General features: G+C 32.2%; 5 protein-coding genes across 5 annotated transcripts; 3 read left to right on the top strand and 2 right to left on the bottom strand.

The window, feature by feature from the left end:
• Nucleotides 1-3,319: 3,319 nt before the first annotated feature.
• On the bottom strand, nucleotides 3,320-3,642 carry OCT59_011098 (uncharacterized protein; the record flags this gene model as incomplete). The annotated part of the gene is made up of 2 exons (XM_066136292.1): nucleotides 3,320-3,500; nucleotides 3,575-3,642. 2 exons carry the CDS (start codon nucleotides 3,640-3,642, stop codon nucleotides 3,320-3,322), a joined length of 249 nt encoding a protein of 82 aa, XP_066000928.1.
• A 3,112-nt stretch (nucleotides 3,643-6,754) lies between these two features.
• OCT59_011097 (uncharacterized protein) lies at nucleotides 6,755-8,459 on the top strand. The gene is made up of 3 exons (XM_066136291.1): nucleotides 6,755-6,792; nucleotides 6,882-8,139; nucleotides 8,236-8,459. Exon 2 carries the CDS (start codon nucleotides 7,075-7,077, stop codon nucleotides 7,258-7,260), a length of 186 nt encoding a protein of 61 aa, XP_066000927.1. The 5' UTR covers nucleotides 6,755-6,792; nucleotides 6,882-7,074; the 3' UTR covers nucleotides 7,261-8,139; nucleotides 8,236-8,459.
• Nucleotides 8,460-9,566: 1,107 nt separating this feature from the next.
• OCT59_011096 (uncharacterized protein) lies at nucleotides 9,567-9,983 on the top strand (the record flags this gene model as incomplete). The annotated part of the gene is made up of 3 exons (XM_066136290.1): nucleotides 9,567-9,623; nucleotides 9,705-9,887; nucleotides 9,957-9,983. 3 exons carry the CDS (start codon nucleotides 9,567-9,569, stop codon nucleotides 9,981-9,983), a joined length of 267 nt encoding a protein of 88 aa, XP_066000926.1.
• Nucleotides 9,984-10,067: 84 nt separating this feature from the next.
• OCT59_011095 (uncharacterized protein) lies at nucleotides 10,068-11,140 on the top strand (the record flags this gene model as incomplete). Its single annotated transcript, XM_066136289.1, has 5 exons — nucleotides 10,068-10,192; nucleotides 10,259-10,383; nucleotides 10,676-10,707; nucleotides 10,818-10,944; nucleotides 11,022-11,140. 5 exons carry the CDS (start codon nucleotides 10,068-10,070, stop codon nucleotides 11,138-11,140), a joined length of 528 nt encoding a protein of 175 aa, XP_066000925.1.
• A 19,444-nt stretch (nucleotides 11,141-30,584) lies between these two features.
• Nucleotides 30,585-31,048, bottom strand: OCT59_011094 (uncharacterized protein; the record flags this gene model as incomplete). The annotated part of the gene is made up of 3 exons (XM_066136287.1): nucleotides 30,585-30,677; nucleotides 30,742-30,802; nucleotides 30,951-31,048. The coding sequence occupies 3 exons, from the start codon at nucleotides 31,046-31,048 to the stop codon at nucleotides 30,585-30,587; spliced, it is 252 nt and encodes an 83-aa protein (XP_066000924.1).
• Nucleotides 31,049-61,603: the final 30,555 nt, after the last annotated feature.

The following is a 61,603-nucleotide window of genomic DNA, read 5'->3' as shown; positions in this document are numbered from 1 at the left end:
ATTAATTTTAACCCAATTGAATTAACATTATTATTTGTAAAATTTACTGGAACTGCAGAAGAATGGAAAGTTTTTAATTATCATATTAGTAAATTTCTTAGACCTGTTTATGATAATCAAATTCTTTTAACAAATTATAAAACTATAAATCCTATTACTGGAGAAGATTGGTTTTTTATCAGTAATTTAACTTACATATTCAAAAAAACTTAGAAATAATTTTTCTAGAAGTCATATTGGTAAAAAGAATTCTAGAAAGATAATGATTAATAGGAAGAAAGTTAATTGATATCATATTAAAGGAATATATGATTATAGTAAATATTGCAATTAATTAATTCTAGCCTATTCTAGTTATTTGAATTAATTAAATCTGTAAAAGAATGATATAGTCTGAAGATAAAAGTGGATTTGAACTTATAGAGCATCTAAGATTTTGTTCAAGTCTATAATAATGATAAGAGCCTGATAAATATGATATTGAAGATGAATTTTTAATGATGAAAATTATGTATATAACTTTAAGATTCATCTTCAAGAGAAATTTACAGTTCTTAAGAATGCTCAAAAGGTAGGAAAAATTGAAATTTATGTATTGTTATTTTGATATTATATCAATGTTTCTGTGATATTGTAAATATTGATACTGAATCAATATCAATTCAATATAGTAAAGACTAACTCGACTTGATATATTATTAAAATACATTAAAGATATTAATACAACATCAATTCAACATCAATTTGACATCAATCATGAATTTCAAATTTCAGTAAAGAATTATAATTATAATAAGCCAAGCTTTTATTATATATAACCAAATATGCTAGATAAATCTCTTCAATTTCATCAGAACTGAGTAATATAATACACTTCTTCCTTTTTTCATATTCTTTTGTATAGATTTACTATACCTTTTGGCAATACAGTTTACCTTTCCTATAGTAAATTTTGATATAATGAATCACATAATGCTTAGCCAATAAAATATGTCAATTTTCCCTCACTATAACGAAGTAACCAATCAAATTCTTCAAATTCTTCGTTAACTTGCTATAACGAATTTGAGGTGTAGAATGGCTTCTTCATTATATCAAGGATAGACTGTATATTTCTTCAAATGATCATTATCACATTCAATGGTATTTTCATAAATAATTACTAAGGAGTCATATACAGTGCAATAAATATGAAATAAGTATCTCCCAACTTTAAATTTTTATATAATCTTTCAATCATTTGAATAAATACATTCTTGGAGAAGTATTTTGGATTATATTTAAGAAGTTGGATAACGAACACAAAAATATTACATTTCTGGCATTTCACCACTATATCTATATTACAGATTGTTTAACGCCTGCATTATTATAGGATTTAAACAAGAATAGTAGTTAGTTTAATTATTTTATTTTATTAATTTATAGTAGTTTTAAAGACTTATAGCAGTTTATAACTGGTAAGACAAATAGTTGTGGAGATGTTGAGTGAAGTATAATGACATTTGGTGATGTGTAATATAGAGATGTGAAGTATACTCAAGTGATGAATAATATCTCAGCCCACTCTGAATCATGTGTTTGGCTCGTCATGTTATTTATCATTTGAGTAAACTGTTACATAGGGGACTGTACTCCACTCATCATTCCTACTGGACTCTACAACTTTTTGTATTACTTATTTGTAACAGGTATATTATAATAACATTTTTATTTAATTACAAATATATCAAAGATTTAGCCAAAGATGCTGTTGATATTATAATTCGGTTAAATTAGATCTGAATCACTAAATGTGACTTTATTGATATAAAAAAAATTTGGTAATAACATAAATTTATTTTACAAAGTGAAATGGCATATACCTGCAAATCACACCTGTCTTCCATCATCCAGTTTATTTGTCAGTCTCAAAGAAAAAATATCTGCAAAGTAATATTACACAAACTTATCATACAATAAACTAAGATCTACATATAATAAAACTAAACCAATGTTATTTTTTATGATATCTTGTATACATAAACAATCACAAATCTCATTTTTCCCATTTGGAAATCTGAATTTACAGATCATCAATTATATTAGTTAGTTTTAATATATAAGGATTAATTTTACATCAATGTTTAAGTACAATGAATTTTCCTATAAAATGATAAAATTTAATATCACTCAGATAAGCTTGGATATCTTTTTGCCTTTCTGAGCATTATTATATAAAAGTTTTACCAGTTTTCGAATGTTATGACAGTTGCTTAGACGAGAACTCCTTTTATTTCTAGATTCCTGGAATTTTTTATTGGCTTCCCCATCCAACCAATAATTACAAAATAAAATATAAATCAGTAAGAAGAAATTCCTCATAAAAATAGCAGACTTACCACCCATGTCACAATTGCCCTGTAAAAAGAGGTAAACTGAAGGGTTTCTTTCCAATCTGTAGGTATTTCACATGTTTCAATCTCAAAAATACAATACTGGACTTTTATAAAATGAGAAAAAAGTTAATTTATGATTTTTATCATATTAAGTACTGATATGTGCACATACCGAGATAGTTTATGAAATAAAAACGTAGATTAAACTCAAAAACCTGAATCATAAACGTACAAAAATATGATGGCAGTGCCCATTTATGCAATACTTCTTGTGTCACTGCAAAGTTGACCATATCCTTCGCTGCTCTAGCATTTTAGTAGAGTTTGGATCCATGTATCTATCATCCGTGTATCTGCACAGATTACGGATTGTGGATATCCATTTTGTTATTTCAGATAGTATTCATAGATAAATAATTTCATATGGATAATCTGTGGATAATCCTTATATCCATAGATAATCCTATAAAACAATCTTTAAAATTATATATAAATCTTATTAATAAACTTAAAGCCAAAGCCTTATTCTATTTTATAAATTATTGACATTGTGATATTATTTAAAATACAAATTAAAAAAGTTGCATATATAAAAAATACCTTTCTTTAGAAACCAGGATTATTGTAATACCTTGGTTTGGTTTAGGAGTTTGGATTTTGGGAACAACTTTAGGTATTAAAATATTAATAAAGTGAGAAAATGCAAAAAATATTAATTAATTAATTAATTAATAAATAAATTTGGTATTTTTTATTATTTGTATTATTCATATTATCTGTATAATCTGAATTATCCATAGATAACATGGATAACATGGATATGTGGATTATCCATTCATTTTTTTAAAATTATTCGTATCTGGACTTGATTTTTTATATGAATTACAGATATTGAATTCATATCCATGGATATACAAATACACGAATTCAATCTCTACGTTTTAGATGAAATCATTTGTTTTCTTATTCGTTTCAATAACATATGGTCTACCTTCAGTAGCGGAGATCTCATAAGAATTTTGTTGATTCAACGTATATGCAATGTCATCTGCACGATCCATATTACCATTTTGATTCATTACAGATTTTCGATAAGCAGAAGCTTTAATAGCCTTGTTACCTCTACAGAGCACGATAAAGTTAAACATAATACAGCTACATAACAATATGATAAAAAAGATGAAATCTATTTTTACAAAAATCGAATGAGTGCTTTCTTTAAAATGGAATGAATGAAGGTATTCATATATTCATCTTCTGCCATTTAACAATCTTTAAGCGGATTCTCTAACATCAGTTTATAGGCATCAAAACTAGAAATAGTGAATGTTAATATCTTTAAAGAAAAAGAAATACTTTCCAAATACTTACAATATTGGTAATGTTTCTAACAAGAATCTTTTCAAAATTGTAATAAATTTATTCTGTCCTGAATTCTTTTCGGATTGCTAACAAAAACTTTTTGAATTCCCTTTAACTTCCATCAAACTTTCAAGTTTCTTTTCCCACTGATCCTCGTTCAATTTCTGTAAATAAGATGATGGTAAGGTAATAAAATCTAATATTCCTATAAAAAGAGTTTGGATAACAATCACCTCTGAAAAGAAATTAGTTAGAAATTCATGCGCTTCTTCTGGAAACATCTTGTCAATCGGTTCAAAAATTTCTTCTATTAGTTTATAATAATCCGTTTCCTTTGTATATAGAAGAACAAATTCTGATGTAAAGCTCCGCAACCTGACCCAACAGATCAGGTAACCCAACGGGTTGACCCGAAATATTCAGGTCAGGTCATCAAATTCATGACCTGACACAGGTCGGGTCAGTGCTGGTTGGTACCCAACCTGACCCGTTGACCCGACATATATTTGGGTCAAATAAATTAAATAACGCTGAAACTTATAATGATTCCGGCATTTTTACATGTACAATCGAAAAAAAACGCCGAAACTAGTATCAGTTTTGGCGTTTTTACATGTAAAATCAAAAAGAAGAACGCCGGAACTAATTATTTCGGCGTTTTTACATGTAAAATCAAAAGAAAAACACCAAAACCATCAGTTTCAGCGTTTTTACATGTAAAATCAAAAGAAAAATGCCAGAATTAATGATTCCGGCGTTTTTACATGTAAAATCAAAAAAAAAACGCCGAAACTATCAGTTTTGGCATTTTTACATGTAAAATCAAAAAGAAAAACGCCAGAACTAATTATTCCGGCATTTTTACATGTAAAATCAAAAAGAAAAATGCAGTAACTAATTATTCCGGCATTTTTACATGTAAAATCGAAAAAAATGCCAAAACTATCAGTTTCGGCGTTTTTACATGTAAAATCAAAAAGAAGAACGCCAGAACTAATTATTCCAGCGTTTTTACATGTAAAATCGAAAAAAAACACCGAAACTATCTGTTTTGGCGTTTTTACATGTAAAATCAAAAAGAAAGATGCCGGAACAAATTATTCCGGTGTTTTTACATGTAAAATCGAAAAAAAACGCCGAAACTATCTGTTTTGGCGTTTTTACATGTATAATCAAAAGGAAAAACGCCAGAACTAATTATTCCGGCGTTTTTACATGTAAAATCGAAAAAAATGCTGAAACTATCTGTTTCAGCGTTTTTACATGTAAAATCAAAAAGAAAAACGCCAGAACAAATTATTCTGGCGCTTTTACATGTAAAATCAAAAAAAAACGCCGAAACTATCTGTTTCGGCATTTTTACATGCAAAATCAAAAAGAAAACCGCCGGAACTAATTATTCCGGCGTTTTTACATGTAAAATCGAAAAAAAAATGCTGAAACTATCAGTTTCGGCGTTTTTACATGTAAAATCAAAAGGAAAAACGCCAAAACAAATAGTTTCGGCATTTTATATATAAAAACAAAAGTAAAAAACGTTACAAAACGTATTTTTACAATATTTAATAATAAAACTTTGGGTAACCCGAGTTACCCGAAGTGACCCAAATACTTTCGGGTCAAATGGGTCGGGTCAGGTCAGAACGGTTTACCCGACCCGACCTGACCTGAAAAAAAATTTTGGTTCGGGTTAACCAGGTAACCCGACCCGACCCGACCCGTGCGGAGCTCTATTCTGATGTCAGACTCAAGTCCATTATCCCATTTTCCAAAAGTATATTTCTGATTTCATGTTGGTATTCAAAAATTGAATAAAATTGTGTTCATCTCCTGTGAATGTGTCTCTGACTCATTTAACAGGTTTCTTATTGCTTCAGCATCATACTTATCAATACTTTCTTCTTGGTTGTTACATAAATCGGACTGTCCAGGAAGTTGTAAGTTAATTAACATTGTTAAACAATAATTTTAACTAAGAATTTTTATACATCCTCATTTGAAAGATTCAGCTTGTTTTTATCTTCATATTCTTCGTAATATTGGGGCTTGAAAGATAAGTAAGAATATGTCGATAACATACTACACCACACAGCAAACAATAAGTACAAACCAATTCTGATTCAGGTGCGAAATACAGAGCTCATTTTCCATTGGAAGATTCTGCTCCACTGGAAGATTCTGCTTTAACTAATCGCTTTTTATTTGACATTTGTAAAACTTCTGAAATTATGTTCCGAAAACACTGTACAACCCATTCAGAAAACCAGCTGTGGAGTCAATAGAGCAGAATAGCAAGGCAAGTCAACCAGGTAGGTCAGCAGGTAGGTTGCACCCCTAGTTAGCAAGTAGATTACCTTTATGTGCGAGCGAGCGGAGCAAGTGGAGCGAATGCAGTGAGTGGAGCAAAAAGAAATGACATTCAAAAAAATATTCTAGTTTCTGAACCAATTAAAAACATAACTTTAAAAAAAGTTTCCTTTGGTTATGAGAAAAACAAGTCCGTTTTAAAAAAATTTGATTGAGAATTCCAAATTGGAAAAATTAATCATTTAATGGGAGAAAACAGCTTTGGAAAAAGCACTATAATTAGTTTGATTCTGGGTCTTTATCAGCCGAGTGAAGGAGAAATATCAATTAATAATAAATATAAATTAAATGAATTAAACTTAGTCAAATGAAAGATAAAATTCATTATAGAACTTTTCACAATTTTCCCGTACGACGGTGCCTTCAAACGTGTCACAAATATAATATAAATCTTTACAAAAAGCAGATACACTATTTTATAATAGTCCTTGAAAATATAAACGAGTGTTTGTCTCCAATCGTCATATACAGTATTCCACGGTAAGATTATTTCGTCGGATTTCAAACGAAAGCCTAGGTAATGCTTCAATTGCCAGTACCTGGCCTTTACGTTTTTAAAATAACTATGGGCTTTTTTATTATCAGGAATCTTAAAGGTTAAGAAATTCGTAGATCTTAGTACAGCAGTCATAACGAATTAGTAAATCAAGTAAATCAGAACAAGTTTATCTATCTGGATTCTGAAGTAATAATAAATTTTTTATCCTCAACTATCATTATACGCGTAGTTTATATAGTGACGCGTTTTTTATTCAATAATAACTCACGTGGCAGATCGTCACTCGTCAGTCGACTCCGGTTATATTTGGAGTTTTTATGGAGATTTTCTGGTATTATTGTTTGAGGGCGCAACTATGCTGAAGTTATTCGTGCAGTCCACTCAATCGGCGGCGAGTGCTTCCCTTGGTATATATTTACTTTGGAGACGCCATAACTTCACGCTGTCCACTCATTTGGCGGTGAAGTTATGAGTTGCTTGGTACTAACAACTGTTGTGCAGTCCACTCAATCGGCGGCAGTAGTTGACCTGCTGACTTTGCTGAAGTTACTCGTGCAGTCCACTCAATCGGCGGCGAGTGCTTCCCTTGGTATATATTTACTTTGGAGACGCCATAACTTCACGCTGTCCACTCATTTGGCGGTGAAGTTATGAGTCAGTTGATATTCAAGTTATCTCTTGATAGTAACCAGCCTCTTATCAGCAAAATTCTCCATCATACAGTAGTTAATTAATTTTAAAATGAACACACTTCCACACATAATTAAAATTTATAAACCCGAAAACTTTATTATGAGATAAGTGATAATATATTATGTGATGTGAAATAATATGATACTATCAAAGAGGGAGGGAGTACGCGAATCCTAGGCCATTTAATGCGAGTCCCAGCATCACATTATTTTGCTCTCGAAATAATTTCTACAAATAATTTATTTCTACATCTATTACTAAAGATTCTCACCCCCATAATCTTTCTTTACAATAGAATTCTGAAATAAATTACTCCACTTATATCTACAGAATTTTCGTCTATCTATATCATCCCGCCCGCACAGACTATACTAAAGATTATTTCCCCCGAGAGAACTTTCCCAATATTAATTAATTTCGAACCTATAGCATAAATTCGGGAGATTAGCAACTGAGGTAAATAAGCAAAGCAATATTTTCGATTCACACTTACCAATATACTTTATTTTCATAATATTCCCATATACCCTATATACAAGGAATTGATTGCTTAATTTTTTCTGCGTTATCACCGGAAAAATTGTTTGATATGCTGTGCCAGACTTTTGCTGTGCCATAGCATGTGACGAGATTCATGTGCAGTGTCTATACGCGTGATGATTGTTGAGGATTTTATTGGCGAAGATCGTATTATTTTGTAGCATCTATAGAGCTGAAAAATGGGTTAACATTGTGATGTTCTTCTAGAAGCTAGTCGAGCAATGAAATCAAAGTACCTTGTTATTACTTCGCGGAATATATGAGTTCGTTTGATAGTTAATATTGATAATGTTAATAGTGGTAAGTTTTGATTTTTCGCTTGATTTTTTGCTTTAATTGCACAAGGCAGATAAAAGGGTCACTAACCGGGGCATCACCTTTTTATATAATTTGCAGGATCGATCATGGAATACACTTTTAGGGGAAATTACGTTAATATGATCGCATCACGAAATCTGATCAACAGTTTCTCCTTAATTTACAATAGAGTATATAAAGATCGTCAAGGAGAGTTTTTATTAATAAATTTCATTGAGTACATGCAGGAAAGTTCGAGAATAAATGCTATACTACGGTTATAAATAAGTTATAACTAATGACTGTAGATACTGCGGTCTATCAAAAATAAATTACAAGAATTGTGATACATGACAAGGACTATCCTATACATTGTACTAATACCATATCCTATCATTATTTCCATAATCCGTTTCATTTGTGCCTTCATGATTCTCAAAAAATCATGGAACGAAAATACTATTAACCTTGTAATTCTGAGTTGTTTCATTGAAATGCGTAGTCACAACTGGAGTACACCCACCTTAATCGCGCAATGTTTTGTACGAAATTTTTTTCACTGACACTTTTTTCATATCGCCTATTTTTGTATTTGCAAGTAAATGAGAAAATCTTAGGTTGCACAGAATATTGTACTGCGCATTTCAGGTGATCGATCTCACATTCTCTACTGCGTATACGGTAAGACGAATAGTTGTGGAGTCCGGTGAGGATGTTATAAGAGTAATACAGAAAGGAGTGGTGTTGAGTTAACCAAATAAGTATAGTATATAATATGAAATAATCTACTCTGCTGTATGATTTGTAAAGCCACTACTGTGTATGTAATAGCAAATAATTGTTGTATAATTTGTAATACTCTTCTGCAGTATACAATCAAGACAAAGGTCTTATTGTCCCACACCTAGAGATTGGAATCAATTAATTGAAAATTGACAAAACATAGTAAAATCGATTCTCGAGAATCAATTCTCAGCAATTTTTTACATGTAAGTTAACCTGATTTCAAAGTAATTTTTCATGCTGGCCAAGTGCTGATTATTTTTGCTGAAATTAGAAACTGATTCAAAGTCAGGTTGGTCGTCTATAAGAAAAATCTTGAAAAGATTCGATTTTTGATTCCAATCCCTACCCACACTGCCACACGAAGGAAATAATATTATCTTCACAAATATTATCTTCACTTGTTTTATGTGAAAAATTATTACTTCTTAATATATCTTCACTTATAAATATTTCATACAAAAAAACATTATTTCTACTTATTTTACGCGAAAAAAATATTATTTTTATTTGTTTTACGCAAAAAATATTGTTTTTACTTGTTTTACGCGAAAAAAATTTTATTTATAAAGCTATCTCACATGAAAGTGTAAAAGAATATTATCTTGCTTGTTATTTCACACAAATAAAGTTGTCTTACTCTATCAATGGATACTAATTTTGTTAATAAAGAAGATATCATTTATGAAGATGAGCTTATTGAGGTATATTTATTATATAAATCATATTTAGAGTAATCCAAATAATTGTAATATTATAAAATATTATTTTAACACATTATACAGCTACCAGATGGTATATCTTCTAAATTGGAAGAAGATACAGAAATTTATATTACAAAACATATAACGGTTAAAACAATAATTCACTCACTAGTTCCAATCGAATATCCTCCAACAAGTGAGAGAGGTATTGCAATTATATATCATATTGAAAGATGGGAAAACAAAGAGGCAGTATTTTCAAACGTAAATATTTGTTTAAAGAATATATTTTAAGTAAAGATAATCTTAATAATACTAATATTATTTTTTAAGGTTCAATATTCTATGGGTAGACCGTAAATCTGGTGGATAAAATGATACAACTTGTTCTTATTTTAGCAATATTTCTGCAAATAAAAGGATTGAACTTGTCAAGGATTAAAAATGTGTGAATTTGCAGACCTAGAACTTAAAGAAATGGAACATAAATCAGTAGATCCTGATTCAGATTTGTGTCTAAAAATAAATCAAGAATTATCAACCAGTAATAAAAAAAATAATACATTTGTGTAAGTATTACTTGTGTACCTTATCATTATATATATAGTAGTGATTAACTAGTTTTTATTTTATAGTGTATATTTAGTAGCATCTAAAACCAAATGCCGATATGTAACAAATGGAGTACAGTGTATTAGAAAACCTGTATTAAAATATTTGCGACGACATGATGAAACAACACCACCATCTTATTTCATTGGTTATTCTGAATGAAATGAAAGATATCACTGGTTTATTAGCATTAAAGATAATGTAGATCTTAATTTACTTTCTCAACTTTTGAATGGGCTATATGGTGTCACAATTTTTAAATTATTATTTTTTTTATTTTGCTTTATTTTAATTTGTTTAAATATATTTAGGGAGAAACAGATGAACCAGTAAACAACTGTTATATAGTATTGTATAATAATTCAAAAAAACTAATTGCCGTAAGTTTTAAAATATAATATTGAACTTTATTTATTATTGTAAATTATTTATTTATATAGTTTATTTATTGCAACACATCTACATTGTGCAGGTAATATTATTAAGCAAGGTTCAATAATCAGAAAAACATGTAGAGTTAAATATACTAAAATAATTTCACATGACTTAGAAAAATGCTCATATATAATTCTTATATCTAAGGGAATTCATTTTCATTTACCTCCTCCACCTAACCGTGTACCAGTTACTATTCAGGATCATTTACAGGAGCTAATTCACCAAGCAAATGATGATACAGTAGATGTAACACCAACGCGTATTATAACAGGTAACTTAATATTAATTTTATTAAAAAAAAATACTATATTAAATCTTAAAAATATCTGATATTATTCTATTTATTAGGAAATCTTATAAAGACATATTTTGGAACAGAATATCTTGCTGATATGCATGCCTCTTTAAATAATGCTGATCATCTTCGATACTATGTGAATAAGATTCAAAAAGAGATCTATCCATAGGGATGTGGAATTCTTGGAGTTATTTATAATTATTCACAAAATATTAACAATTTTTGTGAATATGTAAAATGTTTAGGTAATTAATTTAGAATATTATCATTAAATTTGTTATCAGTTATATTAATAATTAAATTAACCTTATTTTTTATGATATTTTATTGGAATTCTTTGAAGATAATCATTATATGATTATTTGTACAACTTTTGAGCAATTGAATGAATGGGCAAAATGTAAAAATTTTTAAATAGACTTGTCCTTTAAATGTGTGGCAAGAGGGATCAATGAATTTGAAATAAACTATTATAATTATATATAAACACAATTTAAGTAAGTTAAGTTTTACTTTTATTTGATTATTCATTATAATTTTAGTAAAACTATCATTATTAATAATCAGTAAACCTTTTCAGTTCTTACTTTTGCCCGCATTTTTACAAATAGTATAAATACAATTGCTTATCAATGAATGTTTTGTGCTCTGTTTGATCTTGTAAAACAATTAATAGGATCATCTGTTCAATTTCAACATATTCATAAAACTGGTTGGAATTGCATTATTGCAGATTTGGATTACGCTCAAGCTAAAGATCTCAGATTTGTATTAAATGAAATAGATAGAACAAAAAGTTAGAAAGAACACCTAATTTATATTTTCAAATCTTGTCATATACATTATAAGAGGTAAATATAAATTTTTAATTTGTTTGTTTTAACTAATATTACTATCAATATGATATAACTATATAGTCTAAGTTATTATAATTATTATATAGAAAAATCCAGGAAAAGAATTATGATAATAGTGTAAAAAATAATATGTATGCACTTCTGTCAACTGAATCAGAAAATATGATTAATAAATTGTTCAATAATATTCAAATGGCTGATGAAAGCACTTCTGGTCTGTATTTATATTTAATAATAAAGCTGTTTTATTATTTATTTATATATATTTAAATTATAAATTTTATTAATTTATTACTAGATTGGATCACATTTTACCATCAAAATTGGGTTATCACGTCACTAAACAAATATATGTCAAAGATTGATGATGAAGTATGGATAGCATCTCCTGATAATACAAATGTTGCGAAAGCAGCACATGCACTGAGTAATCATTGTAGGAAGAGTCTTAAATTGGTGACTGCTATTATTCAGTACGTAAGGACCCTGAACAATATATATATAGGTCAGATAAAAAATTCAAAATTTACTAAGGTCAATAAGCAAATATTTTTCATGTCTGCTAAGCAAACTTTTATCTAACCCATAAATTTTTTACACTGCTAAGCAATTTATTTTATAACATATATATATTTATATATAATTTTTTTATAAAATATGTATATAAAAAAAACTAAAAAAACAAAAATTTTTGAAATAATGTATGGATAAAGCTATTATTATTTTTTTGTAATATTACAACTTATAAATGTTTCTTATTAATATTTCGTATATCTGTTCTGTGACTTCAGAGCGTAATTTAGGCACTTTAGTCAAAGGAAACATCCAAAACCTTCTTAAGTAAAGTTGTTCAGCAGGTTCGAATCTACTTATATACAAATGTTTATCATGATTGAATAGATATTTATGGATTTATTCATGTTTTTTGTAACGCTACCAATACGCGAAATTTTTATTTTTAAAATTTACTGTAAAATTTGTCAAAAAAAAATTTTAAAAAAATTTTCCAAGTAAAAATGAAATAACTTTTATTGATTATTACAAAAAATTATAGTGTAAAATTATAAAAAAAACAGAAAACCACTTATTTTTCCTTTCCCACCCACCCGTTGCTCTCATTTTCAATATATATTTTTTTACTATTACATAAATACATATATGATTTATAATTTTAATGTTACACGGATGCGTATTTGTTTTATCAAAAACATGTTATACAATCATGTCTAAAAATGATTCCTGTATTACATATACAATTAACTTATTCTTTGTATTAAAAATAGTAAATTTTTTTTACACAAACATATTTATAACTTTGTTTACATATTTTATTAAATTTTTTTAATGTGAAAAATGTAAATATATATTATATTATATATATATATTAAAAAAATCTATCCTGCTACGCAAATATATATCTGACTATTAATAATTTAATACTCTGCTACGTATAATTATATCTGACTATTTAAAAATTATATTATCAAATAAGTAATAATAAATCTCATATAGGAAAAATTTTTATATGTTGGTTAAAACCTACCTTTATATATATTGTTCGAGATCCTAGTACGTAATATATATTTATATATTTATTATTATAAATTTTATTTTTTTAAATAATTATTTTTGAATTAATTGTATAAACATTATTTATCTATTATAGAGGATGTAAATTAGATAAAGGAAAGATTTACAGCTATTAACATTCATCAAAAATATAGTATACATAATTGGGAACATAATAAAGGACTTATTGCACAAAATGTTCAGTTAAATAAACGTAAAGGTAGCATTATATATTAAAATAACATCAAAAATTGAAAGTTAAATTTAAACTAATTAATTTTAATTTATTTATATATTATAATTAGCTCATATGCAAGCTAAAAAATCAAATATGATAAAATCTGTTCCTGTAAAACGTAAACAAAATAAGCAATCCAATAATAATAAGAAAAAAAGCAAAAAAACTATTGTGATTGATTCTGATTAAAGCTCTGAATGGATCGGGTCAGGTCAGGTAATTGACTTGACCTGATCCAAAGCAAGTCATGAATTTGGTGATCTGACCCAAATATCATGTATCAGTTCAGGTATCCAACCCGATCTGTTGACCCGATATATTTTAGGTCAAAAAAATGGTTAAGTATTTTTTATATATCAAATAATAAGAAAAAACGCCAAATGTTTTTTTTTACAATTATTTTATGAAAAAGTACGTTTCAGTACTTTTTATTATGCTAAAACGTATTTTTTTTGTTTCTTTTAATGAAAAATGTCAGATCCAACATTTTTAAATTAAAGAAACTCTTTTTTGTTTTTTTAAATGAAAAAACGTCAGGTTCAACATTTTTAAATTAAAGAAATGATTTTTTTTTGTTTCTTTTAATAAAAAATATCAGGTTTGACATTTTTTAATAAAAAAAACATTTTTTTGTTTCTTTTAATGAAAAAACATTGAACCTGACATTTTTTAATTAAAGAAACGTTTTTTTTTGTTTCTTTTAATGAAAAAATGTCAGGTTCAATGTTTTTTAATCAAAGAAATGATTTTTTTTATTTCTTTTAATAAAAAATGTCAGGTTCAACATTTTTTAATAAAAAAACATTTTTTTTGTTTCTTTTAATGAAAAAACGTCGAATCTAATGTTTTTTAATTATAAAGAAACGATTTTTTTTGTTTCTTTTAATAAAAAATGTCAGGTTTGACATTTTTTAATAAAAAAACATTTTTTTTTGTTTCTTTAATTGAACCTGACGTTTTTAATAAAAAAAGATATTTTTGTAATTATTTTTAGTGCTCCGAATGAGTCAAATCGAATCGAATTTTAGTTTAATTTAAACTCGACTCGAAAAATTCGAATCGAGTCGAGTCAAGTTGAAATTATAATTTTTTCCGATTTGACTCAATTCAACTCAAAAAAAATTATAATTTCAAATCGACTCGACTCGTAAAAAATCCAACCCAATTCGATCGAATTGATCGAATTTTTCGAGTTAAATCGAGTTAACTCACAGGTCAAAATCGAGGCTATCGGTTGCATATCGGGTACCAGATATATGTAGGATATGTATATGATATGTATACGATATGCAACAATTACACACATATCGGGTACCTGATATCTGTAATGTTTATGCAGAAGTTCGGTGATATATATTATAGATATCGTGCACATATTACACATATATCGGGTAGTATAATATCGGGCACATATCTTATACATGTCGTATAAATATCATATAGATATTGGTCAGTATAATATCGGACACATGTTATATAGATATCGGGTAAATATAGGATACATATCGTACATTTATCTGACAATACGATAGATAATTTTTTCATATAATATTATAATTTAATCTGGGCAAAATTATAATTTCAGATTAATTTTTAATTTTAATTCGGGCTAAAGTAAAATTTTATTACACAAATTTTATTCTTATTTTCAATTAAATTAAAAGTTTTATTGTTTTTTAATTAATAATAAAAAAGATTACAAAAAAATATATTATTCTATATAGCTATATAAATAATTAGATATCTGTTATCTACAAATGGCGCTTATTTTTATCTGTTTAATATTTAAAAGAAAGAAATAGTATTTTAGTAATAAAGATATTAGTATGAATAATGTATTCGTAAAAGAAAAAGAATAGTATTAAAAAAATGTTAGTAAAAAATGGTTAGTAATAGAAAATGTTATTAGTATGTTTAGTAGTAAAATATATTAGTAAAAACAAACGTTAGTAGGTTAGAAAAAAAGAAAATATAAATAAAAATTAGTAAAAAAATATACCTTTGTATTTATTTCACCTCTTTTTTTGAAGTTTGCTGTTTAAAGAGAAAATAGATTTTGTTAATTATTTTTCTTTAATAAATAAAAAAAATAAATATTTAAATTACCTTGATGTGCGTTACTCTCATATTCTTCTGAAGATATATGATTAGATCTTCTTTTTCTTGAGTTTACTATATATAAACCAAATTAATTTTTGATTAAATTTTTTTAAAAAAAATGCTTAGATTACCTTGATATGTGTTGCTTCCAAATTCTTTTGATTTAGAGTTTTTTTTCTTGAATTCGCAGATATAGGATTACCACCTTGACGCACAGTATCAAAAAATGTCCGCCCTTGATGTGGAAGGTACTTAGGAACCACCTCATCTCCCGATTAATGAGACCCTAAGTCAGAGGAGGCTAGCCTATCGGGTACAAGTACCCTACAACTTCATCCCTAGGTAGTCAAAAATCTCAGGTGGTTCCAGACCACAGCGTACTACATGATTAGTCTTTGGACATGTTGGGATTTGATAAGTGAGAGAAAAAATACTCCAGCGCCAGCGTTTTGTAAAGAATAATAAAATAATATTTTTAAGTTAGTTCTTTCTTTATTAAATTTTTGAAAAAGTTTTGTTTCTTAAAATCGTAAAAAAATGCTGGTTGCTACAACTGACGGACAACGACAAATTGTCAGGCTACCCCGGACAAAGTAATTGGAAGGCAGAAAATGTCATAAAATATCCAGCCCTATTTCATAACATTTTCCTCCAGGCTAAAGCAAATATTACAAAAGAAATTGCAAATATATTTAACAAGCAATAGATACATGGCCGTTGAAAAATATATTCACACTTCATATTGTAATACCACAGTCTAACAAAGAAAGACAAGAAATTGCAAATATATTTAACAAGCAATAGATACATGGCCGTTGAAAAATATATTCACACTTATACCACAAAGAAAGACTCAAACCACTATTGTAAAGAAAAATATGAAAAATACGCGTATATCCTATTTTCATACCTTGCTTAACAGTTCCACTATTTATTTAAAAGAGAATTTTCTCTTTTTTGTATGTGGGTAGGGGTACATTTTTTCCTTTTTTTTATTCTTTTCTTTTGTATATAGTAGATGAGTATGTCTTACTATATTAAATATATAAACTAAAGTGCCAAAGTATTGTTAATATTGTAAAAGATAAGTAAAGTATACTTGGATAAAAGAGAAAAGAAGAGACGAACCGTAAAGCGTTAATAAAAGATAAGTAAGAAGAGAAAAGTGTATTTTTGAAAATAAACAAAAAAAATCGCGCATTAATTTTAGATATCACATGTAATCAAAGCGATTTTAATTGGTTATTAATATACATGCATAAATGTCATGTGATTTTAGTGACGAAACTGTAAACCTGCGTAATATTACGGTTAAAATATTTTGAAAATTTACGAGACTGTAAACCTGCGTAATATTATTACTATTTGATCGTTAAAGCTGCGTATGCAGTAGAACGTATACAAGGGCATGTGATACTATTGAATAATCAAAAATAATATTAACACCTTTTCTTTTAAGTTTGGGAAAGCAGATTTTTTTATTATTTACAATTTTTATGTTAAAAATTAAAGTAAATTCTAATTTTTATTATAACTTAATAAAAAATACACATTTGATACTTGTTCGCTACTATTTTACTATAAAATAGTATCCAGGCTGTACGGCATGAACGTCGGTATCAGTTACAGGCCCAAAAAACGTAAGTCTCCAGCCGATATTTGGTACGGACTGGGCCTAGCTATTCACTTAATAAATAAAAAAATAAAAATAATTATCTTCTTCTACGATACGTAGGTAAGTTTCTCCTTCTCCTACGATTGTCACGCGTAACTAAAATTGATCAAATTTATCAAATTTAAAATGTGAACGTAAAATAGAATGTAATATTAATTATAAAATTTTATTATAATATAATTACCTGGCCTCTTCCAAAATCTTGTTCTAAATTCATAATAATATTTTTGGCCAGTACTCATTCACAGCTACTGCCAAATGTGGCAAAAAACTGGCTTTCTGTACAAGTTACAGCAACAGCTTTTGATCTGGTTTTGGTGAAGTGATGAATTTGAAAAAAAACCAATATTTTTTTGAATTCATTTATAAACATTTTTGGGAGTTTATACAAATCTTTACAAAAAATATTATATATACGTATTATTGTATTACGCTAATTTAAACCTTTACATGTAAAACATTGGAAGATATCAACACTACTTAGATTTGTTGGTAAAATTGGAGTAGACAGTAAAATAATAGATATTATATGAGAAAAATTTCAAATAATAAAAAAAACCAAATAAGAAATATACACAAAATATTAAAGATAATTTCTTTTTTTTTAAATATAATTAAAAAAAAACTTACTAAATACTCGGCTTAATATTTAACCAAATGGTTTGTTTCTCTATAGGAGAAATAGGTTTTTTATAAGAAATTTTTATATCTTAATAATATATATATATTTATACAATAATATCATTTTGATATTTTTTTGTAAAAATATTATCAATAATACCGGTTGAAGAATATTGTTAATATTGGTCGTGAATCGTCGCGCTATTGACCAACGGTAACGAAGAATCGGCTGATCGGACTAGTCAATTATGGTTTGTGTGCCAAATGATAATCTTTTTTAACTTTTTTCTTTTTTACTTCTTTTTTTTGTAGATATCGGCTTTTTGGATTGGTAATTTGAACGACCAGGCTCTTAAACGAACGAACCAAAATAAAGTTCGTTCTTTTTCTTTGTTTTTACTTCCAGGGAACGTAATTAACGTTCCCTTTTCTTTTTTTAGTGACCTGGACGAACGAACAAGCCGAACACCCAGGAACTTGAACGAAACAAAGGTATGTTTCGTTCTTTTTAGTTTTTACTTCAAGGGAACGTAATTAACGTTCCCTTTTCTTTTTTTAGCGATCTGGACGAACGAACAAAAAAATTGGTGTATGGCAGTCTGCCAGATGATCAGTAATTGAAAGGGACCAATAAATTAATTAGCATAACGAAAACAATTTTTAAGAGCATTGGATATCATTTAAGGATCTTATAGAAAAGGCTTTAATTTTTAGCGGCGCTGAAAATTTTGATGATAGTCATGTATCAATTATTAAGTATTATTTGATTCTTGCATCAAATCATACTAATTTTATATAATTACAGAGATTTGTTGGGAAGATTTTGAAGCTCCGGAATGGTGCGTACCTATTAAAGCTAATGTATTAACATTTGAATGGGACGTAAGTACCAAAATACAAGATATTCAAAATTTTAGAATTACCACAAATATTTTTTGCTTGTAATTCTTATCAAAGTTACAGTTGCTAATAGAGCTCAAATTATTAATAATTATACATTTTAAAAATATTCCGCATTAAGTTTAGCATTATTTGAAGACTTTTTTATTTGGTAATACCCTCCCCTTAACTTTTCCTCGCCACTTTCATAAACGATAATAAACGATTGTGAACAATAATAAGTGATATGATAGATTGAGGGTTGATCGGGTGGTGTGTGTATTAGTGATATTATAATCAATGGTGTATAACAAAAAGCTAACAAATGATAATAAAATGATAATGATAATAAATGATAATAAACAATTGTGAAAAAATGATAGAAAATAAAAACTCATTCATTATTATCATCATCGACTAAAAAAGGAAAAGAAATTAATAAATTTTGTATTTACGACTAAAAAAGAAAAAAAAATTAATAAATTTTGTACTTACCATTTCGATCTTCTGTATTTTGAGTATTCGTATTCGTATTTTGAGTATTCCGGCTCCCACGTGCTATAAAATATTAAGAAAATCAATAAAAATTTATAATTTGATTAAACTTTTATACTTTACATACCATTCCTTCTATTGTTTCGTCTGTGTTGAGTTTTATTAACACCAATTGAAGCCTGTACAAACTGATCGTCTAGAAACATATTAAATCATATTAAATAAAACAATTTACCTCTTTAATATAATCATTTTGTTGATTATGTAATGTTGTTAGATTTAAAAGTTCTTACCTGGTTTTTCCCAAAACCGTGTATTCATGACTTCAAAATAAATGGCACCAGCACGGCTTCTTGCCCCTCTCGGATCGTTTGCAATCACTAATAATTGATCCTAAAGTATTAAGTGTTAAATAAGTATTAAAATTACTATTACAACAAATTTTTATTAATATTTAACTCACGTGATAACTGGTCACTAATCCATTGAATTTTGTTTGGCACTGTTTGCCCGAATAATTGCTTCCACACCTCTCATTTACTTTATTCGCAACGGAATTCCAGAATCTTTTTCTACTTCTTCCTGCAATTTGATAATGGTACTCGAAGTTTCTTGATCTCCGCTGCTCAATCAAAACTGCGATTTGGTCATCCGACCACTCCACCCGGCCGGAAGAATAAGTTATAGTGTCGAAAATGGAGGTAGTATTGACATTGATGGTATTGGTATCATTGACGGTGGTTGAATCAGTTGAAGATGAGGACATTGTTTGAAATTTTGTTAAAAAATTGTTTAGAATATTTGGAAACATATTTGATAAAAAAAAATATGTATTGATTATAAAAAAAAATATGTATTGATTATTAATTAGTATTGATTATCAAAAAAATGCGAGAAAGTTCTTGTAACAATTCTAATTATGCCATTCAATTATCATGATATTACATCATTTCATTTTTTAATTATTAGTACAATTTTTAATGTAACACCATTTCAAAATGATTTTGTTGATTCATGATATTATATCATAAAATTCACAAAACAGAGAATTCGTAAAACTCCGTCTCTTGTCCATTAAAAGTGATTAAAATGTCGATCTTCCATTGTTTTCCATCGTACAAAAAAAAAAATTAGCCATTAAAAGTGATTAAAAATTTTGTAAATTAGGTCCGGTATTATTCTTACGTAAAAATTAACATTTATTTATTACGACTTACTAATGCGAAAAAAAATTAATTAATTTTATTAATTTTACATCTTGGATTGATTTAATGTTAATTTTCAAAAGTTGAATTAATGTTGAGCGCGTTAAACGAATTCGTTGAGCAAAAATTATGCTTATGTAATACGCGATTAATAATTTTTCATTTGATGAAAGTCACGAGACATACTATCTTCTTGCTTATATTATACACGATTATCACTAAGCTTGAAATGGAAATCAAATGTGTCATCATTTTCTTTATTTGGTGTGGCATACTACAAGTTAAATCTTCTATTCAAAGGTATAATCGACAAATATTTTTGTTTTCCTACCGTAATATTTCTAAATTTTGTAGCTCGACATAATATCCTATGAACCGCTAACAGGGAATCACAACCTTCTTGAAAGTATTCAGCTTTCCATAATTCGGTATTTGATATTTCTGGCTCCATAAAACTATGTTTAAACCGAATACTAAAAGAAGGTGCAGGTTTATACCACTTGACATATGCTAGGAGGTGAGTTTTCGTTCCTTCTGGAAATCTAAGGGCATGCTCGAAATAATATTGGACTTCACCCGGATAAGTGTCAACTGAATCATCATTAGCTGCTTTCCATTTTGCAAATATATTCGCATTTTTTTCATGGCGACCAGAAATCATAGATCCAAATATTTCGGCGCCAATTTGTAGTCTTGCATGCTGATTCATATGCAAATCCATAAATCCTAACACATCTTCTTTTTCCTTTTCATATAATATTGCATACCATTCACATAGAAATCCTCGCAACTCCAAAGGCATAACGACATTGATATATGATGGGTTAAGCATTTGGCCAGGTAATGGTTCAGTGCCATATATTTTGGAAACCATAGACGTATTATGTCTCATGAATAGAAAATGCTGCAGTTCCTCCCTTTCTGCTGCGATTGCTAAACTTCCTACAGCTTTTTTTGGTACAAGAAGATGGAGAGATTCATCTAGAAGGCCAGATGTCCATTTACATGATAAGTGATAATCCACCAAAGTGTTTTTAAGAACAATTTTCATTAATTCGGGTTCTATTTGTCGGTTACTATTAGGATATGATCCTAAATAACAGGAATTTTTTTAATAAAGGTACTAAAGACAATTGAAAGACACTGAAGTAAATTTACCTATATATCCATTAAGTCTTTCAAACGGGAAAAGCCAAAAACTATATATAGGACCATAATCACGACAGCAATCAGGGATATGAAGTGCGAGATGTATATTGCTTGTTATAAATTCTGGTCCATATGTATATTCTATAAGGTAGGCCATATCTTTTAACCTCTCTTGCGCCTCCTTCAAATCATCATCTGTAATAAATCTTGCTACTAAAAGATTACAAGCTCGAACAAAATGCCCTAAGATCTTTCTATCATTATCATCTAGCATATCCCATAATATAGATGTAGAATAAATCATAATAAAGGTCTTCCATTGATCAGCAGTTAAGTTAGAAAACCCATCATTTCCGATTGCAATCTTTGGAGGAATTCTACCAATGTCAGAAGGTAAATCAATATTATCCATTCTGTTTTGTGCTACACGAAGTCGTTCCATAGTTAATTTTTTTTGGTTTACAAAAATGGATTTGATTATCCATTTTGCAACACCGAGAAAAAGACAATGCATAGGATCCACTACAGCAAATCGTATAGGATCCATGTATGGTAGGCGAAGCACTTCAGTCCATCTTATACCACGTACTTTAAAATGTGCTTCTCTGGAGGACTTTGAGTTACATTGCAACCATTCACTGAGCATATTGTCTATGTAATAAAAGATCTGCAGGCTTTGTTACCCATTCATTATAGTCTTGCATTCCTCCGTAATGAGTTTTTCTAAATTCCTCGCTATAAGTGGTACGTTTATCACACCTATAGCATTTCATTACTGCAGATCCATGACCAAATAACTTTCGTGTAGCTGGAGTATCAGATGATCCAACAATTAACGCAACTTTTATTTCTAAACCATTGGAAAATTGGTGAGTTTTTGGTACTTTCCACCCCTTCCAAAGTTCTAATAACTCATCTACAATAGGAGCTAGATAATGATTAATGCGTTCCAACCCGCCTCTTTTGGTCCTGGTAAGAAACCCAAATATATAATATTTTCGGGCTTATTCCTTTCTGACCTTGGAAGATTGCAAATAGACGCATAAATAGCGCCAGTACTATGCTGCGTGTAGGAGAATGGTTGGAACCAATCAAGATTAAGGAGAAGACCTACAAGTTGTGGCAGTCTCTGTTGTAAAAAAGGTACTACCATCAAATGGAAAATTTTTCCATACCTTACCATCGTAAATATCTGAATAGATATTATTTTCGTTTCTTTGAGTCCCTGATAATTTTAACATGTTCTCAAAATCTGGTCGTTCGATATAAAATGCTCAATTGCCTGACGAATGTTTGGCTTAGGATAAACCATGCGAGGTACCACAATTGTTGCATCTTTATTTTTTTTGAGAATGGAAAGTGGATTATTGCATTGGTGATTACGACTTGATATTGGATTATTTGGATACTCTTTATACGGGCAATTCATTATAGCAACTTTTCCTTCTTCCTTATATGCAATAATATCTTTAACATTATGCAATTTATGGCAATCGGTACATGCAGCTAATTGCATTTTCGGTTGAAAAATGTTTAACCATATTTTTGCCATATATAATGAGGTAGGAAAATTTTCAAATTGCAACTTATCAAAGCGCATAAGAATTATATGAAAAAATTTTATTAAGGATTCAAGTGCAATATCAGGCAATCGAAATCTTTGTTGAAATTTAAATAGCCATATTATAATCTCAGTATTAATAGAATCACTTAAGCTTTCCACTATAAATGCTTCTTCATTGTCATTGTCAATCTTAGGAGATGCGAAAAAATCTTCTACATCATCATTCTCCTCTCCTTCATCCACATCATCATTCTCTTCCTCATCCATATTATCTACATCATCATTCTCCTCTCCTTCATTCACATCATCATTCTCTTCCTCATCCATATTATTTACATCATCATTCTCCTCTCCCTCATCCACATCATCATTCTCTTCCTCATCCATATTATTTACATCATCATTCTCTTCCCCTCATTTATATTATCTACATTATAATTCTCACCAAAATAATTGATTTCATCATTATTTTCATCAATTGTAGGTGCTGGAATACGAAAACATGAAGGTTTTGATGAAAATAATGTTATATTTTCTTCAATATATTGGAAAGAAGGACCAGGATGGGAAGAGTCCTGATCTGGACTAGATGTACCGGAGTAATTATTTCTTTCTCGCTTTTTTGATATATTCAATTTTATTTCTGTATTTATATATGTATTATTAACAGATGATGTTTTTTTCTTTCTTATCGATGATGGTATTTTCCTGATTTTTTCTAGAATCTTTTGATCTCGATTCCCACAAACTATCATCATACGTATGTTTCTCTTGAGTGCGAGAATCAACTTCTGCACCTTTGCAACGAGCACAATTGCAAATATACAAATACTTTTTTTTGGGCTTTATTAAATCAGCCACAAAGGTTTCAGAGGGTTTCAACTTTACGTTTTTTATTACTCTTTATTAATCCAGATACAGAGTTACATTTTTTATTATTCATTTTTATTAAAATGTATAAAATATATTTTTTATTCTATCACTTTTAATAGTTAGTAATCAAGACGTTCAGAAACGAGCTTTTAATAATTCTTATCATACATAAGAATTGCACAAGAATTTTATGAGCGCGTTACTTTTACCTGGTGAGAATTGCGCAAACGCGTTGCTACCTCTGAGCCCTTGATCTGCATCCTGAAATCTCTGAAATCATTATAAATTTGCACACAAACAACTTTTCTCGCGTTCTGAAATCTCTACTTTATACGGGATTTTTTTATTTTACAAAATAACAAAAAGATTTTATACTTCGTAACAATGAATAGTGATAATGTATCATCTAGTGATGAATCATCCTCCTCCTCCTCCTCCTCCTCCTCCTCCTCTTCTTCTTCTTCCTTTTCTAAAAGTTCTTATAACACGATAAAAGCAAGTATTTGATTATTTTATATATTATTTCTGCTTTTATCCTATTTACATTTATCTATTATTTTACAGAAAGAAGTGTTTATTTGGAGCGACTCCGAGCTAAAAGACGTATACAGTATTAACTATGAGCTCACATGGGCTGAGCAAAAAGATAACATAGTCACCAAGTTGCTTCCACCACTTTACAAACTCGTAAATAAAAAATATAAAGTCTCAAATAGTGATTTATTAAAGATGTTATATGGACGTTGGCGATCTCGCCATCGCGTTAGTAATATTAGAAAGCAAGGGGAAGCCCAAATAAAACGTAACAAAAGAAGAGCAATGAAGAATTCAAGGATGCAGGATGTAAATTATTTAATTAACAGAAGCTATTAAATTTAGTTTTTTTTTTAAATTAATTATATTGTGCTTTATAATTAACATTGTTAGAAAAAAAAAGAAGAACAAACGCGGCCAATTACCTAATACAAAACAAAGATAAGTACATTTGCCGATATCCTGAAAAGGATCTAGTTCAAATTTTAAAAGATTCAGGCTACCATTCCGAAGAATGGGAGGAAACCGACGAAGATGATGAAGATGATGAAAATGATGAAGAAGAAGTAGTCACAAAAAAAAATTCGATATATATTTATGAAAGATGGTGGAGATCTCCTGCTGTATGTATATTTTATTATTTTTTATCAAAGTATAAACACTAATTTATAGTTTAATTTCTTTATTTAAGCTTCAACGTTTATTACATAATCGTATTGATCCAACGGTAGAGTTATTAAGGAAAAAAACCACCAAACTTAAAATGTAAAAGAGTTCTAGACAAAACAGAAACAGTTAGTGTGCCGCCACCTGCCGGCGCACCAAGCTGGTGTTTGAATAGAGAAGCACTTGAAAAATTCAACCGTTTAACCAAAAATATCCCGGTTTATGATTATGATACTGATGAAAGCATCATTCAAGACAACAATGGTGCCGATGATGATGTTGATAATAACGTCGTAAATAACAAAAATAACAACAAAAGGAAAAAAAAGAAAAATAAATCTAAATCAAAAAATAAAAAATCAAAAAAATAAATTTTACAATTATTACACTTTTGCCTAAATAGGTTTATCGTCAAAAATACTAATCAGACTTTAATAAAAATCAGAATTCAAACATTTTCATTTAATTTTTTTAAAAATTGATTGATTAAATTAAAAATATCATGGTTTGATAAAGCTATAGATTACAGTTTATTTTTATTAATAAACAAGTTACGGTATTGATTACTTTATTACAGTAACAATTTAATTACGGATAAGGTATTTAATAAGATATCAAAAACTGATTAATAAAATTTTCTATATTAACATACGATAAATTAGATTAATAAGCTAAATACGATAATATTATTTTTTCAAAAAAATTAAAATGAAAATATACACAAATTTTTGTTTTTGGTATGTAAGTCAAATTAAATTACTATATGCTTAAATCATAACTCATAACCCAAAGTTGAGGATTAACCGGGTACCTTGCTTTAGATTCAGCGACACTTCCCAAGTCAGATGAGGTGCCACAGGTACGCTTTAAGAAAACTCGCTATGATAATAAGGATAAGTATATTCGAAAATACCAGATATGAATAAACATAGGATACGATGAATAATCTCAAATAGAAAAATAAAAAATAAAAAAATAAAATAAAATAAAATAAAAATATAAAAAATAAAATAAAATAAAAAAAATATTTTCAATTAGACAAAGCATCCTCGTTCCTTCCTGGAATTCTCATTTGACTAAATTATTATTGTTTGTAATTTGATCCATTTGAATCCACCATAAATTGCCAGACAGGGCGAACCCTTATTAGACAATTATAGCTTCATCACCAAATGGCTGCGATGTGTTTAATGATATGGCAACCTGTTTAATTCATTTTTAAATGAGCAAACGTGGCCATAAAACTCATTAAAAAGGTAGGCTACAGAGTGCAATGCAACCTACCTAACCTAACAAGTAGGTCTAAGGGTTAGGGAATAAAATACACCCTAAACCCATGCAGTTGGTATGGAAATAAAAGTTTACAAACGGAAGTTTCAGACTGTGCCTGACGACAAAATGGGTGAGGTGCAATCAGGACTTTTTCCTCTAATCCAGCCCGGAATTATAGAGGCAACATTGTTATCGTACAAAGCACATCGACGAAAACGTCTCTCAAAGAAATTAATCAATAAAGAGTATACTTGGGCAATAGCCGATCTTCATCGTCACCCTATAAACTCCAAAAGGACAGGGATCAGCGCAGGCATTTTGGCTTACGTATCTCTTTAAAGATTAATTAAATTGAAAGATAGGATCCAAATTCAATATGACTGAATCGATCGCCTCCGGTTATCAAACTTCCATCAGAAGTGATCGCTAGAATCAAAGATACCAATAATCACCCTTATCAGTAACGATCGAACTAAAGATGTTAGAGAAATAAAATCCGTCATTTATATGGAATTAGTTTGTATTACAATTTTATTACGATTTGGGTAAAAAAAATATCTCCTTAAAATTTATTTTTTTTCAGGTATCCTGGCTATATGGAAAGATTCCTAATATGGTAATAGTACAATACACCTTATACGCCATTTTGCAAATTCAGTGTAATAGTTTACAAAGAAAAAAAGGGAACGTATTTATTTTTTTGCCATGAGAAATTTAATTACAATAAGTGGATTTCAGAAAATCGCGGTAATTTGAATAATTTGTATATGCTTTTGATAACGGGTTTGAAGTTTAGGTATTCTCTGGCCGCACTCTTGTATTACTATGATCACTGAGAGTTGGCTTATATAATAATCTTATCATTCAATATTTCCTAAAAAAGTAAATAAACATCATCTATTTATAAGTATTCATGATTTGGAAAAACTCCGTATGAAGTTGTGAAGATAAATGATACTTGGATCAAGCACTCCATAGCAATTATCTTTTTTCGTACACTGTATTACATTTTTACAAAGTACAAAGCGTACAAAGCCAATACCAAATAGACAGAAATCAGTAGCTGTTTTCTATACTACGATAATATTAAATAAACACACAAATTTTTTTAAAGATCGTACAAATATCGGTGACCGATATATATTAGATAACGGATCGGTGACTAATAGTTTGGATATCGGACACTTGGTAATTTACATTTTTTTAACCATATTTGAAATTTGCGCATTATGTGACAAATCGGGTACCCGATATGTTGTTAATATGTAAAAATGCCCGATATGTACCTAATTAGTCACCGATATATAGGTACCCGATATGTGTGAGATAGATCGTTTTTTGACCTGTGACTTGAGTTGAATCGAACTAATCCGATATTACAATTTACAAATAATTAATAAGTTTATTAGTTATAATGTATTAATATTTTATATAATTTTATTTATTTATTTATAATATTTATTAATTTTTATTTAATTTCCACCATGATTTCAAACACATACAAGCTTGTATAGTTTCAGCGGAAAGATTACACCTTTTTGTGGTGATAAGATCAGTACCTCCAGAAAAGGCTCTTTCAATAGGTACGCTAGTTGCTATTACAAAAAAAAAATTAATCAATTTAATGATCAAAATATAAAAATCATTAATCACTAATCACTTGAACATTTACTGGGAATTGCAAGAAAATCACGAGCCATTAATGATAAATTTGGAAATTGAGGTTCGTTTAGCTATAAAACAATTTAAGATTAATAATTAATAAATTATAAAATCGATATAAGTAAATCGATATAAGTTTATTAGTTATTACTATACCTTCAACCATTGTAATAAATTAACTTCACCAAAGGCAACTGGACTTCCAAGATATATGTCTAATTCATTTTCATTATTTGATAATCTCCATTTTTTATATATGTGACAAAATAAATCATCATCTTCAGAAGATGCATTATTTTCAGCTGTATCATTTGTTACCGGTGCATATTGTTTTTCATAAACATCAGAAATAGCTTTTCGCGCCTCAATAATAAATTCTTCTTCCCAATTATTATCTTTATGATATGTAAGCTTTAACCGAAGATCAAGAACTAAAAAATAGAAAGAATATTAAAAATAAGATAATATAATTATATAAATATAATCATTAATCAATATAAATTATACATACTGGTAGAAATAGTATATACTAAAGCATCCGTATGCTTATAATACTTTTTGAGTTTTTGCATAGCGCTATTTGCTGCTATTTTAATTGCTTCTTTTATATCTTGATTTTTTGAAAATCTTCTATTTTATCCATAAGCCAATTATAAATTGGAATTGAGTTTTCAATTGTTGGAAATTTATTATGAGAAATATGATGTGTAGCGCGGGCAAATATCTAAAATATAATTATTATTAATATAAATCAATCAATATTAAAAGATATTTAAACTAAATTATTATAATTTTCTTCTTACTGATAAAAAGTTTTTTATTTAAATTAATAATTCCCATTCAGCATCAACTAATTCCTATTTTCGTAAATCTCTATCTGCTGTTGCAGTATTATCAAGAGCCTAATATAATTGAAATAGTATAATTAAATAAAATAAAATAGTAAAATTACGAATTTATAGTAATATAATTGATAAAATCAAAGTTTACCTCGCGTAATTCACAGCAACGTTCAATCATGTTGTAAGTCGAATTCCACCTAGTTTTTACGTCAAGAATTAATTCTTTACTAGGTAGATTAGTAACTTCACATTGACGTGCTAATTTTTCTCGTCTTTGCGGTGATGAACGGATCTTGACGACAAGCTTACGAAGCTACAATAAAAAATTAAAAATCATATATTAAAATTAATCATTTAAAAAATTAATTAATTTTTTTATTTACCTTTGGAATTACATCTCTTATTTCGGCATTATTATTTAAAATATCATTTTCACTTTCCACATATCCGACCTTTAAATTGGAAAGTGCATCTTGTGTTGCAAGATTAATCACATGTGCTAAACAACGCACATGGTTATTAGATGCTGTGAATTCAATATTCCTGTTCTTACATGTATCTTGTACCATTTTTATTAAAGTGTCATTATTACTGGTGTTGTCAGTTGTAATTGCCATAATCTATATATATCATATTATAAAATAAAAAAATTGAATAAAAATTAATAATAACATTATAATAACATAAATAAATAATATTACTTACTTTAGTAAGGATTCTCATATCATCACAACAATGTTCAAATGTTTCATACAGATTTTTCCCAGAGTGAGGTCCAGATAACTTGCAAAAATCAATTAAAGTTTCTTTAAGTTGCCAATCTTGAGTTATCCAATGAACAGTAATTCCAAGAAATGGAATATAACTAGGTGAAGTCCAAGCATCACTGGTAAAAAAATGATTTATCCTACACATATCTTACACATATTGGGTACTCAAAATGTAGAAAATCATACACAAATAATACACATATCATACACATATCGGGTATTAATATATATATCATACATATATCAGGTACCTGATAGGTATACTATATATATAAGTACCCGATATGTGTATGATATGTGTATTATTTGTGTATGATTTTCTACATTTTGAGTAACCCGATATATGTAAGATATGTGTAGGATATGTATAGGATAGACCATTTTTTTACCAGTGCATCAAGTGTAAATGAAAGACGTCTTGGAGCATTCTAATAATTTAATTTATTATTTTATTAAATTAATATTTAAATAATTTAGTACTAATAAGAATAATAAATTAATAAATAATAATAAATAAACACAAAATACCTGTAAAATTTCTTGTATTTTGTTTTTTTCATCTTTAAATGATTTCATGATGTCGTTATGGATTGTATCAGCTGACAAAGACTTCGCATTTGGGTTAAATAAACAAAATAATTTTCAAAGATATTCGCATTTCACAACTACGAAAAGCTGATCATCACAAACAATCCATTTAACAAGAAATTCCCGAAATGATCCTGAAGTAAAATTCTAAATATTTTATTAATATTTGTTAAATATAAAAGAATAAAATATTATAAAAAATAATATTTACTGGTATTTCTTTTATGACAAATTTATCCATTTCACCATTTTCTACTTCTAGTTCAAGTTTACTAGAATGCTTATTTTTTAAATGAGTATGAAGAGTTGTGTACTTTCACCAGATCGTTTATATTTCGTACTTTATTTAATAATAATGATTATTTAATAAGCATAAAAAATTACTAATAAAGATATTTTATATACAATATATACACTTACCCGCAGTAATTGCATTGTGCTTTTCCCTCCTCTTCAAGAAGTGTAAAGTGAGACCATACTGAACTATACGTTCTTGAAGAACTAGCACTTTCACTCATTTTGGTAATTTGATTAAATCTGTTATCGACTTATCGGTTTATCTAAATTCTAAAAAGTAAAAAGAAAAAGTTGATCCTAATGATGTAATAATAATGTAATATCATTAGACGATCAATTGTAAAAAAAAATGATGTAACAGAATTACGGAAATAGTGATCAACTTGAATTATTGCCGAATCGAATCGAGTTCTAGTTTAATTCGAACTCGACTCGACTCGGAGACTGATTCGTGACTCGACTCAATATCACGTGCTTGTAAATTTGTTGATTCGTACTTGACTCAATTCGACTCGATTCGATAATAATTCGAGTTAACTCGACTTGTTTCGGAGCACTAATTATTTTTAATAAAAAAACGTCAGATTCAGGTCAGTTTGGCATTTTTTTATATTTATAAAATGCTGAAATGTCTTATTTTTGACCAAAATATATCAGGTTAATGGGTTTGGTTGGGTACCTGATTGTGACTGATCTGACCTGAGATCAGGTCATTAAATCTGCTACCGACCTGAATTTTTTGGGTCAACTCGTTAGGTTACCTGATCTGTCAAGTCAAATTCAAAGCTCTAATTCTGATATTGAAGAAGATTGTGAAGACAGCAATTACAAAGAAGATAATAAAAAGAATGAGTTGGCTTTAAAGCTCAAAGAACTTGAATATCGTTAAAAGAATGTGAGCTTGCTTTAAAGGAGAGTGAAGCTAAAATCTGTGTAATGGAATTGTCTAATTCTGAAAAGAAGCGTCAATTAAATTTGGCTGATTAAGTAATGTTAATTAATCAAAAATTTTAATAAAAAGATACAATATATGAAAATATAAATTTTCTAATACTTTGTGTATAAAAAACTTTAGTTGTAATAGTTGTAATAATAATACATGTATTACTATTTTAATATTAATTTTAAAATTAGTAATATGTAATATATATAATACTCATTTCGATTGCTAATATAGTAGTTGAGTATAGTATAATTTTCAACTATATTCAATTGCTATTTTAATAGTATACTATACTTATTTGGTTAACCTGACACCACTTCTTTCTGTCTTACCAGTAACATAAAGGGTGTGAAGTGTACTCAGGTAATGAATAGTATCTCAGCCCACTCTGAATCATGTATTTAGCCCATCGTATTATTTATCACTTGAGTAAACTGTCACATAAGGGACTGTACTCCACTCATCATCCCCATAACTTTTCGTATCACTCCTACGTATAACATATTCTGCAGATATAATTCACATGAACCAATGATGTTTTACTGCATGATTGTATAAGTCACAACGTGATTCGTAAAAACTAATTCAGTATTGTATGTAATTACAACGAAGTTATATTTAATTTTATAAAAATCATTTGACCAATAAGCAAGTTTTGCCAATACATATTTACCAATAATCATTTAACTAATAGGTACATTATTGTAATAGAAATAATTAAGAAAATTCAAATAATTTATTATAATCTAATAAATTTTGATAATCAGTTGTTTACTAAATATCTATCAATTGAGATACTTGAAAATACCTTAAATCATCAATTATAATTTTTTTGAATAGATATAAGTTATTTTATTATTATATATTTAATTAATATTTTTAATTTAAATTAATTAATGAATATAGAAAGAAACTATTTGGCTGATACAAATAGCTCTAATAGTATATCTAATAATTATCTAATAGTTTAAACAACATTAATATATAAAAACTCATACAATTCTACACTGTCAAATATAGACAGAAGATTAAATAAAGAAACTGTATTGGATAGTTATTCTTTATCAAAGATTGATGAGTTATTAGATAAATATAGAAAAGTGAAATGGTTTATAAGTATAGATTTAGCTGTAGGATTTAACTATATATTACATATATATTATAATACAATTATTTTACTATCCAATAATTCAATTTGCATAAACTTTTTTTTATATTGTAGCCCTCTTTATACTTTATAAAACAAAAAAAATTCATTGAAATTGGACTTTTAGATAGTGAAATAATTTCAAAAAAAGCTTTTTAATAAACAAATTATATATTATTTACTATGAAAGATAAACTATTACTATAAAAGGTATATTGTGACATCTGATTGCAGGACCTGACCCTCCATTACCTACTAAATCACGTAATTTCTGGCACACTCCTTAGCTAAATTGTCTATTTCACTTATAATGTTATTATTAACTATAGCTATTTAGGTTTTATTTGTTAAGCTTTCATTTATATTTGAATTAAAGATTTCCAATTCTTGTAATATTAAATTACAGTCAACTTTCTCTATAGTCACTCCCGTTATACAGTCAACTCTCTTTATAGTCATACATTTGGGACAGTCCATATTTGGTGATTATGAGCAAACAGTCTTATGACTTTATCTTTTATTATAAATTTTAAACGAAAAGTACAATGAACAAATCGAACAATATTACAAAATATAAAAAATTAAACAAAAAATAAAAAGAACTAGTTTCACGATTCATATAAGTAAAGAAATCTAAACAAAATAAAATTAAGTAAAGAAAAACTAAACTATTACAGAAACGCATACCCCATCTTTACCCGAAGGCCAGTGTGAGTCAACTATCCAGCATATCCTAAGATCCAATCCGTTACCAAAAAGAAATCCTAAGTAGAGGCTGAACTGTTAAGCGGCGCCAAAAATCCAAATGTGAAATCCAAGATCCCCCACGGATTATATAAGACGAAACCCAAGAAACCCAGGAATCCAAGGAAACTGTCGCTAAGAAAGGTGTCAAAGAGTCAAAAAGAATTTTAGAGGAAGAAAGAAGAATAGAAGAAGGCCCATGAGCTGACGATTTCATTTTTTTGGTAATGCCTTGAGCTGATTCCCAATGATGAAAGAAAATGGAACGGCACAACCAGATTTGGACATAAAGGTCAAAATGAAAGTCGTGCAAAGGTGTATCTAAAATAGACCATATGGTAAGTGAAGAAAAATAATTTCCAAGAAATTCTGTAAGGGATATCGGTATAAGTCCTCGTGCGAGCCGCAGGCAGGAAATTGAAAAAGGGTCACAATCCCAACAATTAAGAGCCGTAAATTCAGCAGCAAAAGAGTCCGGTAAAGGTATTAAAGATGTCGCAGAAAGAAAATTATCAAGATAATTAGTCTGAAGAGCCAATAGCAGTGTTTTAAAAGTATTTAAAGGGCTAAATTCCGGTAAGATATAAGGACAAGTCCACAAGTGGTCTAAAGTCTCAGGGAAAGAGTTACATTGAGGACAAAGCCAATTCGGATTATAAAGATGAGGTTTTCGTCTCTGAAGAGTTGTAAGCGTCAGAAGCATATCCAATAATAGTTTGATACGGAAACCACAAAACTCGGAACGACCATTCCGATGAGAGACGAATTGCTTATTGTTATTGAGACAAAATTTGGTGCATGCCCAATCGATATCAGAAGTTGAAGAATAGGAATTAAATCTTGGTAATACAGCAAGAGTTAAAAGACTTTTAGCGTCAAAAATATCTCTAATAAATTTCCGGATATTTATATCCACAGGTAAGGAATTAAATTGTAAAATGCAAGGAGCCAGCAATTCCGATGATGGACGAGAAGAAAGATATGAGTCATTATGAGCGGCTTTGGCTAATGCATCCACATGATTATTCAAAGGGTCGTCAGCGTGAGCAGGAACCTTGATCAAGGAAACATCCAGATTCTTTTGCGACATAATAGTGCGTATGGAGGACTACAAAAGGTGGTTGGATTCTTTAAGCATTCTGGGAATAAAAGGAGCATCCACATACAAAGACCATAAAGAAAGTAATTGGGCACAATCAGTTGCGACAATAATCTTTGAATTCAGAGGGAGGGAGTCCAATCCATGCAATAAAGCAAAAACTTCTGAACGTAAAGCAGAAGGAAAAATGGAAGAAATGTTATTATAATTGGATTCCAGAATAAATCCATTAGGATCTATAGCAGTCTATGCATAAGCCATCGAAGATATCGGATGACTAGAAGGAGGAAGGAAGGAACCATCAATATAAAGTGTAGACACCGAAGAAGGAAGTTGGATATCAGAAATCCTAGACACTTGGTTATTCATAGGGGTAGTCAAATCAGAGCAAAAAGATGAAATAATAAAAGAGATTTGGCATAGCCTAACGAGGCAGAAAGTGAAACCGAGCGAGTGTCCGCATGTATGTAAGTACGAGGTTTCGTAGGATAACGGATCAAACTTGATAATGGAACATAAGAAAAACATTCTTCAGAGGGACATCGTTTAAGTAAAGTCTTAGAGGTAGAGGATCGCAGAATAGCAGAGGCACAACCTTGGCATGCAGTAAATTCAGAAAGCAAATCATCAACAGATGACGCAATCCAATGTGAAATAAGAGCTTCATTACGTGGAGCAGGATAGGAAGTAATCACACGGCCAACAAGGAAAGAGTTAGTATTACTATTAAAAGAAATAGCCCATTGAGGGTTAAATCAATAATTTCGACTAATGTCTATAAAAGAAATAGAAACTACAGTATGAGAAATAGGAATTCTAAATTGTGATGAAACAAATAAAGAAGGAGAATTAGGAATAACAATAAGATTAAATAAATAATTAAACCAAGCAGGCACAGATCTTTTGTTCGATACTCGTTTAAGGAAGCGTAAATCTTTCCATGAGAGAAGTCGAGAGCCACACGGTGTAATCAATTGAGCAAGATAACGAGTGCAGAAATTTTTTCGAACATTTTTCATGAAAGTAAATAAATCTTTTGGTAAAATAGACCGGAGTGGAATCGCTGGACGTAAATCTTTCCTTGGAGGTCGAAACAATAAAGACCACGTGATATTTAATCGAGAAGAGAACAATAAAGAATTGAACAAAGAATGTGTTCGCAGGGAAGAGGTATGGGACCATGGTTTCAGGTCAATAGTAGAAGGACAGGCATCACAGTCCAAAAAGCCTTGGAGACAAGTAATCATATAATTGGCAAAGAGTTTATATGAAGGGTGAGAAAAAATTTTCTGCCATGAAGCCACATGAGATGATAGAAATCGGCCAAATGCTTGTTGAATTGAGAATGGTAGCAATGTGAAAAGCGCAGGAGGAGGAGTGACTGAGGCAAGGCCAGCCTTCTGATGAATAAGGGAAAGCATTGGAGAAACCATGCGGTTAATGGTAGATTCAGCAAATAATGTGGATTGTAGGCGAAACTCTAGCCTCAGAAGTAAAACAATATTATAAAAATAAGCCACATGTTGTGCCAAAAGTTTTTTAGGACTAAGTAAAGCAGCCATATCTTTGACCATGGAAACAGTTTGGTTGTGAACAAAACGAGAAGAAGCCGAAAGATTAAACCAAACACCTAAAAAACGAAAGGATGTAGATAAGGCTAACGCCTTTAAAGTAAGGGTATGAGATGCAATTAAAGGAGAAAGAGAAAGATCAAACACAATAGTTTGAGAAAATTGTTCAGAAGAAAGAAGGATATATTTTGCTGAATTTGCTTGAGTATTATTTAAAGTATAAAATTCAGCAGTAATGGAAAGGCGATCTTCAATTCCTCGTTTAGATGAAGCAATCAAAGTAGAGTCATCCATAAATGTAATATGTGAAACAGGAAGATTGTGTTGTTCATATTCAATTGGAGAATAATCCAATAATGCAGAAGATTTCAAAATAAAGAGATCACAAGCTTCTCGATTAAGTGTGGTAAGTAAAGGATCCAAGTAAATAACCCATAATAGTGGAGAAATGATTTCACCCTGGTCAATACCAATTCTAACTCTATATCCAGAAGTATCACCATGATGGGTAATAATTTTATTATTACGTCTTGTAAAAAAATTAATGATAAATTTAATCAATAAAGACGGTATATGCAGGCGAATTAAAGCTAGTCTAAGCATATTCAAATCAATTGAGTCAAAGGCCTTAGAAATGTCTTGAGAAACAATCCATAACTCTTGGTCATCACTTTTGTCAAAGCGTCGTTGATGAATAATAGCATCAATCATTTTAATAGGAATATCAGTAGAACCGCCTGGTAATCCAGCAAAATTACCACCTTGAAGCACTTGATTGCCAGCTAGGATTTTTGAAAGTCGAGTTGTAACGACCTTAACCACACATTTCCGTACAGTTTCCAGCAAAGTGATAGGCCGCGTATTTTTTAATTGGGCATCAAATTCATGAGGCTTTGGAATGGGATAAACAAGCGCTTCACGCCAATCAGCAGGAATATCGCCTTGATTAAGACAGACATTAGCTAAAATAAGAGACAAATTAAAAGCTTCGCCAGTTAAATGTTTGAGCATCTCATAAGAGATCTTGGAAGGACCAGAGGCTTTGTTATTAGACATAGAATTGAGAGTGCTCGTCCATTCATCTTCCAGAATAGGAGACATGACCGAGTTGTATAATGATGAATCAATATCAGAAAGAGGAGTATAAGCTCTTTGCCAACGTGGAGGAAATGAATCCGTAGAAGAATACTGGACCAAAAGAGGAGTAACAACTGATTGGAAGTGTTTAATAGCAGCTTGTTTGATATCTGAAGGATCAGTAAGTAATGTGGGTTTGGAGTCAATAACAACCAAGACTCTATCAAGAACGATAGAACGATGTTCCACTGATAGGGCTGAAGAAATAAAGGAGCCCGGAGACGTAGAGAAATGTTCATCTCTGAGAGCAGTATAATATTCAATGGAATCTACACGATGTTGATGAAATTGCGTGGAAAGATAAGCTGAGACCAAAGCTTTTTGTGAACGCAAAAACTTGATGAAAGCAGGAAGTGGTGTCGTATTATAAATAGGTATAGTATAATCTTTTAAAAGAGATTTGAGAAGAGTTAATTGTGTAGGCAAAGAATTAATCATCTGTGAAATTCGAGCAGGATGACTAGGCCTAGATGTGGTCAATTTAAACAATAATCTATCCAAGAATTTGTTGATAGCAATAAGCATGGTAAGCTCGGGAGGATATTTATGATAGTGAGTATTGGATACATGTTGAAATGGTAGAGAGTCAATGGCACCACCAAGAATAGAGCGTTTAAGAGCGTGCCAAAGTTTATCCAAAGAAAGAGCTGAAAGTGAAGATAAGGAGGGATAATGTGTGGCCAAATACAATTCGAGACGTGAGTTTACTTCATTGGAAAATGTCACTCAAGAATCCTCTTTGATATTTTTGTAAAGAAAAATGGTGCGTTGTTCGCTTTTTTGTTTTAATCTAACTTTAGCTAGAGTAGCGAAACAAGAGCTAAAATCAAAGGCCGTTATAAGTACATGGTGATCAGTAAATTGGTTATCATTCAACTTAGGGCAAGTTTCAACATGAGAGAAAAGACCAGGAGCAGGAAATCCAGGGGACGACCAAATATAATCAAGTCTTGAAGAACCATTCTGATAATAGAAGGTAGGACTTGGACCTGAAATTGAAGAGATATGGGATTGATGATCCGTAAAATATCGAGAAGAAAGTGATCGCAAAATTTTCAAATGATGTTGAGAAAGATGTGAATGTGAAATTTCATCTGCGTTAAAATCACCAAGGATGACTATATGATAATTATTAGAACGGGCTTTATCAAGCCATAAATTAAGTTGAGCAAAAATAGCATCACGTTCTTTATAATGAATAGAATGATAAGGAGGAATATAAACAGAAATAATAGAAATTTTTGTCTGATGAAAAAAAAGATCTAATTTTAAAAGACGACCTTTCCAAGGATCAATCTTCTGAACATGTTTATGTAAAGGATGGCAAAGTAAAAAGACCAACACCATCATGAGGTTGTGAATTAGAAGGAGAGGGAGCCCAATAGGACTTAAAATTATATTGGGAATGTTCATTTTGATAAATAAATTTAGCACTGGAAGAAGTAAGACGAGTATCATTTAAAGATAAAACGCCGAAAGAAGAATGGAGAAAATAATTTAACAAATGCAATTGTCTAACAGGGGAACATAAACCATTAACGTTAAGTTGTCCAAATTTAATAAGAGGGGAAGGAGAAGAGGGATAGATATTGTTATTAAGATTATCAGGTAACACACTGTCAGGGGGGTGAAGTCCCTGTAAATCACCAAAATTAAGTTGGTGTTTAATCATTAGAAGGGGAAGGCTTTGAGGGGGAAAAGAAGTCCAATTTATCCATAATCGAACCAAGTTGGGCAGAAAGATTCTTTTGTGTATTAGAAACATTAGAGATTTCCAATTGCAGACGGGAAGCATTAGCATCAGGGGCAATAATAGTATGTCGAGAGTTAAATAAGGGGACATGTCGTCTTGATAAGACGGAATTAGGATCCAAAGCTTAAAAGGAGGCATCTGGAGAAGTGTCCATAAGAGAAGGAGCAGTATGGGGAGGAAGATTGAATCCTGAATTCGTGTCGTGGGCTGTGGCATCATCCCATCCATTATCATAAGAGTGAGTTTCTTGGTCATTATGAGGTGGGTACAAATCCGAGTCACCAGAATTATTGTTATCATAATTCATCATTGATTCGAGCTCAGATATTCTATAATCATGATGCGTGATAGTATCCTGCATCTAGGAAAAGTTTCGTCAAGAGATTTGAGGGTAGTAGCAATCTCTTTGATCTGCGCCTTTAACTCATCAATGATATGTTGAGGAAGTGTATAGGCAGAATTGTCAGAAGAAGAGGTATGTGTAGAACTATTAGGATGAGGTACAAGTGGAGGTTGAGTAGAACCAGAAGAATTTTCATTATTCTTAGGATTATAATTATTATTGTTGGTCTGGTTACTACGTCGAGAAGTATTAGGACGAAAAGTGTTAGTATTATTGTTACTGTTGTTGGAACGGGATGAAGAGGAACTATTATTGCGGGATCTGGAATTAGATCGTGATATTGAACGGGAATTGGATTTATCACGTGATTGACGTGAATCTTGACGACCACGTTGAGGACCAGCATTGAAGCGTGAATATAGTTTGTTAAGGCGATCATCCACTTTTCGTGTAGAATGAGGATTACAAACAGAAGGTGAACAACCAAGACGCCCACAAACATGGCATAAAGTATGTGCTTCATTGGGAGGGTGCCACGTCAACCTTTTGCCACGGAAAGCTACGGTCATTTCTTTCGCAGCCTCAAGAGTGTCAAATGAAGAGAAATTCAAATATGCATAGGGTTTAGGCTTGTACGAGTTGATTGACAGTGGGACATTAAGGGCTTTAGCATTAACCTGAGAAGCAATTTCAAGAAGGTCAGCCTCTTTAATATTTTTTGGAATGCCGGCAAGAATAGCGACATGTTCTCTACGGCTGTCACGTTGGGATTTCAAAAAAGATGCCGGACAGACACGTAAAGAATTGCCAAGGCAGATAATCGCCCAGATATCATTAAATTGGGTAATTGCATCCGCGGAGGAAAATTGGATATGACCATTGTAGTAATGTTTTTTAGGGGTGAGTTTGCATTTAATCACAGTGCCATATCGGGAAAATGCCTGGCGGACTTGCATCTCGTTTAGGAAGAGTGGGATGTCAGTAACAAACAAAGACTTCGCTTCGTCATTGAGTTTAGCATCTGCAGGGGAATAATTAGTAAAGGCTAAATTAAGAAGATCTGCACGTGGGGAGCTGACACAATCGGTATAATCATGCTGATCATTAAAGAAGACAAGGATCTTTTTATTATCGCCTGATCCATCACAGCGTGCGCGGGTGCCATAAGAAGGATATCGGGAGAGTGAACAATCCACTTCGTCACACATGGAGCGATTGGTGGTGAATTTAGTTTGAACGCGTCAGGCGCGTCGCGTAGATAGGCTGCAGCATGATAACGAGTGGGTGCGGATTTGATAGCAGCAGCATTACCATCGGGGGATGGTTGGTGTTCTGGAATATCGAAGGCAACAGCTTTGCCTTTACCATTGGTGTTGGAAGGAGCATGGATAGAAGCGTCAACAGTTTCAACAGGAGTAGTAGTAGTATGAGGAGAGGTAATCACTTGGACTTTGTTGACAGGAAGACCAGAAGGAACGGTAGAAGTAAAAGTGGGAGTAGCGGAGGGTGAAGTTATATCAACATTCATCGCGTCATCAGAGACAGTACGTGTACGTTTATTGGGTGCGCCAGCGGTACTAGTGGGAGATAAAGGTCGGTCTCCAGAGGGAGTAGAAACAACAGGACGCAGTGGCGGTGGAATATCCGGGTTAATAACAAAAGGAGCTGGAGGTGTAGTCATAGTTTAAAGCTCAGCACTGGTAAAAAAATGATTTATCCTACACATATCTTACACATATCGGGTACTCAAAATGTAGAAAATCATACACAAATAATACACATATCATACACATATCGGGTACTAATATATATATCATACATATATCAGGTACCTGATAGGTATACTATATATATAAGTACCCGATATGTGTATGATATGTGTATTATTTGTGTATGATTTTCTACATTTTGAGTACCTGATATATGTAAGATATATGTAGGATATGTGTAGGATAGACCATTTTTTTACCAGTGCAGTAAAGAGGAAAGCAACTGGGAAAATATTAGTATTGTGAACGAGCACTTAGAAATTTTCGAACAAAAATTTCAAAATTAAATTTTTATTAGTATTTTCAAAATTTCAGGAAAGAGTTGCAATGATCCTCATATTTGGTGATTATTTTACAAGTGTATTGTACGTTTAGTAGCCACTACTTTCCGCACCCTCTATTGAAGGCTATGGAGGTAGGTCGTTCATTGCATCATCCTCACTAAGCCATGATGTAACCATCCCCGCCACCTTTTAACGGGACAATTCAACACTAACCGCAAACGCAAGGACATGCTCCAGGGACCCGAAGGCCTTCGAATCTGCTGAACACCACCCTACTCGTTCTTTAATCCGTTGCATGATACTGTAATGGCTACTATTATAAACCCCTCACCACTACTACTGTCACGGAGGACTTTTATCAGATAACCTTCAAACATCTAGACCCCTTCCATACCACCATATTAGGTACTAGGTCTCACTCAAAGGCCACTACAGCCTGCGATTACCTACCACCGATAGTACAGTTGTAATCCCCAAGCGGTATACTTTGTAGCGACCACCTGGACAGTAAGCTTGTAGGCGTTACCCAGGATCATCCCTTATGGCGTATCAACCACCAGGAATCACCAACCACGGCCCATCAGAGAAGGGGTAATTGAACCCAATCACCAAGCTATCTGTTCTGTTCAGGAACATCACGGTTGGTCTAAGACCTATTAGAAGGTCAACTACCATTAAGACATTGCACCCATGATTTTACCATCTATGGGACCATCTAGCATAGCGAACTGTACCCCCAGTGGTATCGTAGCAGTGACCACCAGGACAGGACACCACCTCTAAAGTATACTATGCAGTGACCTTAAAGACAGGACTCCGAACATACCAATGACCTCTTAGGAAACGTTAGAAGGACACCATGACCCTTAGTTGAAATGTGCGGCCTAACCGTACACACTAATTCACCATGATGCAGTCCAACTACACTAATCCCTGTACCTTCACGCTATTGGTTGTAGCGTCTGCAGTAAAATTCTTTTATTTCCGTGGTTATAGGAATCGAACCTGCGACCTCACCATACTCAGGCTTAATGAGGGTTTCAGTGACTAACCACTAAGATAGGGTGACCAACCCATATTTGGTGATTATTTTACAAGTGTATTGTACGTTTAGTGGCCACTACTTTCCGCATCCTCTATTGAAGGTTATGGAAGTAGGTCATTCGTATCCTCGCCATCATTGAACCACCAGATGTCATCAAGGCCACCTTTTAACCAAGACAACTTATCCAGCACGTCCATCAATCAGGCATACCCCAGGGACCCGAAGGCCTTTGGATCGGAAGAACACTACCCTACTCGTCCTTTAATCCGTTGTATGATACTGTAATGGCTACTATTATAAACTCCTCACCACTACTACTGTCACGGAGGACTTTCGTCAGATAACCTTCAAACATCTAGACCCCTTCCATACCACCATATTAGGTAACAGGTCTCACTAAAAGGCCACTACAGCCCGCGATTACCCACCACCGATAGTACAGTTGTAATTCCCAAGTGGTATACTTTGTAGTGACCACCTGGACAGTAAGCTTGTAGGTGTTACCCAGGATCATCCCTTATGGTGGGTATCAACCACCAGGAATCACCAACCAGAGCCCATCAGAGGTAAGAATCGAACCCAATCACCAAGCTATCTGTCTGCGCACGAACACCTTGGTTGGTCTACGACCTAACAGAAGGTCAAACTACCACTAAGACATTGCACCCTCAGCTTTACCATCTAGGACGACCATCTAGCCATTACTGACCCCAAGCGGTATCGTAGAGTGACCACCCAGACAGGAAGTCCCCCCTAAGGTATAGTAGTGACCTCAAGGACAGAACTGCGCACATGCCAATGGCCTCATAGGGAACGCAAGGACACCATGACCCCTTAGTTGAAATGTGCGGCCTAACTGTACACACTAATTCACCATGATGCAGTCCAACTATACTAATCCCTGTACCTTCACGCTATTGGTTGTAGCGTCGCAGTAAAATTCTTTTTATTTCCGTGGTCGTAGGGAATCGGCAACTTGCCACGATCTCTGTCTCAGGCTTAATGAGGGTCTCAGTGACTAACCACTAAGATAGGGTGACCAACCCATATTTGGTGATTATGAGCAAACAGTCTTATGACTTTATCTTTTATTATTAAATTTAAACGAAAAGTACAATAAACAAATCGAACAATATTACAAATATCAAATATAGAAAATAAACATAAAAAATAAAAAGAACTAGCTTCACGATTCATATAAGTAAAGAAATCTAAACAAAATAAAATTAAGTAAAGAAAAACTAAACTATTACAGAAACGCATACCCCATCTTTACCCGAAGGCCAGTGTGAGTCAACTATCCAGCATGCCCTAAGATCCAATCCGTTTACCAAAAAGAAATCCTAAGTAGAGACTAAACTGTTAAGCGGCGCCAAAAATCCAAATGCGAAATCCAAGATCCCCCACGGATTATATAAGAGGAAACCCAAGAAACCCAGGAATCCAAGAAAGCTGTCGCCAAGGAAGGTGTCGAAGAGTCAAGAGGAATGTTAGAGGAAGGACGAAGAATAGAAGAAGACCCAAAAGCTGACGATTTCATTTTTTTTGTAATGCTTTGAGCTGATTCCCAATGATGAAAGAAAATGGAACGGCACAACCAGATTTGGACATAAAGGTCAAAATGAAAGTCGTGCAAAGGTGTATCTAAGATAGACCATATGGTAAGTGAAGAAAAATAATTTCCAAGAAATTCTGTAAGAGATATAGGTATAAGTCCTCGTACGAGTCGCAGGCAGGAAATTTAAGGAGGGTCACAATCCCAACAACGAAGAGCCGTAAATTCAACAGCAAAAGAGTCCGGTAAAGGTATTAAAGATGATGCGGAAAGAAATTTATCAAGATAATTAGACCGAAGAGCCAATAGTAATGTTTTAAAAGTATTTAAAGGGCTAAATTCTGGTAAGATATAAAAACAAGTCCACAAGTGGTCTAAAGTCTCAGGAGAAGAGTTACATTGAGGACAAAGCCAATCTGGATTATAAAGATGAGGTTTTCGTCTCTGAAGAGTTGTAAGCGTCGGAAGCATATCTAACAGTAGTTTAATACGAAAACCACAAAACTCGGAATGACCATTCCGATAGGAAACGAATTGTTTATTGTTATTGAGACAAAATTTGGTGCATGCCCAATCGATATCAGAAGTTGAAGAATAGGAATTAAATTTTGGTAATACAGCCAGAGTTAAAAGACTTTTAGCGTCAAAAATATCTCTAATAAATTTCCGGATATTTATATCCACAGGTAAAGAATTAAATTGTAAAATGCAAGGAGCCAGCAATTCCGATGATGGTCGAGAAGAAAGATATAAGTCAGTATGAGCGGCTTTGGCTAATGCATCCACATGATTATTCAAAGGGTCGTCAGCGTAAGCAGGAACCTTGATCAAGGTAACATCCAGATTCTTTTCCAACATAATAGTGCGTATGGAAGACCATAAAAGGTAGTTGGGTTCATTTAGCATTCTGGGAATAAAAGGAGCATCCACATACAAAGACCATAAAGAAAGTAACTGAACACAATCAGTGGCGACAGTAATCATTGAATTCTGAGGGAGGGAGTCCAATCCGTGCAATAAAGCAAAAACTTCTGAACGTAGAGCAGAAGGAAAAATGGAAGAAATGATATTATAATGAGATTCCAAAATAAATCCATCAGGATCTATAGCAGTCCATGCATAAGCCATCGAAGATATTGGATGACTAGAAGGAGGAAGGAAGGAACCATCAATATAAAGTGTAGACACCGAAGAAGGAAGTTGGATATCAGAAATCCTAGACACTTGGTTATTCATAGGAGGTAGTCGAACTGGAGCAAAGAGGTGAAATAGTAAAAGAGATTTGGCATAGCCTAACGAGGTAGAAAGTGAAACTGAACGAGTATCCGCATGTATATAAGTACGAGGTTTCATAGGATAACGGATCAAACTTGATAATGGAACATAAGAAAAACAGCTTTCAGAGGGACATCATTTAAGTAGAGTCTTAGAGGTAGAGGATCGCGAGATAGCAGAGGCACATCCTCGGCATGCTGTAAATTCAGAAAGCAAATTATCAACCGAATTTGCAATCCAATGTGAGATAAGAGCTTCGTTACGTGGAGCAGGATAGGTAGTAATCACTCGGCCAACAAGAAAAGAATTAGTATTACGATTAAAAGAAATAGCTCATTGAGGGTTAAACCAATAATTTCGACTAATGTCTATAAAAGAAATAGAAGCTACAGTATGAGAACTAGTAGGAATTCTACATTGTTGTAAAATAAAAAAGGAAAATGAATTAGGAATAACAATAAGATTAAACAAATAATTAAACCAAGCAGGCACAGATCCTTTGTTAGATACTCGTTTAAGAAAGCGTAAATCTTTCCATGAGAAAAGTCGAGAGCCACACGGTGTAATCAATTGAGCAAGAAAATGAGTACAGAAATTTTTTCGAACATTTTTCATGGAAGTAAATAAATCTTTCGGTAAAATAGACCAGAGTGGAATCGCCAGACATAAATCTTTCCTCAGAGGTCGGAACAATAAAGACCACGTGATATTTAATCGAGAAGAGAACAATAAAGAATTGAATAAAGAATGTGTTCGCAAGGAAAAGGTATGGGACCATGGTTCCAGGTCGATAGTAGAAGGACAGGCGTCACAGTCCAAAAAACCTTGGAGATAAGTAATCATATAATTGGCAAAGAGCTTATATGAAAAGTGAGAAAAAATTTTCTGCCATGAAGCCACATGAGATGATAAAAATTGGCCAAACGCTTGTTGAATAGAGAATGGTAACAATGTGAAAAGCGCAGGAAGAGGGGTGACGGAGGAAAGGCCAGCCTTCTGTCGAATAAAGGAAAGCATTGGAGAGACCATGCGATTAATGGTGGATTCAGCAAATAATGTGGATTGTAGGCGAAACTCTAGCCTCGGAAGTAAAACAATATTATAAAGATAAGCCACATGTTGCGCCAAAAGTTTTTTAGGACTAAGTAAAGCAGCCATATCTTTGACCATGGAAACAGTTTGGTTGTGAACAAAATGAGAAGAAGCCGAAAGATTAAACCAAACACCTAAAAAACGAAAGGATGTAGATAAGGCTAACGCCTTTAAAGTAAGGGTATGAGATGCAATTAGAGGAGAAAGAGAAAGATTAAACACAATAGTTTGAGAAAATTGTTCAGAAGAAAGAAGGATATATTTTGCTGAGTTTGCTTGAGTATTATTTAAGGTATAAAATTCAGCTGTAATGGAAAGGTGATCTTCAATTCCTCGTTTAGATGAAGCAATCAAAGTAGAGTCATCCATAAATGTAATATGTGAAACAGGAAGATTGTGTTGTTCATATTCAATTGGAGAATAATCCAATAATGCAGAAGATTTCAAAATAAAGGGATCACAAGCTTCTCGATTAAGTGTGGTAAGTAAAGGATCCAAGTAGATAACCCATAATAGTGGAGAAATGATTTCACCCTGGTCAATACCAATTCTAACTCTATATCCAGAAGTATCACCATGATGGGTAATAATTTTATTATTCCGTCTTGTAAAAAGGTTAATGATAAATTTAATCAATAAAGATGGTATATGCAGGCGAATTAAAGCTAATCTAAGCATATGCAAATCAATTGAGTCAAAGGCCTTAGAAATGTCTTGAGAAACAATCCATAACTCTTGGTCATCACTTTTGTCAAAGCGTCGTTGATGAATAATAGCATCAAGCATCTTAATAGGAATATCGGTAGAACCGCCTGGTAATCCAGCAAAATTAACACCTTGAAGCACTTGATTATCAGCTAGGATTTTTGAAAGTCGAGTTGTAACGACCTTAACCACACATTTCCGTACAGTTTCCAGCAAAGTGATAGGCCGCGTATTTTTTAATTGGGCATCAAATTCATGAGGCTTTGGAATGGAATATACAAGCGCTTCACGCCAATCAGCAGGAATATCGCCTTGGTTAAGACAGGCATTAGCTAAAATAAGAGACAAATTAAAAGCTTCGCCAGTTAAATGTTTGAGCATCTCATAAGAGATCTTGGAAGGACCAGAGGCTTTGTTGTTAGGCATAGAATTGAGAGTGTTCTTCCATTCATCTTCCAGAATGGGAGACATGATCGAGTTGTATAACAATAAATCAATATCAGGAAGAGGAGTATACGCTCGTTGCCATCATGGAGGAAATGAATCTGTAGAAGAATACTGGACTAAAGGAGGAGTAACAACTGATTGGAAATGTTTGATAGCCGCTTGTTTGATATCCGAAGGATCAGTAAAAAGGGTGGGTTTGGAGTCGATTACAACCAAAACTCTGTCAAGAACGATAGAACGATGTTCCACTGATAGGGCTGAAGAAATAAAAGAGCCCGGAGACGTAGAGAAATGTTCATCTCTAAGAGCAGTATAATATTCAATGGAATCTACACGATGTTGATGAAATTGCGTGAAAAGATAAGCTGAGACCAAAGCTTTTTGTGAACGCAAAAATTTGACAAAAGTGGAAAGTGGTGTAATACTATAAGAAGGTATAGTATAATTTGTTAAAAGAGATTTAAGAAGGTTTAATTAGGTAGGTAAAGAATTAATCATTTGTGAAATTTGAGCAGGACGACTAGGCCTAGATGTGGTCAATTTAAACAATAATCGATCCAAGAATTTATTGATAGCAATAAGCATGGTAAGCTCGGGAGGATATTTATGGTGATGAGTATTGGATACATGTTGAAATGGTAGAGAATCAATGGCACCGCCAAGAATAGAACTTTTAAGAGCATGCCAAAGTTTGTTCAAAGACAGAGCTGAAAGAGAGGAAATGGAGGAATGATGTGTGGTCTAATACAACTCCAGACGTGAATTTACTTCATTGGAAAATGTCTCCCAAATGTCTTCTTTTAAATTCCTGTAAAGAAAAATGGTACGTTGTTTGCGTTTCTGCTTTAATCTAGCTAGAGCTTTTCACCGAATTACCCTATGGATAATATAGGATAACCCGTTTGGAAATTTTGAAATCCGGATATCCCATTAAATAGGATAATGGATAATCCGAATAAATAATCCTAGAATAATTCGAATTATCTTAGGATAATGGATATTCATATGATTATTGTGTAATGTTAAATAATAAAAGTTTTTTTAGGAGGTTCATGCGTGTGAAAGAATTTGTAGTAGAAGTAATGTAGAAGTAGGAAATTGTATTGTTTATATTTGAAGAATTCTACTGAGTTTTCATAGTTTCGTAATGAAGTACATTAAAGATTTCATATTTTAATGGGCAAAAAAGGTCAGTTGAACGAAAATATTTTTTTTTTTTCATAATTTAATCATTTATAAAATTTTCTTTTTTTCACACTTTGTTTAATTTCAAGGGTTAAGGAATGAATATATAACGTTGGATAAAATTCGAGTGTAATATTTCGAAATACAAGTTGAATATATTCATGAATTAATATTTAATAATATTAACGTTAAAGATTTACGATTCTGATCAATAACCAAGGTATAAATCAATAATAAGAATTTTTTACGATATTATTATTTGATTTATTTATTTATTTTTTATTTATTTTTTTTAATTTAGCAATAGAAATTCAGAAAGGAAAAACATTACTATAAATACATATCTTTAGTAATTATGTTGCGTGGTGAAATCAGATTTTATTGATTTTATTTCTAAATCAGATTTTAGTTATAAAATAGGACGAAAACACTTGTGTATAGGTTTATTTTTATAGTGAAGAAGGTAGAGATTCCTTTTCAAAATTTTCTATCAACTCATTATTTTTTATTAATTATTTTGGTTAATTATATTCCACTTTCGTTGTATCCACGTAAAAAAAAATAAAGAGCAGCATATAGTATATGGATGGAAATTTTTTATTGCCTTCGCGTAAAATTTTACCGTTATCTATTATATTACCATGTACTATGTATTATTATTAAACATCCCTCCTATTAAATCACCATTCCTTTTCAAAAAAATTAAAGCTTCAAACAAATCCTCCTTCATACTTGTCCTTTTAGCAGACATTATTAGCCCAGCATCACTAAAAACTCTTTCACTCGCTCCTGACGTTGCTTGGATGGATAAATATTTACGTCCTAGTTGAGCCAAAATAGGAAATTGGCCTTTATTGACATCCCACCACTTCAAAGGATCCTGATCATTTTGTGCTTGTGCCATCACTAAATATCTTTCAACTTCATTATCTTCAACTTGATTATCATTAAACTCATCATCAGAAAATAAGGTTTTTTTATAAACATGTGCTTTAGATACTTTCCTTTTTTTTGGTTTTAGTCCATGTGATTCTTGTTGAAAATTAATATTAATTTTTGCCAATTCATATACTTCAATAAGGCTAGTCTTTGCTAACTCCTTTTGATCATTTGTTGCAAATTTCATCTTTTTCTTACGTGGGTCTAATAATGCTGCGATTAATGCTTCCTTCTCAATCACTTCATAGTAATTTTCAAGTGCTTTATAAAGATTGGCTTTAATCTTATCCAAAAGGTTGGAGGTATTAACAGGAGTATTTATTTGAATTTTTCGCCTAGCTCCAGGTTCATCATCTTCATCAACTTCTTCAAATTGATGTTCTTCAAATGCATCATCATTTGTTTCTAAATTCATATCACTATTACAAAATTCTCTTGCTGGATGAAAGAGTTTTTTGAGTTTAGTAATACCTGGATATATATAGCTCATTGTTGCGTACTTCGTACCCTCTAGCCTTTCCGTCAATTCAGCAAAAGGTCCTAAAATTTCAAGTAAATCTCTTATAGCATCCCATTCATTATTAGTAAGATTAATTTTCTTTAATCTTTTTGCATCGTCTTTAGCATTACGATCCTTGCTTGCATCTAATGAAGTAATAACAATATCAATATAAGGTTTTAGAATTATTAACCTTTCCCATGCTATAAATGTGCTTGACCAACGTGTTTCAACATCTGTAATTGCCCTATAAAAAACCGCATGCAAATCATTTTCCTCTTCTGGATTTTCTTCAGAATTTTTTATTTGTGCATCCAAAAGGCGTTCATTTTGTTTAGGCGAAGTGAAAAAATTAATTAATCTTTTTGCACGGGCAATCAAAACTTCAGCAATAAGCAATCCTTTCCCAACAACTAGTTGAATTGTATGGGCAGTACATGATAATCGCCGTAACAAAGTAATTTGGTTGAAACATTTTTTCATATTGGCAGCATTGTCCGTCGTACAAAAAAAAACTTTGTCTTGTAATTCCCATTCATAGATAACTTTTTCTAATGTCTTTTGAATAGCATCTCCAGTATGTGGATATGGCATATATTGAATAGCCAAAGTTATCTCTCTCATCTCAAAATCTGGTGTAATAAAATGGCACGTAATACCTAGGAATCCTTGCTTACTGCGAGAAGTCCAAAGGTCACAGGTCAGAGAAACTGAATTTGAATTTTCATGGATATATTGCTTTAATTGTTTTTTTGAAAATTCAGATGCTTCAAAAATTCTTTTTCGAAATTCTTTATCAGTTGGAAGTTCAAAATTTTTATTTAATGCATTAATAAATTGACGAAAAGAAGGAGATTTTAAAAGATAAAGTGGTTGAAAATCTAAAACAAGCCATTCAAAAAGAAGTGTTTCCAAATATTTTTGTCGATCTTGTGTCATTTGTGGAGATGAATCTGATGAAATGGTATAACGATCAATTTTTTCTTGTTTTAGAGATGATGTAGCCGTTAAAGGTGTAGAATGTTCATAAATTTTATGCTTTCGTCCAAGATGACTAATAATATTACCAGTTGAACCTGTTGTTTCAATTTTTGTAGCACAGAGTTCACCGTTATCTAATATTTGATTACATTCAAATATAAATTTTTTTGGATCTGTTGGATGATTTTTTCTTTCACCCCAATTATATATCCAACTGCGAAGTTTTGAACCTCCTTTGTTTTTGACTTGAACCTTTAATGAATCAGATTTTTCTTCTAATTTTTCAAATATATTTGCATTTTTTTCTAAAATATTATCGTCAGTATTATTCAAACTAGGAATAAACTTTTCTACATCAATATAATCAATATTATGATTATCTTCAGACCGTGAATGCTTCTTTGAAGTTCTATTAGTTAACATATTTGGAAATGATATACTTTGGCTTTGTTAACAAGTTCTTTGTTTCTTTAATCTAGTTCTTATTGGAATGAAAAAAAAATGTGTCGTTTATGCAAAAAAGATAAAGTTTTATGCAATATGCATGTTGATCAATATATTTAGTCTAGAATAATCCGGATAATCCTAGGATTTATCCATTTTTAAATTTGTAGATCCGGTTAACCGGATAACAATTATCCGAATATAATATGGATAATAGGATAATCCGAATTAATCCTAGGATATTATTTGTTCAAGGAAAGCTCTAAATCTAGCTTTAGCTAAAGTAGCGAAACAAGAGCTAAAATCAAAGGCCGTTATAAGTACACGGTGATCAGTAAATTGATTATCATTCAGCTTAGGACAAGTTTCAACTTGAGAAAAAAGACCAGGAGCAGGAAATCCAGGGGATGACCAAATATAATCAAGTCTTGAAGAACCATTCTGATAATAAAAGGTAGGACTAAGACCTGAAATTGAGGAAATATGGGATTGATGATCCGTAAAATATCGAGAAGAGAGTGATCGCAAAATTTTCAAATGATGTTGTGGAAGGTGTGAATGTGAAAGTTCATCTGCATTAAAGTCACCAAGGATAACTACGTGATAATTATTAGAACGGGCTTTATCAAGCCATAAATTAAGTTGTATAAAAATAGCATCACGTTCTTTGTAATGAATAGAATGGTAAGGAGGAATATAAACTGAAATAATAGAAATTTTAGTTTGATGGAAAAAAAGATCCAATTTTAAAAGACGACCGTTCCAAGGGTCAATCTTCTGAACATGTTTATGTAAAGGGTGGCGAAGTAAGAAACCTACACCATCATGAGGTCATGAATTAGAAAGGGAAGAAGCCCAATAGGACTTAAAATTATACTGGGAATGATCATTATGATAAATAAATTTAGCACTAGATGAAGTAAGACGAGTATCATTCAGAGATAAAACACCAAATGAGGAATGCAAGAAATAATTTAACAAGTGCAATTGTCTAACAGGGGAACATAAACCATTAACATTGATTTGTCCAAATTTAATAAGAGGGAAGGAGAAAAGGAAGGGATATTGTTAATAAGATTATCAGGCAACACACTGTCAGGGGAGTGAAATCCCTGTAAATCACCCAAATTAAGTTGGTGTTCAATCATTAGAAGGGGAAGGTTTTGAGGGGGGAAAGGAGTTTAATTTATCCATAATAGAACCAAGTTGGGCAGAAAAGTTTTTGTGTGTATTAGTGACATTAGAAATTTCCAATTGCAGACGAGAAGCATTAGCATCAGGGGCAATAATAGGAGATCGAGAGTTAGGTAAGGGGACATGTCGTCATGATAAGACAGAGTTAGGATCCAAGGCAGAAAAGGAAGCATCAGGTGAAGTGTTCATAAGAGAGGGGGAATATGAGAAGGAAGATTGAATCCTGAATTCGTGTCATGGGCTGAGACATTATCCCATCCATTATCATAAGAATGGGTTTCTTGATCATTATGAGGTGGGTACAAATCTGAGTCACCAGGATTATCGTTATCATAATTCATCATTGATTCGAGCTCAGAAATTCTATAATCATGATGCGTGATAGTATTCTGCATCCAGGAAACAGTTTCATCAAGAGATTTGAGGGTAGTAGCAATCTCTTTGATCTGTGCCTTTAATTCATCAATGATATGTTGAGGAAGAGTAAAAGCAGAATTGTTAGAAGAAGAGGTATGTGTAGAACCATTAGGACGAGGTTCAGGTGGGGGTTGAATAAAACCGGAAGAATAATCATTGTTACTGGGAATGTTAGTATTATTAATACTGTTGGTTCGGTTGTTATTACGAGAAGTATTAGGACGAGTATTATTGGTACGGTTATTACTGTTATTGGATCGGGATGAAGAAGAAAGATTGCGGGATCTGGAATTAGATCGTGATCTTGAATGAGAATTGGATTTATCACGTGATTGGCATGAATCCTGACGACCACGTCGAGAACTAGCATTGAAGCGTGAGTATAGTTTGTCAAGGCGATCATCCACTTTTCGCGTAGGATGAGGATTACAAACAGAAGGTGAACAACCAGGACGCCCACAAACATGGCATAAAGTATGTGTTTCATTGGGAGTGTGCCACGTCAACCCTTTGCCACGGAAAGCTACGGTCATTTCTTTCGCAGCCTCAAGAGTGTCAAATGAGGAGAAATTCAAATATGCATAGGGTTTAGGCTTGTAGGAGTTGATAGATAGTGGAACGTTAAGGGCTTTAGCATTAACTTGAGTAGCAATTTCTAGAAGGTCGGCCTCTTTAATATTTTTTGGGATGCCGGCAAGGATAGCGACATGTTCTCTACGGCTGTCGCGTTGGAATTTCGAGAAAGATGCCGGGCAGACACGTAAAGAATTACTAAGGCAAATGATCGCCCAAATATCATTAAATTGGGTAACTGCATTCGCGGAGGAAAACTGGATATGACCATTATAGTAATGTTTCTTAGGGGTGAGTTTGCATTTAATCACAGTGCCATATCGGGAAAATGCCTGGCGGACTTGCGTCTCGTTTAGGAAAAGTGGAATGTCGGTAACAAACAAAGACTTTGCTTCATCATTGAGTTTGGCATCTGCAAGGGAATAATGAGTAAAGGCTAAATTGAGAAGATCTGCACGTGGGGAGCTGACACAATCGGTATAATCATGCTGATTATTAAAGAAGACAAGGATCTTTTTGCTATCGCCTGATCTATCGCAACGTGCACGGGCACCATAGGAAGGATATCGGGAGAGTGAACAATTTACTTCGTCACACATAGAGCGATTGGTGGTGAATTTAGCTTTGAACGCGTCAGGTACATCACGTAGATAGGCCGCAGCATGATAACGAGTGGGTGCGGATCTGATAGCGGCAGCATTACCATCAGGGGATGGTCGGCGTTCCGGGATATCGAAGGCAACAGCTTTGCCTTTACCATCGGTGTTGGAAGGAGCATGAATAGAAGCGTCAACAGTTTCAACAAGAGTAGTAGTATTATGGGGAGAGGTAATCACTTGGACTTTGTTGACAGGAAGACTAGAAGGAACGGTAGAAGTAAAAGTGGAAGCAGAAGCTGAGGGTAAAGTTATATCAACATTCATCGCGTCATCAGAGACAGTACGTGTACGTTTATTGGGTGCGCCAGCGGTACTAGTGGGAGATAAAGGTCAGTCTCCAGAGGGAGTAGAAACAACAGGACGCGGTGGCGGTGGAATATCTGGGTTAATAACAGAAGGAGCTGGAGGTGTAGTCATAGTTTAAAGCTCAGTAAAGAGGAAAGCAACTGGGAAAATATTAGTATTGTGAACGAGCACTTAGAAATTTTCGAACGAAAATTTCAAAATTAAATTTTTATTAGTATTTTCAAAATTTCAGGAAAGAGTTGCGATGATTTTCATATTTGGTGATTATGAGCAAACAGTCTTATGACTTTATCTTTTATTTTAAATTTTAAACGAAAAGTACAAAACTCAAATCGAACAATATTACAAATAAAATATAGAAAATTAAACATAAAAAATAAAAAGAACTAGCTTCACGATTCATACAAGTAAAGAAATCTAAACAAAATAAAATTAAGTAAAGAAAAACTAAACTATTACAGAAACGCATACCCCAACTTTACCCGAAGGCCAGTGTGAGTCAACTATTCAGCATATCCAAAGATCCAATCCGTTACCAAAAAGAAATCCTAAGTAGAGGCTGAACTGTTAAGCGGCGCTAAAAATCCAAATGCGAAATCCAAGATCCCCCATGGATTATATAAGAGGAAACCCAAGAAACCCAGGAATCCAAGGAAGCTGTCGCCAAAGAAGGTGTCAAAATTGCAGAAGAAATTTGCGAGAAAGGATGAGTAGTAGAAGAAGGCCCAATAACGGACGATTTCATTTTATTGGTAATGCCTTGAGCTGATTCCCAATGATGAAAGAAAACGGAACGGCACAACCAGATTTGTACGTAGAGATCAAAATGAAAATCATGTAAAGGTGTATCAAGAATAGAACAAATAGTGGATAATGAAAAATATGTTCCAAGAAAACTAGTAAGAGACATCGGTATAAGTCCACGTGTAAGTCGCAGACAAGAATTTGAAGGAGGATCACAGTCCCAACAATCCATAGCCGTAAATTCCATAACAAAGGAGTCCGGTAGAGATTTCAAAGGAGTCGTGGAAAGAAATTTTCCAAGACAAACGGTTCTAAGGACCAGGAGAAGTGTTTTAAAAGTATTAAAAGGACTAAATTCAGGTAAAATATAAGGACAAGTCCATAAATGGTCTAAAGTCTCAGGAAAGGAGTTGCACTGAGGACAGAGCCAACTCGGATCATAAATATGAGGCTTTCGTCTTTGAAGAGTTGTGAGTGTCGGAAGCATATCCAATAAAATCTTGATACGGAAAGCACAAAAATCAGACCGGCCATTTCGATGGGAGAATTGTAGTTGTTTATTATTAAAACAAAATTTGGTACAAGCCCAATCAATATCTGAAATAGAGGAATTAAGATTGAATCTTGGGAGTAAAGCAAGAGTCAAGAGACTCTTGGCGTCAAAAATATCTCCAATGAATTTCCGGATATTCATATCCACAGGTAAAGAATTAAATTGTAAAATACAAGGAGCAAGTAATTCCGATGATGAATGGGAAGGAAGATGCAAATCAGTATGAGCGGCTTTAGCTAAAGCATCCACATGATTATTCAAAGGGTCATCAGCGTGAGCGGGAACCTTGATCAAAGTAACATCCAGATTCTTCTGCGACATAATAGTTCGTATGGAGGTCCACAAAAGGTGGTTGGATTCTTTAAGCATTCTGGGAATAAAAGGAGCATCCGCATACAAAGACCATAAAGAAAGTAATTGGGGACAATCAGTGGCGACAGTAATCTTTGAATTCCGAGGGAGGGAGTCCAGTCCGTGCAATAAAGCGAAAATTTCTGAACGTAAAGCAGAAGGAAAAACGCAAGGAGTGATATTATAATGAGATTCCAAAATGAATCCATCAGGATCTATAGCAGTCCATGCATAAGTCATCGAAGATATCAGATGACTAGAAGGAGGGAGGAAGGAACCATCAATATACAGTGCAGAAGCCGAAGAAGGAAGTTGGATATCAGAAATCTGAGACACTTGATTGTTCATAAGAGGTGATCGAACCGGAGCAAAAAGATGAAATAATAATGAAGATTTGGCATAGCTTAACGAAGCGGAAAGTGAGACCGATCGAGTGTCCGCATGTATATAAGTACGAGGCTTCGTAGGGTAACGGATGAGATTTGATAAAGGCACATAAGAGAAGCACTTTTCAGAGGGACATCGTTTAAGCAATGTTTTGGAAGTGGAGGATCGCGGATAAGCAGAGGCACATCCTTGGCATGCAATAAAATCAGATAATAAGTCATCGACAGATGACGCAATCCAATGTGAAATAAGAGCTTCGTTACGTGGAGCTGGATATGTAGTAATCACACAGCCAACAAGAAAAGAGTTAGTATTACGATTAAAAGAAATAGCCCATTGAGGGTTAAACCAATAATTACGACTAATATCTATAGGAAAAATAGAAGCTACAGTATAAGAATTAGATATTTTAAATTGTGGTAAAACAAAAAAGGAAAAAGAATTAGGAATAACAACTAAATTAAACAAATAAGTAAACCAAGCAGGCACAGATCCTTTGTTCGATACTCGTTTAAGGAAGCAAAGATCTTTCCATGGGAGAAATCGAGAACCACACGGTGTAATCAATTGAGCAAGAAAATGAGTGCAGAAATTCTTCCGAACATTTTCCATGGAAGTAAGTAATTCTTTTGGTAAGATAGACCGGAGTGGTATTGCCAGACGTAGATCTTTTCTCGGAGGTCGGAATGTTAGAGACCACGTGATATTCAATCGGGAAGAAAACAGTAAAGAATTGAACAAAGAGTGTGTACGCAGGGAAAAGGTATGAGACCATGGTTCCAAATCAATAATAGAAGGACAGGCATCACAGTCCAAAAAACCTTGCAAATAAGTAATCATATAATTGGCAAAAATCTTATATGAAGGATGAGAAAAAATTTTCTGCCATGAGGCAACATGTGATGATAAAAATCGGCCAAAAGCTTGCTGAATTGAGAACGGTAACAATGTGAAAAGCGCAGAAAGAGGAGTGACTGAGGCAAGACCAGCCTTTTTTCGAATGAGGGAAAGCATCGGAGAGACCATGCGATTAGTGGTAGATTCGGCAAATAATGTGGTTTGTAGGCGAAATTCTAGTCTCGGAAGCAAGACAATATTGTAAAGATAAGCCACATGCTGTGCCAAAAGTTTTTTAGGACTGAGTAAAGCAGCCATGTCTTTAACCATGGAAATAGTTTGGTTATGAACAAAACGAGAAGAAGCTGAAAGATTAAACCAAACACCTAAAAAACGGAAGGATGTAGATAAGGCTAACGCCTTTAAAGTAAGGAAAGAATTAAAAATTAAAGGAGAAGGAGAAAGATCAAACTCTATAGTTTGAGAAAATTGTTCAGAAGAAAGAAGGATATATTTTGCTGAATTTGCTTGAGTATTATTTAAAGTATAAAATTCAGCAGTAATGGAAAGGCGATCTTCAATTCCTCGTTTAGATGAAGCGATCAAAGTAGAATCATCCATAAATGTAATATGTGAAACAGGGAAATTGTGTTGTTCATATTCAATTGGAGAATAATCCAATAATGCGAAGGATTTCAAAATAAAAGGATCACTAGCTTCTCGATTAAGTGTTGTGAACAAAGGATCTAAATAAATTACCCATAATAACGGAGAAATAATTTCACCCTGGTCTATACCAATTCTAACTCTGTATCCAGGAGTATCACCATGGCAAGTAATAATTTTATTATTACGTCTTGTAAAAAGGTTAATGATAAATTTAATCAACAAAGACGGTATATGCAGACGGAGTAAAGCTAATCTAAGCATGTTTAAATCGATTGAGTCAAAGGCCTTGGAAATGTCCTGAGAAACAATCCATAATTCTTGGTCATCAGTTTTGTCAAAGCGTCGTTGATGAATAATAGCATCAAGCATCTTAATAGGGATGTCAGTAGAACCGCCTGGCAATCCAGCAAAATTACCACCTTGGAGCACTTGATTATCAGCTAGGATTTTTGAAAGTCGAGTTGTAACGACCTTAACCACACATTTTCGTACAGTTTCCAACAAAGTGATAGGTCGCGTATTCTTTAATTGTGCGTCAAATTCATGAGGTTTTGGAATGGGATAAGCAAGCGCTTCACGCCAATCAGCGGGAATATCTCCATGAATGAGGCAGGCGTTAGCTAAGACAAGGGATAAATTGAAAGCTTCGCCGGTTAAATGTTTGAGCATCTCATAAGAAATTTTTGAAGGACCAGAGGCTTTATTATTAGGCATAGAATGGAGAATGTTCTTCCATTCATCTTCCAGGATAGGAGACATGACCGAGTTGTATAATGACGAATCAAGATCAGAAAGAGGAGTATATGCTCTTTGCCATCGTGGAGGAAATGAATCCGTAGAAGAATACTGGACCAAAGGAGGAGTAACGACCGATTGGAAGTGTTTAATAGCAGCTTGTTTGATATCTGTGGGATCAGTAAGTAAAGTGGGTTTGGAGTCAATTACGACCAAAACTCTATCAAGAACAATAGAACGATGTTCCACTGATAGGGCTGAAAAAATGAAAGAGCCCGGAGACGTAGAGAAATGTTCATCTCTAAGAGCAGTATAATATTCAATGGAATCTACACGATGTTGATGAAATTGCGTGGAAAGATAGGCTGAGACCAAAGCTTTTTGTGAACGCAAAAATTTGACAAAAATAGAAAGTGGTGTTGTACTATAAAAAGGTATAGTATAATCTGTTAAAATAGATTTAAGAAGGATTAATTGGGTAGGTAAAGAATTAATCATTTGTGAAATTTGAGCAGGACGATTAGGCCTAGATGTGGTCAATTTAAACAATAATCTATCCAAGAATTTGTTAATAGCAATAAGCATGATAAGCTCGGGAGGATATTTATGATGGTGAGTATTGGATACATGTTGAAATGGTAGAGAATCAATGGCACCACCAAGAATAGAACGTTTAAGAGCGTGCCAAAGTTTGTCCAAAGAAAGAGCTGAAAGTGAAGATATAGAAGGATGATGTGTGGCCAAATACAGCTCAAGACGTGAGTTTACTTCGTTAGAAAATTTGTCCCAAATATCATCATTCAAGTTTTTGTAGAGAAAAATGGTGCGTTGTTCGCTTTTTTGTTTTAATCTAGCTTTAGCTAGAGTAGCGAAACAGGAGCTAAAATCAAAAGCGGTTATAAGTACACGGTGATCAGTAAATTGATTATCATTCAGCTTAGGACAAGTTTCAACTTGAGAGAAAAGACCAGAAGCAGGAAATCCAGGAGATGACCAAATATAGTCAAGTCTTGAAGAACCATTCTGATGATAAAAGGTAAGACTAGGACCGGAAATTGAAGAAATATGGGATTGATGATCCGTAAAATATCGAGAAGAAAGTGATCGCAAAATTTTCAAATGATGTTGAGGAAGATGTGAATGTGAAATTTCATCTGCATTAAAATCACCAAGGATGATTACATGATAGTTATTAGAACGGGCTTTATCAAGTTATAAATTAGTTAGGCAAAAATAGCATCACGTTCTTTGTAATGAATAGAATGATAAGAAGGAATATAAACAGAGATGATAGAAATTTTTGTTTGATGGAAAAAAAGATCCAATTTTAAAAGACGACCTTTCCAAGGATCAATCTTCTGAACATGTTTATGTAAAGGATGGCGAAGTAAAAGACCAACACCATCATGTGGTCGTGAATTAGAAGGGGAAGGAGCCCAATAGGACTTAAAATTATGTTGGGAATGTTCATTTTGATAAATAAATTTAGCACTGGAAGAAGTAAGACGAGTATCATTTAAAGATAAAACACCAAAAGAAGAATGAAGAAAATAATTTAACAAATGCAATTGTCGAACAGGGGAGCACAAACCATTAACATTGATTTGTCCAAAGTTAATAAAAGGGGAAAAGGAAGAAGGGGAGTTATTAAGACAATTAATATTAAATAGCGCACTATCAGGGGGGTGAGATCCCTGTGAAACACCCGATATAAATTGGTGTTCAATCATTGGAAGGGGAGGGTTTTGGGTGAGAGAAGGAGTCCAATTTTTCCATAATCGAACCAAGTTGGGCAGAAAGATTCTTTTGTGTATTGGTGACATTAGAAATTTCCGATTGCAGACGGGAAGTAGTAACATCGGGGTTAACGATAATAGGATGGGAGTTAGGTAATGGGACATGTCTGCGTGATAAGACGGAGTTAGGATCCAGAGCTGAGAAGGAGGCATCAGGAGAAGTGTCCATAAGAGAAGGGGTAGTATGAGGGGGAAGATTGAATCCAGAATTCGTGTCTTGGGTTGTGGCATCATCCCATCCATTATTATAAGAATGATATTGATTTTCATGATCATCACGAGGCGGATACAAATCAGCGTCACCAGGGTTGTCATAATTCATCATTGACTCAAGCTCAGATAGCCTATACTCATGGGACGTGATAGTATCATTCATCCAAGAGACAGTTTCCTCTAGAGTACGTAGGGTGTTAGCGATCTCTTTAATTTGCGCCTTTAAATCATCAATAACATGTTGAGGAAGTATATGGGCAGGATTGTCAGATGGAGAAGTAGCTGGTGTAGAACTGACAGAATGAGGTTTATGTGGAGGTTGAGTAGAACTGGAAGAACTTTTTTCATTGTTCCTGTGATTATTAGCATTATTGTTGGTCCGGTT

Source organism: Rhizophagus irregularis, chromosome 19, assembly GCF_026210795.1.
Source record: "Rhizophagus irregularis chromosome 19, complete sequence".
Classification (NCBI taxonomy): Eukaryota; Fungi; Glomeromycota; class Glomeromycetes; order Glomerales; family Glomeraceae; genus Rhizophagus; species Rhizophagus irregularis.
This window is presented reverse-complemented; position numbering and strand designations above follow the sequence as displayed.

Excerpts from the sequence above, each read along its gene's own strand:
- OCT59_011097 (XM_066136291.1), top strand. The coding sequence starts at position 7,075 with ATGAGTTGCTTGGTACTAACAACTGTTGTGCAGTCCACTCAATCGGCG.